Source organism: Dryobates pubescens, chromosome Z (assembly GCF_014839835.1).
Source record: "Dryobates pubescens isolate bDryPub1 chromosome Z, bDryPub1.pri, whole genome shotgun sequence".
Taxonomy (NCBI): domain Eukaryota; kingdom Metazoa; phylum Chordata; class Aves; order Piciformes; family Picidae; genus Dryobates; species Dryobates pubescens.
Window position 1 is genome coordinate 26,423,424 of NC_071657.1, and position 72,089 is coordinate 26,495,512.

General features: G+C 41.5%; 1 protein-coding gene across 1 annotated transcript; it reads right to left on the reverse strand.

The window, feature by feature from the left end:
• Nucleotides 1-18,074: 18,074 nt before the first annotated feature.
• RASEF (RAS and EF-hand domain containing) lies at nt 18,075-57,194 on the reverse strand. Its single transcript, XM_054178635.1, has 17 exons — nt 56,773-57,194; nt 43,270-43,416; nt 42,413-42,503; nt 39,253-39,348; nt 36,651-36,728; nt 36,114-36,229; nt 35,261-35,329; nt 34,277-34,361; nt 31,228-31,319; nt 28,479-28,713; nt 27,354-27,491; nt 27,120-27,267; nt 24,313-24,394; nt 22,859-22,973; nt 21,179-21,298; nt 20,184-20,260; nt 18,075-18,204 (listed from the first exon to the last, which is right to left on the reverse strand). Exons 1-17 carry the CDS (start codon nt 57,129-57,131, stop codon nt 18,096-18,098), a joined length of 2,157 nt encoding a protein of 718 aa, XP_054034610.1. The 5' UTR covers nt 57,132-57,194; the 3' UTR covers nt 18,075-18,095.
• Between the last annotated feature and the right edge of the window lie 14,895 nt (nt 57,195-72,089).

Consider the following 72,089-nt stretch of genomic DNA (forward strand, 5'->3'; position numbering starts at 1 on the left):
CAGAACTTGGAATACAGAGAAACAAACTAGACTAGACTAGACTAGACTAGACTAGACTAGACTAGGATAGGATAGGATAGGATAGGATAGGATAGGATAGAATAGAATAGAATAGAATAGAATAGAATAGAATAGAATAGAATAGAATAGACCAGTTTGGAAAAGACCTTCAAGATCATCCAATGCCACCTAATCAACTAAACCATGCAACCAAGCACCCTATCAAGTCTCATCCTGAACACCTCCAGTGATGGTGACTCCACCACCTCCTCAGGTAGCCCATTCCAATGGGCAATCACTCTCTCTGGGTAGAACTTCCTCCTAAACTCCAGCCTAAACCTCCCCTGGCAGAGCTTGAGACTGTGTCATCTTGTTCTGGTACTGGCTGCCTGGGAGAAGAGACCAACTTCTGCCTGTCTACAACCTCCCTTAATGTAGCTGTAGAGAGCAATAAGGGCACCCCTAGTCTCCTCTTCTCCAGGCTAAGCACCCCCAGCTCCCTCAGTCTCTCCTCACAGGGCTTGTGTTCCAAGCCCCTCACCAACTTTGTTGCCCTCCTCTGGACACACTCCAGCAAGTCAACTCCCTTCCTAAACTGAGGGGCTGTGGTGAAGGCACATTATGCCCAGATACTGAATCTTGTCCCGGCATGTGGGCAAGCTCCCCCTCCTTCAGGAGGAAGACAAAAGCCAAGGCATTAGCCAGGCTAGCACGCACCTAGCACATGCAGGGCTCGTGCAAACATCAAATATGGTAGAATTCTAGCTTCATGCTTGCCCATAGGCTGAAACTAGTTGTTTATGAGAGTGCCCATTGGTCAAACCCAGCCTCAAGGGATTCTATAAGTATTACCCTAGCTGGTAAACAAGTTGCCCCCTCTCGCATTTTTGTCTCTGTGCTTGCTTGAGAGTGTAACTCCGAGCCGCAGCCTCTGCAATTGAGTTTATTGTTGTTGAGCTTCTGTTACATACATGCATGCATACTAAAGCCTCTGCATTGTGAGAAGCCATTGGGAGATTATTTCCACAGCGGGAGGACACCGCGCCGAGCCACGGAGCCCAGCGTCGCCGCAGCCCCCCATGTTATCAGAGGACTGGACCAACCCCCGAGGGACCACTCCAAGTGTCCTGCTGTTTCCTTAAGCCCAGCAAACGAGGAGCCGCCGCCTGACGCAGCCGCATCCTGTCTCCGAGGCCGTGTCCCTCAGCCCCAGGAATCTGCCGTAGCCAGGCCGATCCCTGCTGGGTCCGCCCCACTTGCAGCCTTGCCCGATCGGAAGCCTCCGAGTCTACCTCCCCGTGCGAGTCGGCTCCGAGGACCGACTCCATGCCGGGACCAGCCCTACCAGCCCACGGGCCGATCTACACCAGGACCGCTGCCTATCGTCTGGAGACAACTTGCCAAGTCCTGTGAAGGGAACTTTGCATATTAGCTAAGCCCAGCTTCCATTTCCTCTCACTGCTGCAGAGAGAGATAAGCCACCTGGTTTCCACCGAGTCGTCATCTAGTGGCCAAGTGGCAGAACTGCACCCTTCTTGTATATAAATACAGAAATAATTTGTAATTAGTTCAATCAAGCTCTAATCATAATACTAAGCCATTTCTGGAATCTATTTCACAAACATGCACTAGATCATGAATATAAGTTGGCGATTCATCGGTTATTCATAATTTGATAATTAAAATAATGTTTTCATAATTCATAATTCATAAATTAATAACCTCTTCACCACAGGGGCCCAGAACTGGACACAGTATTCGAGGTGCAGCCTAACCAGTGCAGTGTACAGGGGCACAATGACCTCCCTGCTCCTGCTGGCCACACTGTTCCTGATGCAGGCCAGGATGCCATTGGCCCTCTTGGCTGCCTGTGCACACTGCAGGCTCATGTTCAGCCTACCATCAACCAGCACCCCCAAGTCCCTCTCTGCCTGGCTGATCTCCAGCCACTCTGACCCCAGCCTGTAGCACTGGATGGGGTTGCTGTGGCCAATGAGCAGAACCCGGCACTTGGATGTGTTAAATCTCATGCCGTTGGACTCTGCCCATCTGTCCAGCCTGTCGAGGTCCCTCTGCAAAGCCTCTCTACCCTACCTCTACCCTCTACCCTCTCTAACCTACCTTGTTCTATCACTAATTACATGTGAGAAGAGACCAGCACCAGCCTCTCCACAAAATCCTTTCAGGTAGCTGTAAACAGAGATGAGGTCTACCCTCAGCCCCCTTTTGCAAATTAAACAGACCCAGCTCCTTCAGTTACTCTTCATAAGACTGATTCTCCAGGCCCTTCACCAGCTTCATTGCTCTTCTCTGCACTTGCTCCAGCACCTTGACATCTCTCTTGTATTGAGGTGCCCCAAACTGCACACAATACTTGAGGTGTGTCCTCAAGAGTGGAGTACAAGGAGACAATCACCTCCCTACTCCTGCTGGACACAGAATTCCTAATACAGGCCAGGATGCCACTGGCTTTCTCGGCCACCTGGGCACACTGCTTGCTCCTGTTCATCTGCTTGTCAATTAGAACCCCTAGCCACACTTCCCCAAGCCTGTAGCATTGCTTGGGATTGTTGTGACCCAAGTGCAGGACCTGCCATTTAGCCTTGTTGAAGCTCATCCCATTAACACTGGTCCATTGATCCAATCTATCCAAGTGCCTCTGTAGAGCTCCCTTGTGCAGGTCAACACTCCCACCTAACTTGATGTCATCTGTGAACTTACTGATGACACACTCTATGTCTTCATCAAGATCATCAACAAAGATGTTAAACAGAAGTGGTCCCAACACTGAACCCTGGGGAAGATGACTTGTGGCTGGCTGCCAGCCAGATTTAATTCCATTGACCACCACTGTTTGTCCACAGTTTGCCCTTGGATGAAGCTGTTCCATTTCAGCTCTGGAGCTTGACCACAATGAAATCCAAACCTCTTTCACTCCTATAAGCAGAGCTGATTTAGATGTACAGGATGTGTTAAATCTCATGCCATTGGATTCTGCCCATCTGTCAAGCCTGTCAAGGTCCCTATGCAGAGCCTCTCTACCCTCCAGCAGATCAACTCCTGCCCCCAGCTTGTTGTCGTCCATAAACTCACTGATGATGGACTCAATGCCCTCATCCAGGTCATCGATAAAGATGTTGAAGAGCATGGGGCCCAGCACTGATCCTTGGGGCACACCACTAGTGACTGGCAGCCAGCTGGATGTGGCACCATTCACCACCACTCTCTGGGCTCGGCCCTCCAGCCACTTCCTAACCCAATGCAGAGTGCTCCTGTCCAAGCCATGGGCTGACAGCTTGGCCACGAGTTTGCTGTCAAAGGCCTTGCTGAGGTCCAGGTAGACTACATCCACAGGCCTCCCCACATCCACCAGGCGGGTCACCTGATCATAGAAGGAGATCAGGTTGGTCAGACAGGACCTGCCCTTCCTAAATCCATGCTGGCTGGGTCTGTTCCATAATCTTGGCCATCCTGGAAGTGCTGCGTGATTACAGACTCTTCAGGAGAGACAGGCAAGGAAGAAGGGGTGGAGGGGTGGCCCTGTACATCAGGGAGGCACTAGATGCCATTGAGCTGGAGATTAGGGACAATCAGGTTGAATGCTTGTGGGCAAGAATTAGAGGGAAGACCAGCAGGGCAGACATCCTGGTTGGAGTATGTTATAGACCACCCAACCAGGAGGATGATGTCGATGAAGCATTCTATAGACAGCTTAAGGCTGTCTCAAGATCTCCTGACCTTGTTCTCATGGGCGACTTCAACCTGCCTGATATCTGCTGGGATCTCAACACAGCAGAGAGGAGACAGTCTAGGAGGTTCTTAGAGTGCATGGAGGAGACCTTCTTATCCCTGGTGCTGCGTGAGCCTACCAGGGGCAAGGCTATGCTTGACTTCCTCTTCACCAACAGGGAAGGGCTGGTGGGTGATGTGGTGGACGGAGGGTGTTTAGGGGCCAGCGACCACGAGATAATTGAATTTTCGGTATTTGGTCAAACTAAGAGGGGCAGCAAGAAGACCTCCACTCTGGACTTCCGGAGGGCGGACTTCAGGTTGCGCAAGGAAATAATTCAGAGGGTTCCTTGGGAGAAAGCCCTTAAAAATAAAGGGGTCCAGGAGGGCTGGACCTGCTTCAAGAAAGAACTGATGAAGGCTCAGGAGCAGGCTGTGCCAATGCGCCGGAAGAGGAGCCGCCAGGGCAGACGGCCAGCCTGGTTGGGTAATGAACTTTTAATAGAACTAAGGGGAAAAAAGAGGGTATATCATCTTTGGAAGAAAGGTGAGACAACCCATGGAATGTTGCTAGGGCATGTAGGAAGAAAATTAGGGAGGCAAAAGCACATTTGGAACTTAAACTGGCCTCTGCTGTGAAGGACAACAAAAAGTGCTTCTATAAATATATTAATAGCAAGAGGAAGGGCAGGGACAACCTCCACTCCTTGGTTGACATGGAGGGAAATGTTGTATCACAGGATGAGGAAAAGGCAGAAGTACTTAACACCTTCTTTACCTCAATTTTTACTAGCAGGAAAGAATGTCTACCAGACAGCTGGCCTGCAGAGCTGGCAGAAGGAGCCAGGGAGCTGCATAGTTTCCCTGTGTTCCATGAGCAACTGATCGGAGCTCTCCTCAGCAGCTTGGACCCCCACAAGTCCATGGGACCAGATGGGATCCATCCTAGGGTGCTGAGAGAGCTGGCAGATGAGCTGGCCAAGCCACGCTCCATTATTTTTCAGCAGTCCTGGCTCACTGGAGAGATCCCAGATGACTGGAAGATGGCCAACGTGGTACCCATCCACAAGAAGGGCCGGTTGGATGAGCCAGGGAATTCCAGGCCTGTCAGCCTGACCTCAGTGCCAGGCAAGATTATGGAACAGGTCATCCTGAGTGCAATCACACAGCACTTAGAGGATGGCCAAGGGATCAGGCCCAGCCAGCATGGGTTTAGGAAGGGCAGGTCCTGCCTGACCAACTTGATCTCCTTCTATGATCAGGTGACCCGCCTGGTGGATGTGGGGAGGCCTGTGGATGTAGTCTATCTGGACCTCAGCAAGGCCTTTGACACCATTCCCCATAGCAAACTCCTGGCCAAGCTGTCAGCCCATGGCTTGGATGGGAGCACACTGCGATGGGTTAGGAAGTGGCTGGAGGGCTGAGCCCAGAGAGTGGTAGTGAATGGTGCCACATCCAGCTGGCTGCCAGTCACTAGTGGTGTGCCCCAGGGATCAGTACTGGGCCCCATGCTCTTTAACATCTTTATTGATGATCTGGATGAGGGCATTGAGTCCATCATCAGTAAATTTGCTGATGACACCAAACTGGGGGCAGGAGTTGATCTGCTGGAGGGTAGAAAGGCTCTGCAGAGGGACCTCGACAGGCTGGACAGATGGGCAGAGTCCAACGGCATGAGATTTAACACAACCAAGTGCTGGGTTCTGCACATTGGCCACAGCAACCCCATGCAGAGCTACAGGCTGGGGTCAGAGTGGCTGGAGAACAGCCAGGCAGAGAGGGACTTGGGGGTGCTGGTCGACGGTAGACTGAACATGAGCCTGCAGTGTGGCCAGGCAGCCAAGAGGGCCAATGGCATCCTGGCCTGCATCAGGAACAGTGTGGCCAGCAGGAGCAGGGAGGTCATTCTGCCCCTGTACACGGCACTGGTTAGGCTGCACCTCGAGTACTGTGTCCAGTTCTGGGCCCCTAAGTTTAGGAAGGATGTTGACTTGCTGGAATGTTTCCAGAGAAGGGCAACAAAGTTGGTGAGGGGTTTGGAACACAAGCCCTGTGACGAGAGGCTGAGGGAGCTGGGGTTGCTTAGCCTGGAGAAGAGGAGACTCAGGGGTGACCTTATTACTCTCTACAACTACCTGAAGGGAGGTTGTAGACAGACGGATTTTGGTCTCTTCTCCCAGGCAACCAGTACCAGAACAAGAGGACACAGTCTCAGGCTGTGCCAGGAGAGTTTTAGGTTGGATGTTAGGAAGAAGGTCTATACAGAAAGAGTGATTGCCCATTGGAATGGGCTGCCTGGGGAGGTGGTGGAGTTGCCATCATTGGAGGTATTCAGGAGAAGACTTGATGGGGTTGCTTGGTGCCGTGGGTTAGTTGTTTAGGTGGGTTGGATTGATTGATGGGTTGGACGCGATTATCTTGGAGGTCTCTTCCAACCTGGTTTATTCTATGTATGTATTCTATATATGTATGTATTGCACTCAAGATGACCGACCTGTTCCATAATCTTGCCTGGCACTGAGGTCAGGCTGACAGGCCTGGAATTCCCTAGCTCATCCAACCGGCCCTTCTAGTGGATGGGCACCACGTTGGTCAGCTTCCAGTCATCTGGGATCTCTCCAGTGAGCCAGGACTGCTGAAAAATGATGGAGCGTGGCTTGGCCAGCTCATCTGCCAGCTCTCTCAGCACCCTAGGATGGATTCTGTCTGGTCCTATGGGCTTGTGGGGATCCAAGTGGGTGAGGAGATCTCTAACTACCTCCCCCTGGAACACAGGGAAACTATGCTGTTACCTGGTTCCATCTGCCAGCTCTGCAGTCCAGCTGTCCGGAAGACATTCTGTCCTGCTAGTAAAAATTGAGGCAAAGAAGGTGTTAAGTACCTCTGCCTTTTCCTTATCTTTTGTTACAGCATTTCCCTCTGTGTCCACCAAATAGTGGAGACTGTCCTCGCCCCTCCTCTTGCTATTAATATATTTATAGAAGGACTTCTTGTCCTTCACAGCAGAGGCCAGTCTAAGCTCTAAATGCACTTTTGACTCCCTAATTTTCTTCCTACATGACCTACCAACATCCTTAAACATTCCATGGGTTGCCTCATCTTTCTTCCAAAGATGATACACCCTCTTTTTCTCCATAAGTTCTATTAGAAGTTCATTGCCCGTCCATGCTGGCCATCTGCCCCGGCAGCTCATCTTCCAGCACATTGGCACAGCCTGTTCCTGTGCCTTCAAGAGTTCTTCCTTGAAGTAGGTCCAGCTCCCCTGGACCCCTTTGATTTTAAGGGCTCTTTCCCAAGGAACCTGCTGAGTTAGTTCCTTGAGTAACCTGAAGTCTGCTCTCCAGAAGTCCAGAGTGGAGGTCTTCTTGCTGCCCCTCTTAGATTGATTAAGTACTGAAAATTCAATTATTTCATGATCACTGGACCCTAAACACCCTCTGACCACCACATCACCCACCTGCCCTTCCCTATTGGTGGAGTTCAAGCATAGCCTTACCCCTGGTAGGCTTGCTGTCGTAGTTTGGGCTGGGTGCCCTCTGCTACAGGGGTGTTTCCTGTGTCCAGAAGTCCATCCCAGTGGGTGGACTCAGGAAATTAGGTATTTCTACCATAATCCCTTGCACCACTATAAATTTTGCGGTGGGGTCTGGCACTTCCTCTTTCCTTCCCTCTCCGAGACTTGGTAACTGGGGGAGAGATCTCCCGGCCATGGGCCTGATTGGGCCCAAGGCCACAGGGGGATGGGCAGTCTCAGGCCTGGCCAGCTGAGACTAGCCCAGCAGAGGGAGGGGGAAGAAGGAGCCCTGGGGGTTTTGGATGCACCTTCAGGTGGGGATGGGATCTTTCTTTGTCACTGCGCTTTGGGTTTTCTGTAACATTCACCGCTTTCTATAACATTCACCGCTTTCTATTTAAACTTTCATCACTTTTGCAATCCGTTTGTCTGAGTGTTTTATTTCTGCCTGTGGTGGGGAGGGGGTCTGCCCCTAACCCATTACACTTGCGCAGCACCAGGGATAAGAAGCTGTCCTCCATACACTCTAAGAACCTCCTAGACTGTCTCCTCTCTGCTGTGTTGAGATCCCAGCAGATATCAGGCAGGTTGAAGTCACTCATGAGAACAAGGTCAGGAGATCTTGAGACAGCCTTAAGCTGCCTATGGAATGCTTCATCAACATCTTCATCCTGGTTGGGTGGTCTATAACAGACTCCAACCAGGATGTCTGCCCTGCTGGTCTTCCCTCTAATTTTCAACCATGAGCACTCAACCCAATCGTCCCTGATCTCCAGCTCAATGGCATCTAGTGCCTCCCTGATGTATAGGGCCACCCCTCCACCCCTTCTTCCTTGACTGTCTCTCCTGAAGAGCCTGTAGCTGTCAATTGCAGCGCTCCAGTCATGTAAGTTGTCCCACCACATCTCTGCGATGGCAACTACATCATAACTTTCCTGCTGCAGGAAGGCTTCCAGCTACTCTTGTTTGTTGCCCGTACTTCGTGCATTAGTGTACATGCACTTCAGCTGGGCTGCTGATTTCACCTCTGGCTCTAGCTTATCACCCCCCGACTGCTGCCTGGGGGGACTGGTTTCAGCCCCTTCCCCCTTCAAATCTAGTTTAAAGCCCTATCAATGAGACCTGCCAATTCCCTTCCTATAATCTTTTTCCCTCTGAGGGATAGGCCATTCTTGTACACCGTGGCCTTTCCCCTCCTCTGGGACAGATGTACTCCATCTGTTGCCAGCTGACCTGGTGCAGTACAAAGTTCCCCAAGATCAAAAACCCCAAAATTCTTTTGATTACACCAGCCTCTACGCCACTTGTTGACTATAGCTGCTGACCTGTTCCTTCTGGTATTCCCTCCTGCAACTATGGGTATTGATGAAAAGATTATTTCTGCACCTGACCCCTCAACCAGGTCTCCGAGGGCCTTGAAGTAATTTTTTATATCCCTGGGAGTTCTGGTTGCAACATCATCATTCTCTAACTGCATAACTAGAAAGGGATAGTAGTCAGAGGGGTGCACCAGACTAGGCAGCCTTCTGGTAACATCTCTAACTTGAACTCCTGGGAGGCAGCAAACTTCCCTGTGTGAAGGGTCTGGCCGACATATGGGGCCCTCTGTTCCCCTCAGGAGGGAATCACCAATAACAATTACCCTCCTCTTTTTTTTGAGGGGGCAAGTCCTGATGCTGGGGGAAGGCTGTTTAACCTTAGGCTGTTTTGCCCTAGACTGTTTAAACTTAGGCTGTTTAGCCTCAGGGAAAACCCCAGATGGTGTGTCCTCCAGTATCAGAATCACCTCACCCTCAAACTCCAGTGCCCCATACTTGTTTTCCAAGGGCAGTGGGGAAGGTGAGGGGAGACAAGGAGGTTTTACTTTGCATCTTTTGAGAGGAACCTGAGTCCATTCCCCTCTGTTTTTTGGATAACCAGCCCCTGCTGGGGGAGCCTGCAGAGCCTGCTTACTCTGGTTCATCTCCTTCCTACTCTGGTTCATCTCTTTTCTACATTCTCTTACAGCTCTAAGTCTGGCAACCTCATCCTTCAGTCTGGCCACCAGGTTAAGCAGATAGTCGATCTGCTCACACCTAATGAAGGAGTTGTCCCCACTACCCTGAATTTCAAGAGCCAGGCTCCAGCAGTCTCTGCAGCCAGATACCTGGACAGCTACCTTCTTGTGTTCCACCTCAGTCTGGGTCAACACTGATTTTTTGAAGGAGTTTTTGCTGCGGGTCACAGCCATCCTTACCCCTAGCCACAGCACCTACTGGACAAAAAAAACTAGAAAAAGTATGGCGGCGCGTGCGGCTGACTGCCGCTGAGTGAAAGCACAAGAGAATACGGGCTTCCAGCTGAAATGGAAGCCCTGCGAACTGCCGCTGCCTTTTTAAATCTGCTGCTAGTGACGTAGGGATCATGAGCAGCAGGCATGTGAAAAGGCAGCTTCTCTGATCCTCATAGCATGCCTAGGGATTGCCAGGGTCCTGGTGGAAAAGGAGAACCTGAAAAGGAGAGCAGTGGATTCCCTCTGAGGCTGCTGGTCTCGGCATGGTCCTGAGAGCTTCCCAAAGGACACTGCTGCCTGTCCACTGCAGGCTTGAACTCACAACCCTGAGATTAAGAGTCTCATGCTCCACTGACTGAGCTGACTGTGCTCCCTCATATGCTTGAGAAAACATTCCCTGAGGCAATGATAGGTCCAAGAGCATCAGAAGATGCAGCCTTTGCACCAGGGCAACAGTGAAGCAGAAAAGATGAACGTTTGCAATGGCAAAGGAAAAATAAAAAATACATGAGTAATTGGAAGTAGATGAATGAAAGTGGTAGTGAAAAACACGGAGGAAAATAAAAAAAAAGAAAGTAGAAATAGATAGAAATGGTAGTCAAAAATATTGAAATAAGAACTAAAAAACTCCTGGACTTGGGAATAGAACAATTAAGCCTTTCTGGGTGTGCTGTGCAGGCTGACTTCTGGGCTTCAATATTTGGTTTTTGCATATACAACTTTCCTTCACAGAAATATTTTTAATGTCTTGATACATGAATTACTTAGTTACCCAAAATCTAAATTTCGAAGAAATTGTAAGATAAAAATAGGGTCTGAGTTAATGAATTACTGTGACTTACCAAGACGTTTGAAGAACTTCTCTTTAATCAAGAAGACCCAGGTTAAATGTGCTTATACCTCATTCATTCAAAGTTACATGTGTTCCACTGGTTGAGTTTTAAAGCTCTCTATCTAGCTTCAAATGTACTCTTTGGACGTGTTATTTTACCGCTTTTATTCAGCAAAATCCTATCAGTGACTAATCACCACAGATATTTCACACTCCATATCACCTATTTGTTCCATTCACTGAAAGTGTCATATTCTGTTTTGAACTCAATTAAAAGCTTGATTTGTGTGGTGGTTTGAAAGGAAAGGCTCTGCTTTCCCTCCCCCACTGAGAAAGAGACCACGGCTAAACCCAGTCGGAGAAATTAGATTATATTTTACAAGGAAACAGATTCTATGCAACACAACAAATACAGGTATTTTACAATATATACAGGAATATACAGCAAATAAACTCAACCAGAAACCAGACCCCCCACAAAGGGGCTTCCCCCTGTGCCCCCTTCAACCCCCTACCTCCCTTCTCCCCCAAAAGAGGTAGAAGAAGAGACGAGGACAGTTAACAGGGCAGGAAAAGAATAAAGGCCTTGCACAGGGAGTTAGTATCTTATCTTAGTTGGCCAGAATCCCAGAAGCAGATCCAGCCGAAAGGGACAGCGAAGGAAGGAAGACTGAGAGAAAGTTCCCAGCTCCCCCGGGTCCAATCTGACCTCCCACAATCCTACCAATGAAATTCGTTTAGAAAACCAAAATATTTTACAAACATTTAGCCAGTGTGCCCCTTTCTTAAAGGCACAGCGTCAAACGGCCACAATTTGTCACCATGCTCTCTGGGAAAGCCACTACACAGGCTGCATGACTCCTGTCCTCCCCAGTACTTCATTACTTTTAAATACATTTGAAAAGAAAAAAAAGCAAAAACAAAAAAAAGCAAGTTTTTACAGACCCAAAATGATCCATCTGTGTCCCCCATATAAGGATGAATTCTATGCCTATGACAGAACTTCATTGCTTCAATAACTCACATGTTTCTCTTCAAAAAGCACAGCTGTTCTGTGAGAACAGTAGTGCTCAAATGGTCAATGAAGTCTTTAGGAAAGATGCTATTTTTTCCTTGGGACCACCTTGCAACCTAAATCGTTCATGCAGAACTTGAATAATTTTGAGGTAGTTCCATACTCAATGTTGATCCACATTCTTAAAAAATTACAGACTAGAATGCAAAAAATGCTATAGTACCTTTACCCAGGGAAATAGTTGAGTTACTATCCATGGAGGTATTTAGAACAGTACTTAGAGAAATGGTTTAGTGGTGGAGTCTTTTTCAATCTAAACAATTCTGCAATTTTATAGTAACATTTAAAGTTGTCAATTTCACCTGAAGCAGCTTTTAATTTGGGGTTCTGGGGCAGTTTTTCTTTAACATATGGATCTGTAAGTATTTTCTATTTGAAGTGTAGAGTCCTACCTAGAACATATTTACCATAGACATTTTATTTCACTATTTTAGCTATTTTTTCCTTTGCTTTCTTACATTAATAGTAACACATATTAGCAGTAAGAGACCAAGTGGCTAAAGCATCTGTTAACAGATATGGCAGCATAATTTCAAGACTTACTCAGAACTCACAATAAGGGACATTTCTCAGTTGATGAAAGTTGATGACTGCTCATTGAGGCTATGAAGTTGGTGGTAGCCAGAGATATTAGTGGTTGCATAACTCTTGTATGCTCTTTGACCACAGGTGGCTGTCAATGGGTCCATGTCCCAGTGGAGGCCAGTGACAAGTGGAGTCCATCAGAGATCAGTCCTGGGACCAGTCTTGTTCAACATCTTTGCCAGTGACATGGACAGTGGCATTGAGTGCATCCTCAGCAAGTTTGCTGATGACAGCAAGCTGTGTGGTGCAGCAGACACGCTGGAGGGAAGGGATGCCATTCAGAGGGACCTTGACAGGCTAGAGAAGTGGGCACAAGCCAACCTCATGAGGTTCAACAAGACCAAGTGCAGGGTCCTACATCTGGGTTGAGGCATCCCAGGCACAAATGCAGGCTGGGCAGTGACTGGCTGAAAAGTAGCCCTGAGGAGAGAGATTTGGGGGTGCTGGTGGAGGAGAAGCTCAACATGAGCTCTCAATGTGCACTTGCAGCCCAGAAGGCCAGTCAGATCCTGGGCTGCATCAAGAGAAGTGTGGCCAGCAGGTCAAGGGAGGTGATTCTTCCCCTCTACTCAGCTCTGGTGAGACCCCACCTGGAGTACTGCATCTAGTTCTGGAGCCCCTATTACAAGAGGGATATGGATGTGGCGGAACGTGTCCAGAGAAGGGCCACGAGGATGATCAGAGGCCTGGAGCATCTCTCCTATGAGGACAGACTGCAAGAGTTGGGGCTGTTCAGTCTGGAGAAAAGAAGGCTCTGAGGGGACCTAATTGTGGCCTTCCAGTATCTGAAGGGGGCCTACAAGAAGGCTGGGGAGGGACTTCTCAAGATCTCAGGTAGTGATAGGACTAGGGGGAATGGAGTGAAGCTGGAGGTGGGGAGATTCAGGCTGGGCACGAGGATGAAGTTCTTCACTGTGAGAATGGTGAAGCCCTGGAACAGGCTGTCCAGGGAGGTGGTTGAGGCCCCATCCCTGCAGGTGTTTAAGACCAGGCTGGATGAGGCTCTGGCCAGCCTGATCTAGCATGAGGTGTCCCTGCCCATGACAGGGGGGTTGGAAATAGATGATCCATTTGGTCCCTTCCAACCCTGACTGATTCTACAAGTCTATGATTCTATGAAAATGGTGGATCCTGATAACATTTAACAGAGAGGTCACAGATGATATACCAGACTGCTGCTCATAAGCAGTGACAAAAAGAAAACACACAGAAGAAAAAGGGTTGTTGAAGCAGATTTTATTTTACAGTAATCTGTAATACAGTTCTTTTTAAACACACAAATGTACAAAATTATATTAAATGCAGATCTGAGAAGGAACAAACTGCATGAACATCACAGTTTTACTTGTAAACAGTATGAAGTAAATTTTGAAAGTTTTCACAATTTACATAATTGTGTACATAATTGTTTACATAATATAAGGACTTCCATTGAAAGTTGGCACATGCAATTGGCATTAAACTTCTTCCTCACACTACCATGAAAACACACTTTCAAGTACTTCAGTAGGAAATCTTCGCATCTTGGGTTTGCTGCTCAGCCACCCAATGACTAATTTCCTACAAACCCAACTATATACAGCCAGAACTCAAATGGAAGGTATTGTAGAAAAACAACTCATTTTTAGAAACTGAGTAACATATTTATACCTATGTTCTGGATATCCAAGTAAAATTTTCTCTTACTATGAGTTTTCTCACAAAACTACATAGGCAAAAAAATAAAAAATTAATATTAACATTACTAGTTCTAAGGATATCAATAAAAAAGGATTAGGCCCGATCATAATGCAGTGGGAAAAATTACTAAAACAACTGGCACTGTAAAAAACTTCTCCAATCCTTAAGTAACACAGACAAGGTCAGAGGGATAGCATTATATGCTATATTGAACTTGGCAGGGGTAGTGGTAGAGGAATTCAAACTTCACATAAGATACTGGTCCATTTTTTCCATTACTTAATACAGTCAGAAACACCTCAGAAGTAGTTTTGAAATTAAAAGGGCCTTGGTTATAATAATAATTATATCCCTGAAATCTTTTTCCTTAAAAAAGTAACCTGACTCTGTTGTACAGCAGTGGATGGAGGCAAAAGAGCAACCACTTTAAAGGTTGCTACATACGAACAGATTGCCTGCTCTAGCACAGAGCTTAATTGGGAGCATGGGTGGACATCTAAATGACGCTCCTTGCACGGGTGGTCCATAGATATTTTTCTTGGAATAAATTTCAACAGTCTACGCATACTTTAAACTGCATCTTATTTTTCCTAAAATAATAGAGGACTTTCTAGTCAATACAAAAAGACTTACACAGAAAAACACTTAAAGCACGTTAGGTCACAATTGTAAGAACAATTAAAACAAGCAGCAGCTTCTCTTTTTAAGCCACTAATGTGGTTACAAAAACTTAAGTGATTGAAACATTTTGGAAGCATCTCACAAGAAATTATTGCCTCAGAAATGTGTACTACAGAACAACTTAAAAGGTCCAAATCAATGCATGATAAAATAATACTTCCTTGTCAACTGAATTAAAACAACTTATTTACAGGTCATGAGGAAAAACAATAAAGGCCTTTCCTTTTCAAATAAATACATGTATTATGGGTACACGTCTACTAAATAAAGATTAAAAAAAAAACAACACAATATCCCCCAAGCATTGTGCAATTAAATGAATAGTTCTTATGTACTAAACAAAACCATAAAAATACTCAATGTACAATAATGCAACCACGTCACATCATAAAGCTGATGTTTGCCATTTTACATTTTAGGTAGAAGGCAAAATACCCTTCAGAAAAAACAACAGAATACTACATATTATTTCAAGGTATAAATACATGCTTTAAATTCTAAATTTAAATATTTTTTCAAGTTCTGCTTTAACATTAATTTTACATATTATGTAACTATTCAGACTTGCTGAAGGTAATCATCACAAGATTTCTAAAGCTAGTTCAAATTGAGCTATAGTTATAATCCCCATTTGGGAGGTCTTTTTTTAGTAACCTAGACACTGATGAGAAAACTACTCCAAAGCAGAAACTTCAGCAATTTCCAACCCTGCCACAACACATAAATCTACGGAGCTTAAAAAAAGGCTGGTTTGTTTGTTGTTTTTTTTTAATTTGAAATATTTGGCCAAATTTCCTAAGAGATTTTGGTCATTTAAAGAGAAAATTGCTCAAAATTTCATTGGTCCAATCCTGGACAGAGAAAAAATACTGGTGTGAAGGCAGGTCCCTGAACTTACATCCTTTAATGCGGCTCTCTATAGACACAGGCACACCATACAATACTCCCTCTGTGACAAGAATCTGAGATAAGAAAGCAATTACTGCACATGCACACACACTGCTAACCCTGGCTCATGGAATTTGCATTTGCAAGAGGTGTCTCATAATGCTATTAAAATGGCAAAGAGAAGGCTGAAAGGGATCCAATAGCCTGCACGTACTAGAAGGGATTTACCAAGATTGCAGCCAAACTCTTCTTGGTAGCTGGAGATGATACAACTAGGGGAAGTGGCTACAAATTTCTAACCACTTGGGAACCCAAGGTTGAACAAAACACAAAAACCAGGTGATGAGGAATGCTAGTGGTATCTTTGTGTACTTTTCACAGCCTGGCTAGCCAAATACGTGACTAACCTGATCTAGGGCTGGCAAAAGTCTGTCTCTGCTTAGGTGCACGGGAGGTTGGACAAAAGCCCTTCCAGAAATCCTTCCTGCAAACAGCTTGATATGATTCTCTGTATCCAACCATGTTTTCAGTTTTCTCCTGCAGGTATGTCAACAAGGTTTAGGTAAATACATTTCACCTCATTTACCACAGGTCAAAACCACAGAGCAAGTCAAATGCTGTGGTTCAGGAGACACAGAACACTGAATCTAATTCCTACAATTTAACAGAGGCTAGTAACACTGGCAGAGCAATAATTTTTTATGTACAGAGCAGCTTATAATCATGACCTCATCCTCACAAAATGCAAATGCCTACAGGTTACCTTATACTTCAGAAACTATGTCTCCCTCTCTCCTCCCTACTGCTGCAGAAAGAACTATGTGGAAGTACAGCCCATATTAATTCTACTTTAATTCTACTTCCACTTTACTTTTTTGAGGATACTGAAGCTTTTACACACAACACAGGAAAAGACTGTTGTCAATACACTCAGTTAAGCATGATTTTCTCCTCAGAGACGCTAATTACAGCTGTAATTTTCTTGTTTAAATAATAAAGAGTTAATAATAAGCAATACATATGGGACCAGGCATTTCTGGCACACCTGCATCTCCTTCATTCTCTGCCACCTGCTCCAGAAAAGACTCAGGACTACAGTGAGGTGAGATGCTACAAAACTGATGTCTCCTGAGTGGAATAAGTGCATGAAGAGCCTTTTATTACTTCAAAAAAGGATACAAAACATGTTTTCCCTTCCAGGGTTGAATTACAATATAGTGAAATAAAAATAACTTACTCCTTCTGGTATCAAGATTTCTCTGTCTTGACATGAATACATTTTCAGATAGTTACCTAATGATTAGTTGCTCTGATCTAGAGATTGAAAAGGATGCTTAAATTTTACTACTTCTAAACTTTTTTTAATGGTGAACCATCCTGTTTCTGTGAACTCAACATTTTAAAACACTGATAACACAGCACAAGCAATACAGTGTTCAAATAAAGTGATGATAAAATGCAGCAACAGCTGCTAGTCATACAGTTTTCCAATTAGTCTATAGAACTTTATTCAAGATACTCAACTAGATTTTAGCCTGGAGATGTTTTATTAAGATACAAGAAAAGAATTAAATGGTTTCCAGGCTCTGAAGGAGCCTTATCCCATTCCAATCAAAATTAGTGAAAGCTAACAAGAACTGGATCGTGATTGTTAACTGTAGAAGTACCTATAATTTTTACTACATAATAGGACTGTTGGGAACTATTGTAAGCAATAATAAATCAGCTTTTAGAGATGCTGACACCAAAAGCTACCACCCACTAGTGAGTTTTTCCGAATTTTCCTAAAATCAGGCAAAGGATGTCTCATTAAGGTTAAGTGGCTCACTTCAGGAACTTCTTTTAATGAACAGTTTATACAGATGCTGGTGCATGTGCAGCAATTCTTTCACTTGCAGATTTAAAACTTTAAATATGCATAAAGAATATCCATTAAACCAGACTCCTCTACTACAAATTCTCAATTACTGTCTGAATGGAAGACATTTGAAAAACAAGCACAAAATTAAAACACATATCTCTCTGTAACACTAATAATGATCTAGTCTAAACAAACAGGCAGGTACTGGATCATTAATTCATGTCAGTAATCCTACACATCACAGTTATTAAAGTCTCTCTGGAATTTTGAATGATCCACACGAATGTTCCATTCAGTGCTGAGCTGTATAGGATCATATCAGAATTATGTTTTACTTCTCAGTTCTGAATCAAACCCCAATTCCCAAAATTAAAAACACTGCAACTTACCAACTTTTGTGAAATAGTGCCAGACCCCCCCATGAACCTGTCAATGTCTTCTCCAAACAAGAAAACATTCTAATTAATGCCCTAAACCTAGGGTTCATCTTGGCCACCTTTTAACCATTTGGGAGTTTCATAGGAAATGTATCATCAATATATAACTTAAGGCCTTCAAAAAACTAGCTAGATATGAGAAAAGATTAAATTAATAAAAGCTGTGATTTGTTCTTAACCTATGAGTAGTATATGATATTATCATGTTCTGTATCTTAAGAAATATTGAGCTCTTAAAGAAACAAGCAGGTAAAAAAAGAGAAAATGTATGGCAATCATGTGTGCAGTGAGTACTGTAGTACTGATTCTGAGCTCACTTCATTGACTCACACTACTTAAGAGAAGTAATGAAACCAGAGCCTGTGGGGCAAAGCAAGTGCATAAACATCAATGAGTAGAAAATAGAGTCTGGATTTTTAACTTGATGTGCAATTTCTAAATACACAAATTCATAAATCCCCAGGAAAAAGAACAAATTGTTTAAATCCTGCTTAAAAAAAAAATTAAAGATCTTATTTAGGTCAGGAAAAATACATGATACTTAAACATTGCAACAGTTTTTCATGAGTGCTGATTTTTTGACAGGTGTCTCTCCCAGGCTGGTTACCGACCTCCTATCATCTTGATTATCACTACATTTTCGTACTTCACTGTGAAAAAAAACAAACAAACAATCAAAACAACAACAACAACAAAAATTAAAGGGCATTCAATTAATATATTTCTATCCATGTTCACTGCTCCTTTTCTCCCAGTATATCTTACAGACCTCACTACCATCTGTTCTGTGGTTAAAGCTACAGGGGTTAGCACACAGCATCAACATGTCTTACAATTTTTATTCGGGAATCAAATTAGTATTTTTACACAAATCACAGTCAGAGATAGTTATAGGAATATAGTAATTTCTGATATGTTCCACTATGTTCTCTTTTCTCTCTCCTTTTCTTTTGATCACCTTCTTTTAATAAGTTTGCCTCAGTATATTATCATAGAAAAAGAATATCTTCATAGTTGAAAGAACAGAAATAAAAAATCATAATTTCAAGTACAGATTACCCCTCAAAGAAAAACCACACATTGTTGGATGTTTTATGATAAATGCAGTCTTAAAAGTTGGTTATTGATCTGTATTCTTCCTATGGGACCCTATAATGCCAAAAGCTAGATGAAAAATTAGCAAAGTTTTATATATATATTAATTATTTTTATTCATTAAAACCCCCTAATAGATATATAAACAAAGCAAAATAATAAATAGATATAAAATATTGTGGTTTTTTAATATATATATATATACACATATATTAAAAAACCCACAACAAAGGTCTTCCTGAAAAAAATCAGGAAGTTCCTCTCATAAAACAATGGCAAGGAAATGTTCACTTAGAAATTTTTATTTAAAAATTAAATTCTCCTTTCAAAGAATGCAAATTACTAAGACTGGAGTAAAGAGATCGCAGCCAGGATAAATTAACCTTGTGAAGAAAAACAATTTTTCATTTGGTTGGTTTTTAGAATCTGGAAAGAGAGGCTCCAACTGCCCAAACATTATTTTATCCTTGAAACAGTTAAACCAAGTTTAAACATTAGAGGTAATTTTCTGCAGTGATTAAAGTTATGTAACTGTGCTACATACGTTCTCTCATTTCATAATCCATTGCTGCATTCACAGCCAGTTCTTGAAAATATGTCATTTAACAAATTAGTAATTAACTTCACATTGACATTGACAGATAAATTTCTTCATATCTACTGCATCTCTGATAGTTGAATTTTCCTGGAAATACAGGTGCTTTTGAAAGGCTCATGTGAAGAACCAATGATGCTCTTTAGAAAGCCAGTATTTTTTATTCAAGCCATGTTAATCAGTAATACTTCAACAATAAAAAATCAAATACTGACCAAACATCAAAAAGTTAGATTATTGCATTAGACTTCTGCAAAAGTCACATGAATTTGATTTGTGGTTATAACCTTGAGCTCTGTGAGGATCAGCCTGAAAAATCAGAGTCTGAAAATTCATTACATACTGACAGCCTTTCCAAATTATATTGTAGCCAAAAATGGTTTGGAAAGGTAGTAATGTTTGGCTCACACATTATCATAGAAATACCAGGCTGCTAAATGGTATAATCAGAATTTCTATCTTTTTAATTATTTAGAGAAAGGGACATTAAGAAACTGTGTGGGTCAAGAATGGTCAGTAGTAAAACAATATATATTAATATACGTGAAATAACTAAGAATTATATGCACAATTATATACATTTTTTGGGAAAAACTATAAAATAAATCCATGTATCATTTAAAAATGTAATTCATTCACCAAAGGTTTTTTTAATTGTGAGCTCCGCAATTTAAATAATTATTGAGACAGCTTTGTAACATTCAGAAGCAAAAAAAAAAATGTTATTTGATTAATCCAAGAATAAACCCTATCTTGCATTTATCCGTAAAGATTTCACATGGCGTTCTTTCTGTATTTTTGTTGTTGTTGTTTAATTTGATGTTGGTACAATTTCAGAAGTACATGTGTATCTTTGTATGTATATACATATATAATGTCCGTGTTACATAAAATATACTCACATGTGCTTTATTTGAAAATAGAAATGTGGCTACTTACCGAGCAAGATGCAGAACTGCTTCTACAATATTCGATCCATCTTTAGCACTTGTTTCACAAAAAAGCGCATTGTAAGTCTGTGAGTAAAAATAAAATGTTAAGTCAACTAATCTGAAATTACCCCCATGCAAATATGTATATTCAAATACAAAGAGTTTCCTCAATAACACATAGATGACACACATTTAAATGAACAGGATTTCTTCTGGTAGTCTTCATTTGCCAATACATTAGTGCTGTTAAAAAAACCCAGCATTTTCTTTTTAATTGTATCTTGTTTATATTCAGTATATTTGGAATTAATAAAATGAATAAAAAGCGTATCATAAGCTTAATGTCCAGACTCAATCTTCTTCTCCACAAGACTGCAAAATAAGAAAAGAGTTGCTAGGACAGGTTAGCACAAGAAGCTCGTTAGCGTCTTGTGTACTCACACAGCATCTGGTAGTCTAGACTAACCAGAAATACTATTCCCCTAAGCAATAGCCATGATATCTGCCACACTGTAAGCAATTATTTCTGCAAGCACTCCACAGCTCAAGACTCTAAATAGTTTACATTTTTTCCTCCAAAATATGGCATACTGCCATCCTTTATCCCCCATATAAATACATGCAAACCCCACTCTATTTACAGCAGAAAGTTCCTTTTTTATTTCTGCAGAAGTGGCAGGAATACAAGATAAATCTCTTGAAGATTAAATACTCCACTCAAAAGATGGACAGATACCAGTCAGGCAAAAAACTCATGTTCACTAGTGTGTTTGCACAGGCAATTTTCCTTGGGCAGCAGAGAAACCACCCACTTTTTAACTGTGAAGACTCAGAAGAGTACCCCACCTCATAATAAAGTTCAGCTCAGTGGACAAAAAGAAACACCATGATAAGTATCCATTAATCTTAAGTATTAGATTTGAACAAGTGACCAGGCAGACTGGTTTTCTGATTCAAGTTCCTAAGACCACATCATACTGAAGATGTAAACTTGGACCTTACCATAGCCAGCTTTTCTCCATAATTGATAGGCAAACATTTGTGCCCTTGTTCTGTAAAAGCTTGACGGAGATCTGCTTTGTTTCCCACCATCATAATTGGAATATTCTCATGAGTTGCATCCTGTAAAGAAGACCTTGTTTTCTTATTGCTAGAACACCCAGAATACAAAAAAAGTAACCATCATCACCATGACATAACACTTTCCTTCCCCACCCTCACCAACAAAAAAAGGTTTGCATACTATCCAAAAACCCCACAGATTAGGAGGTTTTCATAAGGTAATCAGTACTAAAAGCAGCTAGCTTAAACATGAGCCAGGAACAAAGTCTTTTCATTCCCATAAGTCCTTTTTACCCACAAGGAATTTCATGTGTTAAATCCATCTAATGGAAACAGTTACTGTGTCCAAATACTATATGACAAAATTACTAAGGGAAATGTGACCAACTCCTGTATCATAATTAAAAGAAACAGCTTTCAGAAGATCAGTTGAAGTTTTTGCTTATTACTTTGCCTCCCATTAAACACGAAACACGTCCCGCACAGGAGAAAAACTTCTTTAATTGAACGCAAATTTATTTCCAAATAAGCAAACAAGAATTAACAGTAGAAAGAAATACTGAAAATTTCACTTGAACGATGAAAATCTGACATCTGTCTCAAATGCAAAGGCTCCAAGGAATTCTCAAGCCGCTCACAAGAAAGTATCTGGAATGGGTTCTCATTTTAATTTCAAAAGGAAGTTAATAGGATACTTCCAGACTAGACAATACTCCCAGAGAAGGGCAATCAGGCTGGTGAGAGGCCTCCAGCACAAGCCCTGTGAGGAGAGGCTGAGGGAGCTGGGATTGTTTAGCCTGGAGGAGGCTCAGAGGAGACCTTCTTGCTCTCCACAACTACCTGAAGGGAGGCTGTAGCCAGGTGGGTGTTGGTCTCTTCTCCCAGGCAACCACCACCAGAACAAGAGGACACAGTCTCAAGCTGCGTCAGGGGAAGTTTAGGCTCAAGGTGAGGAGACAGTTCTTCACAGAGTTGTTGGCCATTGGAATGGGCTGCCCAGGGAGGTGGTGGAGTCACCGTCCCTGGAGGTGTTCAAAAAGGGATTGGATGGAATGGAATGGAATGGAATGGAATGGAATGGAATGGAATGGAATGGAATGGAATAGAATAGAATAGAATAGAATAGAATAGAGCAGAACAGAACAGAATAAACCAGGTTGGAAGAGACCTTCAGGAGCATTGTGTCCAACCTATCATCCATCACCATCTAATTAACTAAACCATGGCACCAAGCACCCCATCAAGCCTCCTTCTAAACACCTCCAGTGATGGTGACTCCACCACCTCCCCAGGCCGCCCATTCCAATGGGCACTTGAAGCCATGGTTTAGCAGTCATGAGGTTTTGGGTGACAGGTTAGACTTGATGATCTTCAAAGATCTTTTCCAACCTTATTGATTTTATGAGTCTATGATTTTTAATAGAAAAAAAAAAGATGGTATCAGCTTTAACACTAACCAAATATTGTCAGGATACATTTAGGATTTTCATGTAGCTTTTACTTCTATGAAAGACTGCAGTCTGGCCAATTCCAATGTACAGATACCAACATTTTGTAACTAGTAAGGTTAACAATATAGTGAAACATAGTTTGTAAGCTGTATATACGTAAGGATCTTACCTCAATCATATCCACCCATTCTCGCACATTAAGAAAGCTTTTTTCACATGTTATGTCATAGAGCAGTAGGACACCATCTGCTCTTCTGAAGTATGATTTAGCAATACTTCGGAACCTTTCACACACAAAGAAAAAAGAAGAAAAAGAAAAAAACAAATACAACATTTGCAGAATGCCACATTGTCAAAAATTATTCAATTTAACATCATTACAAACACATCATTTCTTTGTAGCACTACGGAGTAGGACTTTCTCCATATTAGAAGATTAATTTCCTCATAGCCTCTTTTGTAAGTAGTTTGTAAGTAGTTTTTGAAAACTGCTGATGCAGGGCTACAAACACCCCATAAAGATAAACAGGAATATGTGCTAATCAGCAATCAATGTTTTTTGTATCAAAACAATCCACAGTATATCTATTACAAATATGCTTTGCACTGTACTTTTGATTCGGTAGCAAAACTTTTTCACTTATGTATAATTGTACTGTAAATTCTTTATAACACTTTGAGTGGGTTACTCAAACTGATAAACTTATTCCAATAAGTGTATATATCAAACCAATAAACTTATTCCAATAAACTTAATTTATTAGTTAGTTAGAACATAGCACAATCTACCTAACAACCAAGTACAGCGACTAGATATTTACATTATATGAACATATTCTTCATAAATGTATTATGTGGGAGGGGAATGATTTGTCCTCTAACTACCTACTTTACATAAATGACTCATTCAGGCAAAAGTAAACACATACAGCCCAGGATAAGTCTTGGTCAATGAACAGATAAAAATAACTTTCAAGGTGTGAAATTAATCTTTTAATAAACCCAAAAAGCTATCATTAAAGAAGCAATGGTTCTCAAGTAATGATGTCACAGATTCTTGAGGAAATTCTACAGAATACTTTGAAGAACATTAAATATGCTTTCAGCAATCTGTACAATTTTGCCATAAATTTTGCCTGGGAAAAGGTTTTCATATGCTGAATACAATGCAAATCAGGGTTAGGACTTTGAAAGAAAGAGAAGCAGAGGTGGGTGAAGGGAAAGGAATCTCGTAATATATAGCCTGCTCAGAAATACAGGTCTGTAAGGACAAAGAAAACTAAAAACTAAAAATGGGAGAAACAACATGTATCTACACCATCTTTTTGTACTGCAAGAGAGGGACATAAGAATGTAATTAATTAATGCTGTGGTGCACCTCAACTGCTTCTCTCCAGAGAGAGAAAACATTGCCTTCAAGCATCACCAAACTTAAAAAATATTCCATCCATTTTACAGTCTCAGCAGAGCAAAATCAGATTTGTTTATGACATTACATATAACCATACCAACTTAGTATAGGGCCATCTAATATTTAGTGGATTTTTTCCCCTAGACAAGTAAATGCTATAGTCTTCTAGAAAAGATCAAATTGAAATTATGCAAGTGCAGAGAATCACTAACCTCTCCTGCCCAGCTGTGTCCCACAGCTGTAGCACTGTAGGTTCTCCATCAACAATGAGTCTTTTCATTTGAAAATCCACACCTGAAAAGAATAAAGTGTATAGTCTAACCAAAAATATCGATAATGTTAAAAGGCCACATAAAATTAAAAGCTAAGTGCCATATACAACAGTAATTTCAAAACTAATCTCTTTTAATAATGAGATTTTGGTCAACTACAATAATACCTTGAATGCACTTGAGTTGCCTTTAGAAAAACATCTGAAGAAATATTTTGCCCATTGTGACCGTTTTAGGCTACGCCTTTAAGAAAGGGACAGTTACTGGAACACTCCCGCTGAATGTTTTGGTGTAACAATGAAAACAAAGACAATTCTAAATGAATTTCATTGGTAGATTGGTAGAATGCAACTTTAAATTTTAGTTTTAGTTCAGTTTGAGTCTCAGTCAGTCAGTCTCTCTCAGTTTCAGTCTGCCTGAGAAGCTGCTGTCTTTCCCCTGTGCTGGCTGGAGCTGACCTTGAGCTAATGAGCTAACGAGCTAAGAAACTAATTCTTTTTCTTCCTTTCCTTACCATATGCTTTTAACTAACAGAATTTCCTCCTTCTCTCTCTTTAACCCTTTTTGGGAAAAAAGGGAGGAAGGGGAAGAAGGGGGTTTTGTGGGGGACCCTCCTTGCTGGAGTAGGGCAGGTTCTCTGTGTTACGTTCTTTGCTGTGTATTTTTGTATATACTGTAAATATTATATATTGTGTATATATTCACTGCATTTCATCCTGCTTGTAAAATATAGCACTTTCCCATTTTTGCTTCTCTGACTGAGTTAGCCATGGGTTTTTTTTTGGGGGGGGGGGAGAACGAACTTTCTCTCACCACTACACCCATACATTTTAACAGAGGCACTGATACAGGTGACCAGCTTTAGTTTGCTTTTTGGAAGAAAAAAAGTGTTTTATAAAACAGAATTTATTTCAAATGCCAAGGAGGAAAAATATAAATTAGAACAAAAATCCTAACTCAGAAGCAATAAATATGTAACTACCATTTGATTGGAAGATAATAATTGGAATCAGCAAGACAAGTTTATTAGCTGATAGCTATAATAATATAGTCAGAAATCCCTCCAGCTACATTTACCCTAAGGCTGCAATAACACCTTGAGGAAATGGAGACCAAAAATGGTATGAAAGACATCAAGGTACAGAATCATAGAATGGTCCAGGCCAGAAGGGACCTCCAAAGGTTATGTAGTCCAACCTCCCCACAGTCAGCAGGGACAATGCCAACTAGATTAGGCTCCCCAGGGCCTTGTCATGCCTCACCTTGAATACCTCCAGGGAAGATAGCATGAAATACAAAGAAAAAAGAGCTGAGAAGACAAGAATTTAACAAAACTGAAAAGGATTGTACGCACCAAGTTCATCACACGGAAACTCCCTTTCACAGATTTGCAGATTGCATTGGATTGGAAGAGACCCTCAAAAGTCATCTTGTTCAAAGCCACTACAGTGAGCAGGGACACCTTACCTCCAACAGATCAGGCTGCCCAAAGCCACATCAAGTATGATCTTCAGTGACTCCAGGGACAAGGCCTCAACCAAATCCCTTGGCAGCCTGTTCCAGTATTTTACCAATCTCACTGTAAAGAACTTCTTCCTTATGTCCAACCTAAATATACCCTGCTAAGTTTAAAACCATCATCCCTCATCCTATCACTACAATCCCTTCTAAACAGTCCTTCCCCATCCTTCCTGTAGGTCGTCTTCAGACATTGAAATGCTACAATAATGTTTCCCCAGAGCCTTCTCTTCTCCAGGCTCAATAGCCCAAATACTCCAGCCTTATGATCATCTCTGTGGCCCTCCTCTGGACCTGCTCCATCAGGTCTATGTCTCTCTTGTGTTGGGGGTCCCATAGATGGACAAAGTACTCCAGGTAAGGTCTCCCTAGAGCAGAGGAGACCTTCTGGCCACTCTTATTTTGATGCAGCTTAGGATGCAGATGGCCTTTTGGGCTGCAAGTGAACATTGTTGGCTCATATCCAGCTCCTCATTCATTAGTAGCTCCAAGTCCTTTTCTGCAGGGCTGCTCTCAATTTCGTCATCCCCCCATCTGTGTTGATATCAAGGGCTGCCCCAATCTAGGTGGAGAACCTTGCACTTTGTGTTACTGAACCTCATGAGATTCTCCTCAGCATGTCTCTCCAGTCTGTCTAGGTCCCTGTGGATGGCATCCCCTCCTTCAGTGTTATGAACTGCACCACTTAGCTTGGTGTCATCTGCAAACTTGCTGAGGGTGCACTCAGTTCCACTGTTTAGATCATTGATGAAGATACTGAACAGCACTGCTACAAATACAGATCCTTGACGGACACTGCTTGTCACCCATCTGCATGTGGACATAGAGCCATTGACCACTACCCTTTCTGTGCAACCACCCAACCAGTTTCTTCTACTGGACAGTCAACCCATCAAATCTCTATCTCTCCAGCACAGAGAGTAGGATGTCTGGAGGTGCTTTATGAAAGTCCAAATAGATGACATCTGTTGGCCGCCTTTCTGGTGCTTTGTGTTGTTCAGGAACACACTTTCTGCTTTGCAAGGAGAAATTAAATTAGAGTAGTACTGTGTTATCCACTCAAAACAGCAGTTAGGCACTTCTAAGCTTTAGTATTCAATTATATTTCACAGCTTACGAAACTGTGTGTATACTCAGGAAAGCCTGCAAGCAATCACAAAGGGTAATCTCTTCACTCCTGCAGAATAGCAATGAAATTCACTTTAGTATTTTAATAAGAAGAACTATACCCAGGGTTGCACTGGTATTGCCTCGAAATTCATTCTTGCAAAGTCTCATAAGGAAACTGGATTTTCCCACTGCTGCATCTCCAGCAAGAACAATCTTGTAAGCCTTCTCTGAACTGGGATATTTTGGAGTACGTTCAGTTGCATCTGACTGGAAATAAAAAGAATTCCTCTATTTCAACTCATATAAAAAAAATTCTCTATATTAAACATATTTTTCCCTACAAAATGGATTACCTGAGGAGCAAGAGCAGATATGTATTTCCTTGTCGAAGCAATTGAGCTGCTTCGACTTACTGGTTGTGAAGACTTCCAGTCCAATATTGTTCTATTGTTATCAGGACTGTATGCTTCTTCATCCCTGATCTCTGGAACCTGAAAGTATAAGCTAGTGAGTTAACCGAGTCAGAAAAGTAGGTTTTTTTGGAAAGGCACAGGTAAGACTGGCTAAAACATTTGTTTTAACAGTTTTAACAAATTAAACTCTGTTTAATACAAATAGAGATGTGCATTTCCAGACAATATATTAAGGTTATTGCTTTATTCACATTTTATGTTTACTGTAGTCTACACTTGGTCCCTCACCATGTTTGCTGTTTGGCATAAAGGTTTTCAGTACTATTTCCAGATACAACAAATTAATTTCTTTCAGATAAAAAGTCATTACAACAAATACTTCATTTCAGAACTTATTTTACAAAATTGAGAATTTTCCTACAGGACATTAGTCTCTATGCTATTACTAGTCAACCAAAATTAAATACAGTATAGCTGAAAATCCTGTGACTAAATGTCTCCAATAATTGCACAGCAAAGGATCTGCTCTAAAAGACACCCTGTATTTTGGTGTGCTTAATACAACTCATCAGTAAATCGCTGTTTTACTCACAATAAAATGGACACAATAACACTTGCCTACATTTCTAAGTTCTCTGAGACTTACTGTGTAAGTAAATGTATGGAGAAGTTTTTTTTTTATGTGTTATTTTTTAATTCACTGCCATAGCATAGTAAGAGATAGCAAACAGAAATACATTTTACTTCTACAGTAGCTGCTTTTTAACTGCTTGAAAACAGATGCCTGCCCATCTGCTCTTTAACAGCTTTCTTAAACATGTGTACCTCAAAAATTATTACCTGAAAAATCTAACAAAAATTAAACCCAGGCATTTTATTTTAAAGAGAAGTAACTGCTTATTCATTCTCTTCAAAACTGTCACCAATCTTATTTAAATGCATATAACCCAAAAACTTGGTTTTACCTGGCCTAAGGGCAATAATCCACTTCACTTTAAAAACAGAAAACTAATTTTGTCTCCAGCTTAAGGTTTTTCTCAGAGAAGAAGCAAGTCCAGCACTTACATCTGTATCAGAAGCATCACCACCAAAGCTTTCTTGCATACATTGTGACCTCTGAAAAATCCTTTGGTGCCTGTATTCCATTTCTGAATCATACTCATTTGAATCCCTCAGGGTAGACAAGCCACTGTCAAAACAGCTCTCAGGTAAGCTGTCAACTTCATAGTTTATCCTTTGCATAGGATCACAAAGGGCTAAAGAATCATAATCTTCATCCACACAAGAAGAATGTGATGATCTAACATGAAAACATTGGAGAGAGGAAAAAAACTATTACACAAATGTCTATTTATTCATACACAGAAAAAGTAATTTTAAATGAAAGATACAGAAAATTCTATACCTTTGAGACATCCAAGGCCGAAAATGATAGCTGATGGTTTAGCTAATTTTAGTGTATTCTAGGACACCTGAAATGGCCTTGAATACTGTATCCAATTTAAATGAATGGATTTGCTCACAGAAGCATGTACACCAATAAATAACAGATGTAAATACAAAAAAAAAGGGGTCAACTGAGTTCAGGTAACGTTGAAATGTTTGTTACAGTTTGGTAGGGTATGCAAAATCTAAGGATTTACACAGAAGTCCATCCTTTGCCATCACCCTTTCTTCAAAGGCCATTTTCCTTTTCCTTTCATTTCAAATGTTGTGATATAGAAACATACTAGAATAGATGCATCAATGACAGTATGGTTTACAGCAAAAAACATTATTTACGCTCATTAAACTATAGAAAATAAGGATCAATAAAGTGAATAATAAAATATTCAATCTTTTAGAAACTTTACTATGGCTACAATCATCATCCTGTTCCCACAGCAAGACAGTGACAGGCACAAATAAATGTGAGATAGGAAAAGTCTCCAAGTCACAGTGGAGAAAAGGGAACCAGTAAGGCTCTGCCCCATTAGGAATGGATATTAAGTACTGAACTGTTAGAACAGACAAGGCCAGCATCAGTCCTTGTAAAGATAGTTTGCTGCCAGAGGAGCTGAGAGGTCCCAGCACAATAGCACAATACAGAAGAGTATTCTGGGGAGAACCACTCAATAATGAAGCTGTTATGGAGTTGAATACAATTTCTCCCTGCAAGGAGACAACAAGGTTAACAGAGGCACCACCATTGTTCCATGCAACGACACCCAGAACCATCTAACTGACATCCATTCAAGCTAATTATAATCATATGAATGACCACGCTGTTTCATGTGGAATATCACAGTATCCACACTATTCATGGACCTACTAGCCTATATCAAATTGCTGAAATACAGAGGAAGGGCACATACTAGGAAAAAACTAAGCTTGTCAGGCATTCCCTGAAATAAAAGCATGAATTCAATGCTAGGAATTCTATGTGTGCTTAAAGCAGCTTAGACCAAGATGTAAGATACAACTAAAAAAGACACAATTATCTACCAGTAAAAATTGTTTAAAACATATGAAAATGCAAATCAGTATCTCAGCATTGATCTGATGTCAGCAAAGTACTGACTGGTTTTGGGACACTTCATATCTTTTTCTGTCTTTCAATACTACTAAGTCACACCTGTTAAGAATAACTTTTATTCCCATTACATAGTGTCTTGTAAAATAGCTTGCATTTCTCACTTTCATGGAAATGCAAGGTTTGAACTATGTGGCAGATACTAATAAATATTCATCAAGAACATTAATAAGCCTACAGAGAGGCTTTAGTTATCCCTTCAGAAAATTGCTCAATGTAATATGTAACTTAATAGGAGAAGCCTCTTAAAAACTGCAGTGTCCAAATGAGGGAAATTAGTTTTATCTGCCAGAAGGAATCAGTTGGCAGCAAACAAACCTTTGCAGCCAGCAAGTATGTCTCACCTAGAGAGAGCACCACAAGAGTATCAGTGCTGAATGAATGTGCATATTATTTGTGTGAAGCAGAAGCCAACTTAATTGCTAACAAAGACACTCTTTGGCAAAATGTAAAACACAGAATACTAAAAATTCTAGCAGAAAGGCCTCTAAAGCTTGATGCATCACTGAAAGAAAAGTAACATAAATCAACCTTACAATTGAGTAAGGACATGTATTTTTGCTGTCCGTTCTAACTGTTTGGGAAAAGAAAAGAAGGTGTAAAAATATAGGATGGACTACAGCACTCAAAGTGGGATCCAGTGACTTCAGTGAGAGTCTCAGCAATGAACTAAAGAAACTCTGATCAGTTACTGCATCCAGTAATTATAAAACCACAGAAACCCTGACCATTTGATACTTTTATTCAGGTATCTTAATGCCATTTTCTCTGGCTCTTATCCCATTAATAACCAAGTGCATTTACTACTCTTTTTCATTCTTCTGAGGAACAATGCTTTCATACCTTTGTAAATATTATTACATGGGAAAACCAGACAGACAGGCTGAGGATATGATGACCAAAACTGTTTTATTTCACAAGTATACTAAGTAAGCCAGGTAACAGAGGTCCATGGTAGATTTTCGTAGTTTCTCGGACAACAAGGAGGGGAGAGTGAGAATCCAGCAGTCCCAGATCAAATGAGGCTGTCTGATTTCTCCATAATTTCTTGACTTGCAGTGAAAAGTTCCTGAACTTTTTGAAGTCATTGAAAGGGACTGACTTCGGTAAACTGTGCATATTATAGTCACATATTCCTTCTGAATCAGATAGGACTATTTTGTTATTTGACAATATTTGCTCTTCAAAGACAAGTGCAACACTCTAGTCTTTTTAAACTTAATAAAAGCAAACCTGGCTTACCTGTCATACCGTAGGTTTAAAGGAGACTGCCCACCATTAGATTTAGGACTGCTTCTAGAAACGGTACTTCCTGGTGAGGTGTTTGCTAACCGCTGCAACAGATACATTAAAAATGCGTAACAAGTTTGATGGAGACATCTGATGTCTTGAAGTGTGCATCACCAAAATGAAGACATGACAAAGGAGGCGTTTTCCTTGATTGACGGGAACTGGATTAGGGAATTGTTAAGTAATCTTGGCATCCATAGATCCATGGGTCCTGATGGCATCCACCCATAGGTACTGAGGGAGCTGGCAAAGGTCGTTGCCAGACCACTCTCCACCACCTTTGTTAAGTCATGGTGGACAGGAGAGATTCCTGGGGACTGGAGGAAGGCAAATGTCACTCCAGTCTTCAAAAAGGGTAAGAATGAGGACCCAGGCAACTATAGACTAATCAGCTTCACCTCCATCTCCAGAAAGGTAATGGAGCAACTTATTCTCAGTGTTGTCCTTACACATACCAAGGACAAAAGGGTCATTAGGAGCAGTCAGCATGGTTTTACCGAGAGGAAGTCATGTTTGACCAACCTAATAGCCTTTTATGAGGACATAACTAGGTGAACAGATGATGGTAGAGCAGTGGATGTGGTTTATCTTGATTTCAGTAAAGCATTTGACACATCAGTATATGTTGGAGACTGACCTGTTGTAGAGCAGTGAAGGGGAAAAGGATCTGGTGGTCCTGGTAGATGGAAGGTTGACATGAGGACAGCAATGTGCTCTGGTGGCCAAGAAGGCCAATGCTATTCTCAGGTGTATTAGAAGGGGTGTGGCTAGTAGGTTGAGAGAGGTTTTCCTCCCCCTGTACTCTGTCCTGGTGAGGCCACATCTGGAATATTGTGTCCAGTTCTGGGCCCCTTAGTTCAAGAAGGACAGGGACCTGCCTGAAAAAGTCCAGTGTGGAGCCACAAAAATGATTAGGGGAGTGAAAGATCTTCCTTACGAGGACAGACTGAGTGACCTGGGGCTCTTTAGTTTGGAGAAGAGGAGACTAAGGGGTGACCTCATTAATGTTTATAAATATGTAAAGGTGAGTGCCAAGAGGATGGAGTCAGGCTCTCCTCGGTGATGCCCAATGACAGAACAAGGGCAATGGGTGGAAATAGAGGCATAGGAAGTTCCATGGAAACATGGGGGAGAAAATTTCACTGTGAGGGTGACAGAACACTGGAACAGGCTGCTCAGGGGGGTTGTGGTGTCTCCTTCTCTAGAGATATTCAAAATCCACCTGGATGTGTTTCTGTGTGATCTGGTATAAGTGATCCTGCTCTGGCAGTGGGGGTTAGATATTTTGAGGTCCCTTCCAACCCCTAACATTCTGTGATTCTGTGATTCTATGTGAAAGTGGCTTTACAACTGCATCTGCTAATCATCTCAGTATCCGCAGATGGATGTCATCAGGTCCCATGGACCTGTGCACCATTAGATGGCCTCTCTTACAGAGGGTGGATCTTCATCCTTCCAGTCCCTGTCATTGCTTTCTGCAACTTGGATGATGTGTTTACAAGCCCTCACCACTGAAGATCAAAGGAAAAAGTCACTGAATACCTCAGCCCTACCCACATCCTGTGTGATGATGTCCCCCATTTCCTTCTGCAGAGGGTTCGCATCTTCCCTGTTCTTGCTTTTGTCACTGATGTAAACTTTCCCTGTTACCCTTGATGTCCCTAGCCAGATTTAACTCAGTCTGGGCCTCAGCTTTCCTAAACTGATTCCTGGCTGCTTGGGCAGTTTGGTGTTCCTTCCAGGTTATCTGTCCATGTTTTTGCCCTCTGTAGGCTTTATTTTTGCAGCTAATAGTGTCCACGAGCTCCTTATTGATCCATGCAGGCCTCATGCTTGCTCACCTTCCTCTTTGTTGGGATGCATTGTTCCTGGGATCAGGGAAGAGATCCTTGAATACTAACCAGCTTTCTTGAGCCCCTCTAGTCTCTAAGGACTGTATCCCAGGGTACTCTACTAAGCAGGTTCTTCAGGAGTTTAAAGAATGCTCTCCCGAAGTCTAGGCTAGTAAGCTTGCTATGCACCCTCCTTGTCCTAAGAATCACAAATTCAACCCTTTCACGGTAATTTCATCCAAGGTTGCCCCTGAGCTTCACTTTGCACACCAGCCCCTCCTCATAGGTGAGAACAAGCATATCACCTTTACTTGTCAGCTCCCCTACCATTTGGAGGAGGAAATTACTATCAATGCATTCCAGGAATCTTCTGGACTGTTGATGCCTTGCCATATTGTCACTCCAACCAGACACCAGGGTGGCTGAAGCGTCCCACGAAGACCAGGGTTTGTGAACACAAAGCTGCTTCTATCTGTCTATAGAGGGCCTCATCCACTTGGTCTTACTGATCTTCCCCCACTGATAACATGTAGCCCTTCCTTCTCTTTAAGCCTGACCCATAACCTCTCAGACTGTTCTGGAGTTTAACAGGTTTCCCCATATTGAAAAATGGCTATGTAGAGTAGATTTTTGTAACTCAAATCTTCCTTTCCTGAGTTTGGAGGATGCCCGGTTACACCTGTTACAAAAGATCCGTGTTCTGTGAATGAGGTCATCATTATCAGTATTCCATCCTATTCATTATCTCAGTAACTTGCCTGGATGAAAGTTCAAATTAGGTTAGTACCTTGCTGCTAAAAGAAAGCAGTTTTCTAAAGAACTGCGGGTTTAGTGGTAGAGTGCTCCTATATGCACAACTCAAACATACTTCCTTAAGTGCAAGAGAAATTGATGATTTATTCACTTCATGTAGCCATAGTATATTACACTACTTTCCAAATTCACTACTCTCCAATTCCCTACCTTCCTAAGCACCTCAGAAAGTGGTTGTGTTTTAACAAATCTCCATTACATAGAAGATAAGTAAAATCAAACAAACTTCAGCTATGCAAGTGTATTTCCAGAGTCCACTGAATAAAACTCCTGAGTACCCACTGAAGTACACATTTGTATTTGGTGTGTTAATTCTGAAACCTTCCAGTACAACACAATGAAATTATAATACCTACCAATGATCTGTTGTACTTGCTGAAACTGTTTTCAAGTGCACTTCTTAAACCATCATTGCTGTCATGTAGCTTTCTATTGGCTGATCTAACAAGCAAACATAGTTTAACTTTCAGGAGCAAGGCAAAGAAAACATAAAAAAAAATGTAACCTACAACCAAAAAAAACCCTGTAAAAATACATATCAATCCCCCCTTTTTTTTAAATTAGAAATACACTAAAGAGAAATGTGTTGTTGTATACTGAAGCAAATGATCGTACATGAAAAAAGCACTGTGAAGTTTAGCCTCTAGAAGCAGCCTAGAAAACCCTGTTTCACTTCTGTTGTATGCTCTTTGGTCAACTGAGAGGAAGAGTACACTGTAAGAATGGCTGCAAAAAAGCAGCTATGAGGTAGTAAACTCAGTACGGCCATTTCTGAAATATAAAGTGACCACTCTTTAAGTATTGCTGAGATAATTCAAAGGATATATCTGATTCAGCTGTTTGAAAAGAAAGAATATGTTTAAACTAAAGAAATAAATTAAAGGTATTAAAAAGCTATTCATTGTGACCCTCCTAGAAAATAAAAATCTCTGTGCTGCCTGTAAAACACTGCACACACTTAGTGCTTTCCAGATAATGGTAAGACAGAGAGTTACTAGAGAAATGAAGTCAATATAAAAGGAGGCAAGCAATAATTTCAGTAAAAGCATGGATGGACTCAAATGCCTTTCAGCTTATCATGAAGAAATGAAAGTCAGTGAGGCTAAGAAAATAAAAAAAAATAATTAAGAGTTATTGGCTCAATAATATTGTAGTTAGTAGCACAGCTCCCTCTATGAGGGTAGAGCAGGTACCTTCTGTCAGAAGTGAGGCAATTTCACTTTTTTTTATTTAGGGTTTTTTTCTGAAATATCATCTCAGGTTCTTGCATACAAGAATATATGCCCACAAATATGTTGAGCAAAGTTTGTTAATAAAAACCTGAAGTACTAAGAACTTACTGAAGTATTTCTATTTGTCTTTCCAGATTATCTCTCTCCTCAGTATACTCTCGTATCATTTCTAGGTCTCTGCCAAGAAAGAAACAAACGCGAAGTTGTACTTTACAGCATGTATTCTTTAACATTTATAGCAATACTTTCGACAGAGGACAAAACAGCCAACATTTATAAGAGGTGATAAAAACAAAGTCAAGAAAAGAGATCATTTCAAAATATTTTGAATACAGTTTTTCTGTATTTACATTTCTGATTAAATATGATACAAGCAGTTTTAGGCAAAGTAAAATCACCCGGTAACTTCAATGATCACTGCCATTATATCTCAGCAAAGGCTGTGAATGAAGAACAAAGCACCTACAAAATAACCACATGAACTTCTTCCTTTCCCATGAAATGTCACTTATGCTCTTGGTATATGACTACATATTGAAACAGTTATTTACACTCCTTTAAATATCTAAAAGCAGCTTTCACTCACTTTATAAAAAACATGGTTGAGACTGATGTGTGAGGCTTCCAAGAAAATTCTCCCTAATACACATAAAAATATCACCTCAGTGCAAGTCCTGGAGGAAAAACATTGACTCATGACATCTCTTTAGCTAAAGTCACAGTAATTTCAAAGGGCTCCCTTGCAAGATTATCAGTTCCTATTCTATCCAGAATTTGCCCTTTCAGAAACCTCACAAGAGAAATGAAGAGTAGTTATGGTATACTTTGTATAGTGTCAAATGTGTACCTGTCATTTATGCCAAATTTTGAAAATAACAGCTACCAATTGCCTACATAATAACTAATCAAAAAACAGAATTTTTTCCCCTGGTGAAAATATTATCATGCAGAAGTACCTTACCTCTCACTGTTCAAAGTCTGATCTGCATACTCGCTTTTCAAGGTATCTAATTCACTCTGAAGAAAAGCTATATTTGTCTGTGCTTCTAAAAGATCTTTCTTAAGCTTCTGATTTTCCTTAAAAAAGGGCAATATTATATGTTAGCAGTCAGTGTCACCTACATAAAACATTGTCGTATTATAGTAGTAAATTAAAAAACACCAAAATTAAATAAAAATTAAACACAAGAAAATATGAACATAGAAGAGGAAATAAAATTAAAAAACTCTCAATGCATGCAAGAACCACTGAATTTTTATTTTTGACCTTTAAGTTACACAAGAAAGGGATTTTATCATCCCTGAATATTAAATCAAGAATGAGGCTCGTTTATACAGAAAAGGGTTTTTTCCCAAATTTAAGAAACACTTTAAGAACACTTATAAACAACTTTAGAACTTTACTAGTACTAAACAAACAAGACAAAAAAAAAAATATGCATATTGCAGATGCTACAACTGAGGCTAAATTAATATGTTAATTATAATAATCTCTTACCAGGATCATATCATGAATCCTTTTTTTCAATTCAACCACATCTTCCCTGTGATGTATGTTTTTGGATTGCTCCTCCAGCTAGAAGGATAAAAAAATTAATGTAGGATACATAAAAAGGTTTTGCATCTCTTAGAGGTTTTAAAACTCAGGAGTTTTCCTATCCATGTTAAGAGGCATCATTCCAGTGGCTTTCTATAATATTTTTCAATCAATACTTTAATTAATGAGCATTCTGTACTCCGTAGGTGTCAAATATGCATAACTAGGAAGACACAAGAAGATATAAGCAGGTATGCCAAACAACGCAGGTCAGTGGGAAATAATAAATACATCACAGTATCACAGTATCACAGTATAACGAAGGTTGGAAGAGACCCCAAGGATCATCAAGTCCAACCTGTCCCAACAGACCCCACAACTAGACCATGGCACCAAGCGCCACGTCCAATCTCCTCTTGAACACCTCCAGGGACGGCGACTCCACCACCTCCCTGGGCAGCACATTCCAATGACGAACGACTCGCTCAGTGAAGAACTTTTTCCTCACCTCAAGTCTAAACCTCCCCTGGCACAGCTTGAGACTGTGTCCCCTTGTTCTGGTGCTGGTTGCCTGGGAGAAGAGACCAACCCCTTCCTGTCTACAACCACCTTTCAGGTAGTTGTAGAGGGCAATGAGGTCACCCCTGATCCTTCTCTTCTCCAGGCTAAACAATCCCAGCTCCCTCAGCCTCTCCTCATAGGCCTTGTGCTCAAGGCCTCTCACCAGCCTTGTTGCCCTTCTCTGGACACGTTCAAGTGTCTCGATGTCCTTAAACTGAGGGGCCCAGAACTGGACACAGCACTCAAGGTGTGGCCTAACCAATGCAGAGTGCAGGGGCACAATGACCTCCCTGCTCCTGCTGGCCACACTATTCCTAATACAGGCCAGGATGCCATTGGCCCTCTTGGCCACCTGGGCACACTGCTGGCTCATGTTCAGCCTACCGTCGACCAGCACCCCCAGGTCCCTCTCTGTTTGGCAGCTCTCCAGCCACTCTGACCCTAGCCTGTAGCTCTGCATGGGGTTGCCGTGGCCAAAGTGCAGCACCCGGCACTTGGACTTGTTAAATGCCATCCCATTGGACTCTGCCCATCTGTCCAGTCGGTCGAGGTCCCTCTGCAGAGCCTTTCTACCCTCTAACTGACTAACATCCGTTCCCAACTTGGTGTCATCTGCAAACTTGCTGATGACGGACTCAACCCCTCATCCATATCATCAATGAAGATGTTAAAGAGGATGGGGCCCAGCACTGATCCCTGGGGGACGCCACTGGTGACTGGCTGCCAGCTGGATGTGGCACCATTCACCACCACTCTCTGGGCTCGGCCCTCCAGCCAGTTCCTAACCCAGCTCAGAGTGTTGCGGTCCAAACCATGAGCTGACAGCTTAGCCAGCAGTTTGCTGTGGGGGATGGTGTCAAAGGCCTTGCTGAAGTCCAGGTAGACTACATCCACAGGCCTCCCCACGTCCACCAGACGGGTCACCTGATCATAGAAGGAGATCAGGTTGGAGAGGCAGGACCTGCCCTTCCTAAATCCATGTTGGCTGGACCTGAGCCCTTGGCCCTCCTTCAGGTGCACAGTTATTGCCTCCAGGATAATCTGTTCCATCACTTTCCCTGGCACTGATGTCAGGCTGACAGGCCTGTAGTTTCTGGGTTCCTCCATCCGTCCCTTCTTGTGGATGGGGACCACATTGGCCAGTTTCCAGTCATCTGGGACCTCTCCAGTGAGCCAGGACTGGAGGAAAATGATGGAGAGCGGCTTGGCCAGCTCATCTGCCAGCTCTCTCAGCACCCTAGGATGGATCCCATCCGGTCCCATGGACTTGTGGGGGTCCAAGTGGCTCAGCAGGTCCTGAACTAATTCCTCATGGATTTCTGGGGCATTATATATTATTATTATTATATATATATATATATATATATATATATATATATATATATATATATCACTCTTAAGGGCAATTCAATATGAAGAAACAAAAATATATCCTCATTGGTCACTGTAAATATGGTAAAATTTTTAACAAAAACTAATGTCAAAATTAAATCAAAATTACACAATAATTCAAACCAGTATTTGTACCTGAAATTTCAGTTTGCCTTACACTTAAGTGTTAAATTAAAAGATCAGGTTGTAATTAGGTCCAGGCTAGTTCCACTAATCATTTCAGCTTAAACCTGTCTCTAACATTAACGTCTGAGAAAAGTTCATTTTCTGCAAAAAGGCACTACATTACTGTAAATTACTGTATTTGGATTGTCAATTTCATCTAAATATAATTTACATATACTTAGAAGCAATAAATTAGACTATTTCCTATGTATCAAATAAAAATCTGGGTAATGTAATAACAGCAGAATTTGGCTACCAGTTGGTTCCTCTCCTCAGTATTTCATGAAATTCACTAAATTCAAAATCACACAGAATGAATACAGCAGCCATTAACTAATACACATAGAGTTAAAAAATAACAATTATGTCTTGATAAAGGCCCCTCATAAGGTCAGCATCTCTTAAAACACTTCAGAAACTCTCACCATGACTTCACCCCACTTACCTTTTTAAGCTTTTTTATTGTCACCTGAAGATCACCAACTTCAGTATCATACTGGCGCTTCAGCTCACTTAGTGCTTCCTCAGCTTTTCGTTTCTCCTGAAATATTTTCAATCTCATTAGAAGATGTGACAGATTTCAAATGTTTACTGAAAAATACATTCATCAGTTTTGAAATCACACACTTCCTCTTTAGTGTGTGCAATTTTGTCTTTCCATTAGCTCAATCTGCCCCTTACTTAAGATCTACTGATTCTAATTCTGTAATTGTAACTCACTTACAAAATAATCATATAATAAAATGGTAAGGAGAAAGCAAAACTGTGGGTTGGTTCAGTGTTTGTTATTCACGCCCGTCTCTTGTTCTTCACATTCTTGATGTCTTAAAAAAAACCAACAACCATAACAAACCACACACACACAAAAAAACACAACAAAAAAAAATACTGAAAGCAAGGTGTTCGTATTTCATTTCTATATAAATTTAGGTGTGTATTGCATACACAGATATATACAGCCACAATGGCACAAATCAGGGCATTACATTAGTTTTTAATTCAAACCAGGCTTCTGTAGCACAGCATACAACATGCTTAGTAACAGCATTACCACAGTGCTACCATCAGTTACTTACTAACTTTTGGGTGTCTAAAATTTTTTCACTTGCAAGGGTTGGAAAGTTACAGGCCCATATTCAGTAAAAGGCATGCTGAAGAGAGCACCTTTACTTTCAGATGGTACTTGGTCTGAATATCAAACCAGGTATGATGTTCTGAGTTTCATTTTAATTGAAACAGAGTTTTAAATGATGTTATATCAAGCACAATGAGAATAATGGTATGTTCTGTATGCAGTGGGTATTTGTCTAACTCACTCCAGCCACTCCCCAGGAACTTCAGTGACCAGTTTCGTAACTCAAGAAATCAGAATGCAGCAGTGATACGAGGTGCCAATGGGACAGGTTGAGTTTTCATATGAAAAAAAAACAGTCATGGACATGGAATTCAGTGCATTCCTGCAGGTGATGCTGACATCCATGTCCTAAATTATAATCCACATGTTAAAACAATAATCAAAGTAATCAGCCTAAGTTTCTTTTGCTGTTGGCATTTATATAGGACTCCTAGGCATTGTTTGGTAACTATTTGCTTTCCCTGAAGAAACAAAACACAGGCAAGCGTCATGGTGGCATGAGTCAGATCACTGAGAACAACAGCCTTGACCATAGGCATTAAGATTAACAGTTTAGTACAATCCCACATAGTAAATATTTTACATTTACTCTTGGGGCGTTTGAGGTGGAGTACATGGAACTATGAGCTCAAGGGAAAATATAGAAGTGAAAATCAAGAGTGTTGTGAGAAACAAGTTACAGCTCATTTTTCATACCTATATCTAGGTGTGAACAGTGAAATCACAATCCACGCAACTCGGTGACAATTTGAGGAGTTTTCAGAATGAGAAATACAGACTAGATGCAGTAACACATAGCAGATCTGGTTTTACATAATGCTAGGACATACATGTGGATGTTCTCAGGCACAGCAATTACACACATCCCAGTCACGTTTTTACAGTAGTGGAAAAGAGCCTTCAGAACTTTTTTCAGTGTTTTACCACTTTTTGCAGACCAGAAATTTTCCAAAAGAGATGTATTTGCTTTCTAAACATAAATGCTTAATTTGTCTGGAAATTGAAAGTTTTTCCTCTGCTGAGAGTTGCATTATGATTAAATATTTTTTGTCATTATATTTTGTTTCTAGGAAAACAATTGAGTTTTATGATTTGGTAGGAGTGTTTCGTCTTGTACTGAAAAAGATGTTGTTAGGAGCAAATCTAGCAGAATACCATTTACCATTTACCTACTGTGAACTATTTTAAATCAGCAAGTTGGAAGACTGTACTTCATTGCTTCTGATTCTGCAACAGCTTTGGTGAAATAATACATGCCAAATATAAAGGCTATCAGTATACCATCTGTCCTACAAAGCAGTAATTATATACTTGCAGCATATTTTAATTAATGCATTGCTCATGTCCAGATTAAAACACTTTCACAAAGTTACATTCTTATGCAAATTATAAAGTTAAGTTATTCTTAATGTGACTTTATTACTATTTCAACATGAAGTAGCCAACATAAGTAGTGTGGCTTTACTGTGCTGCTTTCCGCTTAGAATTACACAGACACATGTGGCTCTAATTTATTTTTCAATCAGTAAGTGTGGGGATTGAAGGAAACAAAATAATCATTTTTGAGCCTGAAACAGCTTTCTAATAAAGAAACAGACATGCTCATTAAAACAAAACCTTGGGAGGTAGTAGAGAGCAGGCAAAGTAAAGGACATCCGTCATTGACCTGTGTGGTACGAATGTTTGAAATGCTTGACCAGTGACTGTTAAGGTAAGTTTTGGGTGTCTGCATTAGAAAAGTACTCCTAGAAACAATCTTACTTTCAACTGCTGCTAAGCGTATATAAGCTTTGTGTGTTCTCACAATGAACGGATCATTTCTGAGCTATCTACAGGTGTCATCATGTCATCGTTGATAACTCCACAAGGAAGAGGAAGATGATTCTTGTACTTTTCCACCAAAACAGCAATGATTGTCTTGAAATAACGGCCAAAACTTGAGCCCATTGAAACAGAATTTGCCCTCAACTTTGGGAAGTCCAGGCCCTCACAGTCTGTCACCATAATTACCCTCTCTCATATCTATATAACCTTCTACAGTTGCAGGATAAAAATGGGAAAAAGATCATCATTCCATGCAGATGCACAAATTAGGAACAAATTATCTAAGCATCAATTTCTACATATAGTCATCTACTAAGAGTACTAGATTGCATACAGTGAACTATCATTTTCTCCAATCTGTTTCCAATACTAGTCTCAGAAACAAATTCCTCTAGACCAACATAATCTCACAAAAGAGAAATATTTGTTTTTTTCCTGGGTTGTTACATCTGAGCAGCCATTCCTCTTTAGGAAACCATTACAGATATATGTTTTTCATCTCATGGATAGCTTCTGTTCAGCCAGACCCCGCCTTCAGCAGCTTTGAGCTGGTCCCTCAGGATCAAAAACATATATGGTCATCAATCCTGCTTAAAACCACTGAGAGTTTGCCTATTATTAAATTCCATAAATATAAAATACTCACTTCCTTTTTAACTTTATGCTCTGCAGCTTGTATACGTTGTTCCATTTCTTCCTCCAGCTCACTAAGCTGAACTGCTGCTTTATCCTGAGCTCTGAAATTTAAAATTAAATACTGTCTTAGGAATTGCCCTCTGGCTTGACAGAAGCATTGTGTGAAACACAACACACATCTGCCTACCTCAGCTGAAAGAAATTAAACAGACAGACATGGAAACAGTTTAACATTGTCCAGACCTTGAAACTGGTAGAGTTGGGAACAACAATCACAAATTAATTTGACAATACAAGCAAATCATACTTTAAAGACTATCTGGCAGTTGATGACTAACACAAAATACACCACATCTGCATTTTGAAAATTAAGTTACAGAAATAAAAGTTCCCCCACCCCATTATCATATGAAGAGACTTTAAAAGGGCAACTACAGCAACTTGTATTACCACACATACAGGATCTCTGCCCTGAACTAATGTGTTTAGTTTTGGCAGTAATGTGAGAGTTCAAATGTCAAGTAGGTAAATACACCCCCTGAAGCTGAAAAAGCTAAAAAAGCATTTCTAAAATGAAAGCATAATGGGCATGTATAGTAAAACTCAAAGTTGCAGACAAAGAGTCAAAATTATTTAAGGTATTAAGCACAAAATTAGACCCAGCAAAAATTTTATCCAGGTCTTATCCAAAATATTAACAGGGAATCGTTTGCAAGCTGCTGTATGTGCTTATACACATGCGTGCATAAAAAGAAACATTCAAACTGAGTTCATCTAAATATTCTGTATGGCATTAACTCCCAGCAGTTTAATGCAACAATGTGGGGCTGAACTGCATAACTGAACTAGAAATACAACTCACTGTACCTTTTTACTGCAATGGCCAAAGTTTCCATCTCTGTGCTTTGTAGTTTGATCTCTCGGATGAAGCTCTTAATGACATGTTCATATGGTTGGATTAATCTTGGTTCCACTATGTGTATGTTCTGATACAAAACACTGACCTGCTCTTGTCTGAAAAAGAGACACCTTTTTAACACAGTTGGAGCAATGTTCTATGACAGGTTCGAAAAGCGTACTACAAATTAAGATGCTACTCTTTTGTGTATTTTTAAAATTTAGCAAATTAGGTATGAACTTTGAACATTCAGATTATTGTGACTCAGTTCTAAATTATGTTTACCCTTCCTGCTTCTCTAATATAGCCACTGCAGAAAAAACACTTGTTACCTTAAGTACATTTTTTTTCTTCTATTCATGGTGTACCGAAAAGCATGACATTGGAATAACCCATAAAGTGTATGAAGTTTGTTAGTCGTTCTAAATGTTAATCATAATCCATTAAGAAGTTTATGAGTTTAAGAGGCTGCACAAGAAATTAACATGGGTATAAATGCCAACCATCTACATGAAAATGGATGTTTGAAGTAGAGAGAGGAAGGTTATCATATCTCCTCCTAATGTTTCTCGAGCTGCTGGACTTCTGGTGTCTATATTTTTGTATCAGTATGTGGCAGCAGGGGGAGCTGTATGGGAAATAAGAGTACAGTTCTTTGGTTCAAAACAAATTATTCTGGTCCAGATGATTGCACTTGTCATAATGCCAGCCCTGATTTACACCCCAACAAATACATTGTTGTAAGAAGTTAATTCTTTACATGATTATTATATGAAAAGTAACTGTTACAGCTTGTACGTAAGAAAGAAAAACATTTTTGTCCTCCTGAAATTTATACTGCTTCATAAAAGCTGCTCCAGGGAAGGAACAGTATATTCCAATTTCCACTTCATCTGGACTCACTTACATAGTTTTAGTTGTCAAAATAAATAATCTTGATGAGATACAAAATCAAAGAGTAATACAAGGATCAAAACATTATTACATACAAAGCACTGACTTCCAGCAACACCATGTAACTGTGTTAAGTGCCGGCTACATTACATTATCTGTATTGACATAACAGCATAAACCGGAGAAAATTCCGTAACACAAGTTAGCAGCCTCAAGGTACATTGAAGCTGACTGCCACACAAACTATATTCTAGAATATGAAGGGAAGCGATATTCAAGAATTAAAAATTAATTTTACTTAATTAAATGAAAGGAAAAGAGCAGATCAAGTCTGTTGAGGAAGCAGGTTAGTAATGAGGGAATACAGCCCATTAGTGGCAGAAATGCAAGTTCCAAGTTCCAGTCCAGCACCATAAAGTCTAACATTCTGATCTAATGATCATCCTCATTATGTACAAGTTGTTTTCCTGACTTCTGTGGAGGTAGTGCTACTTAATACTGTCATCATATGCATATCAGCAATTAGTATTGCTGTATTTTTTCCCACTTGAAGCAATTCAGCATCTTAGATTATCAACACTACAGCACTCTGCTTCTGTGTGATTTCCCCAATCAAATTATTAAAACAGTACCATAATTGTTACTATAGATCAGATTTCCATTTTAAACAACCTAGATATTTTAGGACACTGTAAAATCTATTTCCAGCTAAAATCCTAACATTCATTTCAATACTCAGAAACATAACAGCAGCGCAGAGAAATACAGGTTTACTGATGCCAGAAGGGTTTCCATGTACTGATCTTTGTCTTGCAAAGCTTTTCCTTTACATAAGCTAATGCTTTAGCTGTATTCAGTATTTCCAGAAGTTAAACTTAACAGTGCTCTAATATATGTAGGTTTATCTGACTATCAGATGCTAGATAATATTTATAAATAGTGCATCATTAAAGAACTCCCCACATGTATGTTTAATTAATAACTCACATTTTAAAATCTGCTAAGAACATTTTCCTTAACAACAGCTTTCCACTAAAACAATGCTCATATTATCAACACCATCAGAAATATTAAAACTAGGGAAAAAAAGGCCCTCTCGTCCCCCCAAAAAAATTAGACTTTCATTCTGTACTATTGCAACAAAGGTGCAATTCATGCACTGAAGTCTTTACTGCACAGCAAACTTTTGGAATAATTTTGATGATAGTGTACGTCACAAAATAAGTCTGAGGTTGAGGTTCATCAGATCCCAATTAAATTTCAAGTGTACAGTAGATATATAGCATTCAAACACTGATTTCCAAGTGCATGTGGTTGGACAAAAAAAAATAAAACTCCTACCACACATCCACTAACATTGGGGGGGCTGAAATCTGAAGCCTGGCTGTACTTCAAAATACAGCTTTTCCATAGTCTCTCCTTTTGAAATTGTGATTATTTTTAATAGTTGAACTTAGAACTAGTAATGCTGCATTTTGCAAAATCCATAGCACTTCAGAAGCTGTCCTTCAGAGCTGCAAAACGCTCAAAAAGACAGTCAATAAAGTATTCCAGAATAATTCCAAATTTTAGATAGAAGTAGGCATTGTCCATATCCAGAATGAGCTGAACAGTGACACTTCTTCAAGCAGTGCAAATATACACAGTCACCCACAAAACAGAAATAGCAGTAGCCACCGTAAGCTGAACAGTTTGTCAATCTTCCAAAGCAGGTAAATTCAGCACAATCTAGGTCAACATATATGATTTTTACAAATACAAAATACAAACATAAATGTGAGTTCTGATTTTTATCTTTTGCCTTTACATTTCATTTACACTTTACCAACAAGATGCTCAATAATAACTTTCTAGAAAGCAAGGAAACAGCAGGAAAAGTACTTATTATTTGACACTAAGGTAAAATATTCCTTTTATGAGCAAACATTTTGCTGATTCTATTCCAAAACCCAGGTCACTGAATTAAGGTTGTATCTTTAAGGACCTACATACTCCTTTTCAAAAGATTATAGGGTTACATTTGTACTCTTACCTTTTGCTTATGCAGGATAAAGCAGCTGCTGCCTTTAAATGAAATGAAGCTCTATCTCTATTTCAAATGGTACTAGAAGTTCTGTGCTAAATAATATCAGAGGGATCCTACCATATGGATTATTGAGGAAGTAGCAAACCTCAAGGTATAATGTCTTATTATGATGGGAGTAAAAAAATTGTTCTGGCCTTTGCTCACTTTGTTTACTGCATTTTGTGCCTGGAGCAGAAGGCATCTGCAGTGGAATACTGTAACATACTTCTGCAACTTTCATTCTTTTTACAAGAATGGCACAGTCAGTCCCTCTTACAGCTTCTTTTTAAAGTGTATGCAAATGCACATACCAGAACTGAAAGAAGTAACCTGTATCTCCATGCTGCTGAGCCTCTCCCATACAGCTAAGTCTGATTTAAAGATGCAGTAGTCAGAAGCATAAAGTAGTTACTGAGAGAGTCTATTCTCCCTCTGTAATAACAAAATCTCTTTACACTTACTCCTCCTTAGCTCAGAGATCAGCTACCATCAAGATGTATTCAAAATAATCTCAGTCACCCAGTTTTCTGAAGCAGCACTTAGAAGCAAAACGATATCCATACAACCACAACCTTGCAGGATCCCAGAAAGGGCCTGGAAGACTCTGAAGTTAAAACTGGCCACTGAAATTCTGAGGGACACTTACATGCTTCTTTGGCAAGTTTATTGAAATTCTTGCTTAAAACACAACAACTACTGCAGCAACAAAAATGTAGGAGAAATTCAAGTCATGCAACAAAATTGATAGGACTCTGCTTAATCATTTATGCCTTCTGTAAAAAGCAATACACTTTCATGAACTGGGAAAACTGGTACTGATTTAATTGTTTGATGCACGATTTTAGTAAGATGAAACTATATATACATTCTATAGCAACACATGGTAAGTATTTAACAATTATGAGACTAATTGTTCTGAACTGTCTCAGTATTTTCAATCACTCTGTTTGCATATGCTTTGGTGATATCAGTGCCACCACTGCAGCAGGACAAGAGTACTTGCTACTAATATTACCCAATCTGTTTGTTTGTCTCTTTAATGTATGCTATTTCTTTCTGAAAATTCATTAGCTATCCAAAATCATGCACCAAAGAAAATTTCACAAATGGATTTCACCAAGCTGATGCCTGAAAAATCTAGCCTTCAGCTGGACAAAAAAGCAACTAGAATGCTCTTACTTCAGTTTCAGCAAAATTCATCTGAAATGCTGAGGTCTGCCCTCTTAAACTGGTCTTTCTTGAAATCCTTTGAAATGGATTTAGCTGCATGCCTTTAAGTAACATAGAATACATAGAATAAACCAGGTTGGAAGAGACCTCCAAGATCATCGCGTCCAACCTATCAATCAATCCAACCCACCTAAACAACTAAAACCATGGCACCAAGCACCCCATCAAGTCTTCTCCTGAACACCTTCAATGATGGCGATTCCACCACCTCCCCCGGCAGCCCATTCCAATGGGCAATCACTCTCTCTGTGTAAAACTTCCTCCTAACCTCCAGCCTAAACCTCCCCTGGCACAGCCTGAGACTGTGTCCTCTTGTTCTGGTTGTCCTCTGGTACTGGTTGCCTGGGAGAAGAGACCAACCTCCACCTGTCTACAACCTCCCTTCAGGTAGCTGTTGAGAGTAATAAGGTCACCCCTGAGTCTCCTCTTCTCCAGGTTAAGCAACCCCAGCTCCCTCAGCCTCTCCTCACAAGGCTTGTGTTCCAAACCCCTCACCAACTTTGTTGCCCTTCTCTGGAAACATTCCAGCAAGTCAACATCCTTCCTAAACTTAGGGGCCCAGAACTGGACACAGGACTCGAGGTGTGGCCTAAGCAGTGCAGTGTACAGGGCACAATGACTTTCCTGCTGGCCACACTGTTCCTGATGCAGGCCAGGATGCCATTGGCCCTCTTGGCTGCCTGGGCACACTGCAGGCTCATGTTCAGCCTACCGTCGACCAGCACCCCCAGGTCCCTCTCCACCTGGCTGCTCTCCAGCCACTCTGACCCCAGCCTGTAGCTCTGCATGGGGTTGTTGTGGCCAATGTGCAGAACCCGGCACTTGGATGTGTTAAATCTCATGCCGCTGGACTCTGCCCATCTGTCCAGCCTGTTGAAGTCCCTCTGCAGAGCCTCTCTACCCTCCAGCAGATCAACACCTGCCCCCAACTTGGTGTCGTCAGCAAATTTACTGATGATGGACTCAATGCCTTCGTCCAGATCATCAATAAAGATGTTAAAGAGCATGGGGCCCAGCACTGATCCTTGGGGCACAACCCTAGTGACTGGCTGCCAGCTGGATGTGGCGCCATTCACCACCACTCTCTGGGCTCGGCCCTCCAGCCACTTCCTAACCCATCGCAGTGTGCTCCCATCCAAGCCATGGGCTGGCAGCTTGGCCAGGAGTTTGCTGTGGGGGATGGTGTCAAAGGCCTTGCTGAGGTCCAGGTAGACTACATCCACAGGCCTCCCCACATCCACCAGGCAGGTCACCTGATCATAGAAGGAGATCAGGTTGGTCAGGCAGGACCTGCCCTTCCTAAATCCATGCTGGCTGGGCCTGATCCCTTGGCCATCCTGGAAGTGCTGTGTGATTGCACTCAAGATGACCTGTTCCATAATCTTGCCTGGCACTGAGGTCAGGCTGACAGGTCTATAATTCCCTGGCTCATCCAACCGGCCCTTCATGTGGATGGGTACCACGTTGGCCAGCTTCCAGTCTTCTGGGATCTCTCCAGTGAGCCAGGACATACTAACACAATGGTAGACATTTGTAAACATTAATATACAGAATGAGCAATTTTTTATATACATGAAATAAATGGTCCCTTTGAACCATCTGGCACTATGGTTGCACAATCTCCCATGTATGCCTTTCTCGCTTCTACAAAATACAGACACAAAACACTAACACCCAAAAAAGTATAGTATTCTGGACAAGTATTGCTCTGGCTTTACCTTGCTTTATCTCAAAGGTTTCATAAAGTACGCTGTCTGTAAATTTAATAATTAGTAAGTGTAATTAGTCAGTATTTGCACAACTTCACATGTAAGTTAGCATAAGCGAAGTCACCATATTCACATGGTTTCATAAAATTCCTGAGAGAATTAGAGAAAAAAAAAAAACCTGCCCTGATGACAACATAATTTGCAACACAACAGATTTAAAATACTATAGTAGAATACAGGGTAAGTAAAAGGGAGCGGAAAAAAGACACTGGGATTGGAGATATCATGTATTTAGATACTTAGTGTCACAATTTCAGTTAACCCAGAGACCTGTGCTAATTCATATCAATTCGTCACATTATTTTGGTTTGCTGAACAGTCATATTTGTTTAATGATCCACACTCTGAATGCAGCTCAAAAGGAGCTGACTGAATTTATTAAAGAATTTATTAATCCTGCAGTTGTTCAGTATCTCACATGCATTCCCCATGTAGCTGCAAGAGAGAAGGCACTGTGCTACACAGTTTCTTTAGTCTGACTCCAAGTGTGGTATTTTCAGAATAGTTTTCCACCAAATATGTAAGAAGTGCATCAAGCTAATTGAAAATTGGAAGAAACCAAAGAAGTGACAGTGACAATACTACCTTCCTTCATGCACATGTTAAAGATTCGGCGTTTCTTCTGTTGCTATTTTACATACGTTTACCTGAGTCTGCTTTAGAAAGGTGAAGTCTGACAAGGTAACCAGCACAATACCAGGGCTCATCTATTCAGAGCACTCTGGGGAGCATAAAGCAGCAAGCAAAACAAGGTAATAGCTCACTTAGGCTGTCAGGCTTAGCTAGGGGAAGGTTGTACTGAAAGGTAAGAAAATCATCCAAGTATCCTTATCATTCTCAACAACATCCCTTGCAAAATTACTGACTTCTACCTTCACATCTTTATTATCCAGCAGACTTAAGGTCCCCAAATACTTTCTTTTTGTTCTCTTCACACAGATGTCTTTCAAGCATTGGAAAACAAGTTTCTGGTTTTGTAGGTGCAGGTAAAAGCAAAGATAGTCATGCAGCATGGGAGAGAGCCTGGAGGACTGGAGCAAATACAATGTCACTCCGGTCTTCAAAAAGCACAAGGAAGACGCAGGAAATTACAGATCAGTCAGCCTCACCCTCCATCCCTATGATGAAATTAAAAGGAGGTAGTGCCTTTACAAAGGAAGAACTGGCTAAAAGGGAGTTGGAATAGAAAGGGAGGAACCAGACAGTTCACCTTACCTATGTGTATGTATACCACAAAAGGGCCCCTGCTAAGTACCTTACCTTGAATCTTGCTGTAAATCAGTAGGGGTCCTGTGTCCAGCTCTGGGCCCCTCAGTTTAAGAAGGTCATAGAGACACTTGAATGTGTCCAGAGAAGGGCAATGAGGCTGGTGAGAGGCCTTGAGCACACAAGCCCTACGAGGAGAGGCTGAGGGAGCTGGGATTGTTTAGCCTGGAGAAGAGGAGGCTCAGAGGAGACTTTATTGCTGTCTACAACTACCTGAAGGGAGGTTGTAGCCAGGAGGGGGTTGGTCTCTTCTCCAGGCAACCAGCACCAGAACAAGAGGACACAGTCTCAAGCTGCACCAGGGGAAGTTTAGGCTCGAGGTGATGAGAAGGTTCTTCACTGAGAGAGTCGTTAGACATTGGAATGTGCTGCTCAGGGAGGTGGTGGAGTCACCATCCCTGGAGGTGTTCAAGAGGGGATTGGATGTGGCATTTGGTGCCATGGTTTAGTCATGAGGTCTGTGGTGACAGGTCGGACTTGATGATCCTCGAGGTCTCTTCCAACCTTGGTGATTCTGTGATTCTGTGGGTCTGTCTGAAGATAGCAGACACTGAACACAGCCTGAACTTCTGAACTTTTAGGACAGAGTGCAGGCTTAATAGACTACTGAATATTAACTTCTCCACACAGAGAAGTGAAGAACCTAATCTAAATGAACATACAATGTATAATACAGGGGGGTTACATGTGAAGGGGTACATGTAGTAGGCATTTTGGGAAAGACTGTAAATCCTGAGTACCTTAGCCAATGGGGAAAGGGAGAGAGAAATTTGCATCTGGGAATTTAGGATGAAAGGGAAGTTGAATGTGTCCAGCAATTTGAGAGGCCCCACAGAGAATTGTCCGAAAAACAGGTGTGACTTGGAGACAGTGAAGCAAGAATGAAAAAGACTGTGAGACAGGGAGCAAAAGATTAAATCTGTGGAACAGGAGAACAGTCCAAAGGATACAGTTATGACAAATGATCAAGTGACATGAAAATATCAGGAAAATTAATTATAGATGTTGTTCCAACTAAAGCTGAAAACAAGCAACACACACACACACACACACACAAAAAAATTAAAATAAAACAAAACAAAACAAAAAACCACACCAACAAAAAAACACCACCATCCCAGAAGAGCAGTAAAACCTAAGGTAAAACCTGAAGGATGGCCAAGGACTCGGGTCCAGCCAACATGGGTTTAGGAAGGGCAGGTCCTGCCCCTCCAACCTGATCTCCTTCTATGATCAGGTGACCCGTCTGGTGGACGTGGGGAGGGCTGTGGATGTGGTCTACCTGGACTTCAGCAAGGCCTTTGACACCGTCCCCCAGAGCAGACTGCTGGCTAAGCTGTCAGGTCGTGGCTTGGACTGCAACACTCTGTGCTGGGTTAAGAACTGGCTGGAGGCCTGAGCCCAGAGAGTGGTGGTGAATGGTGCCACATCCAGCTGGCGGCCAGTCACCAGTGGCGTCCCCCAGGGATCAGTACTGGGCCCCATCCTCTTTAACATCTTCATTGATGATATGGATAAGGGGATTGAGTCAGTCATCAGCAAATTTGCAGATGTCACCATGTTAGGAACAGATGTTAGTCAGTTAGAGGGCGGAAGGGCTCTGCAGAGGGACCTCGACCAACTGGACAGATGGGCAGAGTCCAACGGCATGAGATTTAACACATCCAAGTGCCGGGTTCTGCACATTGGCCACAGCAACCCCATCCAGTGCTACAGGCTGGGGTCAGAGTGGCTGGAGAGCAGCCAGGAAGAGAGGGACCTGGGGGTGCTGGTCGACGGTAGGCTGAACATGAGCCTGCAGTGTGCCCAGGTGGCCAAGAGGGCCAATGGCATCCTGCCCTGCATCAGGAACAGTGTGGCCAGCAGGAGCAGGGAGGTCATTGTGCCCCTGTACACTGTACTGGTTAGGCCGCACCTCGAGTACTGTGTCCAGTTCTGGGCCCCTCAGTTTAAGAAGGACATTGAGACAATTGAACGTGTCCAGAGAAGGGCAACAAGGCTGGTGAGAGGCCTTAAGCACAAGCCCTATAAGGAGAGGCTGAGGGAGCTGGGATTGTTTAGCCTGGAGAAGAGAAGGATCAGGGGTGACCTCATTGCCCTCTACAACTACCTGAAAGGTGGTTGTAGACAGGAAGGGGTTGGTCTCTTCTCCCCGGCAACCAGCACCAGAACAAGGGAACACAGTCTCAAGCTGTGCCAGGGGAAGTTTAGACTCGAGGTGAGGAGAAAGTTCTTCACCGAGAGTCATTAGTCATTGGAATGGGCTGCCCAGGAGGTGGTGGAGTCACCATCCCTCGAGGTCTTCAAGAGGAGATTGGACGTGGCACTTGGTGCCATGGTCTAGTCATGGGGTTTGTGGTGTCAGGTTGGACTCGATGATCCTCGAAGTCTCTTCCAACCTTGGTGATACCGTGATACTGTAGCTCAGAAACTCTTCTAGCTCACAGAAAGCCATTTATCACGCTTGCAGCAGAGCACATTTGTCAGTCCCTTGTTGTGACAAACATTCTTACAGCAGGGATCCTCTCTCCAGCCCAGTAACAACAGGGGGAACCAGCATTTGTTTTCTCTCATGATTTGCCTTACCGGGGAACACACTTCAACTTCCAAGGATATCCGTCCAATGCTGGTATCATGCCTTATCATCTCATGGAAGCAAACAGAAGCTGCTGATGAGATTTGACACTATGCTCTGTATTGACTTAGGCAAAAATCCATCCTGGCTCCTGACAAGAAGAGTCTGATAGGTTTTGGACCTTTTTTTCTTTTTTTTCCCTTAGGCAGCAGAGCCCTTGCCTTTGCTGAAGCATAGCAGTAAACTCCATTAGCATTGGCTGACTTCATAATTCAAGTAGCCCATGTTAAAACAGCACTTTTCTCATTTCATCAGGCCCTCCAGATCCACATTTTCCACATAGCTCCAGATGACATGACTGGGGGAGAACTGCCATAATCATGTTAGAAGACTGAAATCCCATGAAAAGCTTAGCTCAAATTACAAGACCACAAGCAAGACAAGACCACAACCAAAGCACTGAAGTATAAGAATTCTCAAAAGAAGAATTTAACTCAAGAAAAAAACACCCTTTCTTTTCCAGATTTATCCAGCCTTTAACTAATGTATTTCATTTTACCATCAGATATCACATACCCACACAAAAAAATCCTGGTAGGGCTTAAAGGGGTTTATCCCAGAGCAATCTCACAATATAAAAGGACACACACAACACACAGAGCCCCAACTCTTTGTTCTTTCTGGTTGAAGGCCTCCTACATTAAAATTTCAAAATCTGTTTTCAGTGAAGTGTTTTGCCAGCACTACGAGATTGGATGTTTTAAAGATAACAGAACTGTGCAAACTACAGACAGGCAGGATACATCCCATAATAGAATGCTATCTTTTAAAATTAACTAAATTCAAAATGCTCTTATTGTAGTATATGCTTATTTTAGTATCTGGAATGATGCAGTACCTGTCAGTAAACAAGGACTGCACCTAATGTTTGCTACTGTCCTGAGGGCTGAGTCAGGATACTGATCTGTTACTGGGTTTCAAACCTCATTATGGAGACTTATTTGAGCTTTTAAAAGCTCAGCTGCAGAAAAAAGAGGCTGAACAGTATCAGCAAAAATCTTCCATGGGCACTCAGTCAAGCTCAGGAATGACAGGGACTACTGGTCTTAACTGCAAAAATTTCTGGTTTTATCTTACTAATTCCATCTGCCTATGCCTAGTTTATCTCTGTAAACATCACAATAGCATCAAGGCACAGGAGTCCTCTTTTTCTAGCCTGGCTCCAGAAGGTATAGCAATTTGAGGAACTGAACCCCAAAATGACCAATACAGAAAACACACAAGACCAAGACAAAAAGTATGGACAACTCCACTCATCTGAGTCTGAGAATCTTATTCTTCATAATGTCTTTTCTCATAGTTTTCAACACAAATGTTACAGCAAACATATGAAGAGTAATAAACCACAATGTGGACACCATTTTTTTATAGTTATGAGGATGCAAGTATGTTCCAAATTAGGTCTGTCTTTCAAAGTACTACCTTTCACTAAAAAAAATTTAAAACAAACAAACAAACAAAAAACCCACCACCAACAACCAAAAAAACCAACCCAGAACAGACAACACAACTGGAATTAAAAAACAGAATTTAAATTAAAGAGTAAGTAACTGTTTTAAGCACCAGCTTGCTCTTAAAAACATGAGTATGTTCTTAAAACATGATTATGATTTACTCTGTTGCTCAATAGCTCTCCTATGTCCAGACAACTCAAGGTATTTTAATACATTCATTACTAACACAAGCAGTCCTAATGATCATAGTGGGATTACTCACAAGACAAAAACCCATACAGATACATTTTTTAAAAAGGTAAAAAAAATATGTGGGCCACAAAAGGAAAAAAGTTGATCTGTAACACAAATCTGCTTTTTGCACTTCAGGACAGGAAAGAGAAAAAAAAAAGACAAAACAAAGTGCACACTGCTCTTCAGTTGATGCTGCCACATATAAAGCTGAACATGAATTTACCTACCTCATACACATATATTTAACTATCAAAATTTAGTTCTGTTTGCAATTTTTGCATACAAGGATCATAACAAAAATTATGTTAATTGTGTCATGATTCATTTAACAAAACTAAAGAACACATCTACAAAACCAAGCCAAAAAAAACCTATTCCCTTTCCATCCTACTATACTCTTGAACAAACAACTGGGCTATGTTCAAACTGCTGCTGCAAACATAGTAACCAAGATACTGAGATAGGCTTATTACCAAAAGGAGACAGATGTTCCACAAGCCACCACGGATTGCATGTGAGAGGTTTTGTCCATTTTCTACTGACTTTCTGCCTAGCTTTTCAGGGTAAATTACTCATTGCTTCTGCAAATTTTTTTAAAAGTCTCTCTTTTGTTGCTGTTGCTCTCTTTCTGTAGACAGCAAGTGTGTAGCAAGGAAGGCATGACATTCTAGGTAAGAAACACCTGTATTATGTTAGTAACCTGCCTGAACTGGACCATTCCAGTAAAAACAACCAAAAATTTCTTACCCTTCTAGTCCAATATGAAAAGAATAATCAATTCCAGTTGTGCACATGAGTAGCAGATTAGGTAACTAAAAATCTCTGTGAAGAAACTTTTCATCTCACAATCCAAACACTTATTCAAAAATGTCTAGAACCAAGTAACTGGGGGAGGTAAGAATTTAACATGCACTATTCGGAGATGGGTATAAAAACTTGTTAATGACTTGATCCATGCTCCTCCAAAACAACAAGCTGCACATTCTAATGTATTGTTACCAAAGTTACAGGAAAACTAACACGGATTTTAGTACCTTCTGTGTATCGCAAAGCCAGGACTCGCTGCAACTTGACAGTGTCTCTGGGTGCTTTCAAGTATCGGGTTATTTTTTAACTGTCTCTTAACAAGCTGACAAGCCCTTAAACTCAGACCTCGTTCATTTCATCTTAAATTACAGCATTTAAATGATGGAGAAGCAGTCTGTAGTTTTTATGGACAATATTTATATATTAGTTTTTAGCACCGCCGGCGCAGCTAACTGTGAATCACCACGATGTGCCTGGAACCATCTCGGTACTGAGAGATCTGTGGTAATCGGATTTAACCCCAAACCAAGACACCACCAGTTCTCATCATCTCTGACACCGAAGGCAAACGTTCTCACGGACGTCAGCCCGAGAGTCGTACTGGCGAACCCCGCTAACCTGGAGGCAAAGGTGGTAGTGGCCTGGCTGCACCAGGGAAGGGAAGACAGGAGAGCAAGATGCTGGTCGGGGTATAGCGGGAGGAGAAAGTTTCACTTGCGGAGCTGGCAGCAATTTGCATCCCGTGCGTTTGTTTCACCGGCCTGCTTTTCCCACGTGGGTCAGTGGCAGAGCGGCGGAAGAGAGCAGGCAAACTCGAAAAACACCTGGAAACGCTCAAAACCGGGAAGCAGATCCGGGGAGGGCTCTACATACCTGCAAACACACTCCGGTGCCGCCGTTCCCCGCTAGGGTATTGCATCAGCACCGGGGCAAGCTGCTGGCGGGAGGGGCAGTTCCCGTTCCGGAAGCCTGCTGGGGCGATCGGCTGCCACGAGGCTCCCCGCCGGCAAGTTCAATGCCGGCACCCCCGCTGCCGCAGTCCCGCTCCACGGGCCGGCCTCCCCTGCCCCTGCCGCCCCTCGGGCCAGGGACGGGTGCCGGCGGTACCTGTTCCTTACCTGGGAATGTACCTCGCCTCGTCCCCGAGCCGCACCTCGAAGTCTCTCCAGGACTGCTCCAGTCCCGCGGCGGCCAATGTCGCTGTCGCCGACGACTCCTCGCCCTCCGGCTCGCCGCCGCCGGGCTGCCGCCGGGTAGCGCCATGGAAGCCGCGGGCAAACTCCGGGAAGGAGATGGCCCCATCGCGGTCGCTGTCGAGGCGCTGGAATATGGCCTCGGCCTCAGCCGGCCGCACCCGCAGCTCGGCGCAGAGCGCAGCGAAATCCTCCCGTTCAATGCGGCCCGAGCCGCTGGGGTCGCAGGCCAGGAACAGAGCGCGCAGACGGGACAGGTCGTCCCCCACTGCCTCGGGATCCATCGGCCGTGCTGGCACCGGGGGTGCGGATACGCTGTCCGTGGACGGGACGGCACTGTCGGGGTAAACGGCAGTAAAGCAACCTGGCGGCACAACTTGGCCGACCTCTCGGCAAGGCGGGACGGACCCTGCTCCGCCCTAGAGCCCTGCGGGGCCGGACAAGTTAGGGGGCGGGACGCAGGGGGCGACTCACGGCTGTGGCAGGTGCCTCCCCTGCCGAGTGGTCCGCGATACCCGGGTGGCAGTACCAGCGCCCTGGAAAGAAGGGAGGACGGCTCCGACTCGGGGTGGGGGCGACAGATGCTGGCCCCTTCTTACCCGGGACTTCCGGCCGCAGCCGCAGGTGCAAGGGCAAAATATGCCCTTGGCGCACCCTTCTGCCTAGTATGTTGCTAACAGAACAAGTAAATTTACAGGTCAAAAGCACTTCACACCCGCTGCAGCAATCAAATATAAGTTCCAATCTATTCACTGGGTATTCACAAGAATTCTTACTGGCCCCAAGTAGTCTTGGGATTACACACTGACAAGTACGTGGGCACTGCTATCCAATCACCAGTGATTTAGAAGTGTACATTGTTAAAGTACCAGTTTAAAGAGAAAATGCAAAAGCTGTGTTCAGATTAATAAACCAAAAGAGACAGGTTTTTAGTGCTCTGATTAGAACTAGCATCTGTCTTGACAGAAGTCAAGACTTCTCACTTTTTTGAAGTTAGACTCAAAACTCAGACTTCATTGGAAGAAGTTACATTTTACTTGTGGTAGTGCTTTTTTCTAATTTTGCTCCAATTCTTGTTTATGTCTATCTGCAAATTTACATAGTTCATACTAAAGTTGTGACAGAGTTACACAGAATACAAATCCAGCTTTTAAAAAAGTATTTCCTTATTGACAGAAACATAGCCCAAGGCAAAGCACATGAACATGAAGAAATACAGCTATTAGGTAAATTGGAAAATGAAGTTTAGCTTAAAAATATTAACTGAAGGACATCAATTCATATTTTACACATTTTTCTCACTACATTTCCATTTACACAATTGTAGAACTGCAAAGAGTATCAAAGCAATATTAACATCATAATCTAACAAAATGTAATATTTTGCTAATGGTTTAGTAATTTATTTAGTAATTAGTAGTAGTTTAGTAATTAATTTAACAAAAGTGGTTTTTCTATTCCTTAGATGCTAATCTACCTATCTATTTTTTTTTACCAGGAGTACCATGACACCCTTATGTGGATGATGAGAGATATTTTTAGCGACCGAAAGTGAGAAACTTAGCTTTCTTACACATATCAGCTCTGCTTATAGGAGTGAAAGAGGTTTGGATTTCATTGTGGTCAAGCTCCAGAGCTGAAATGGAACAGCTTCATCCAAGGGCAAACTGTGGACAAACAGTGGTGGTCAATGGAATTAAATCTGGCTGGCAGCCAGCCACAAGTCATCTTCCCCAGGGTTCAGTGTTGGGACCACTTCTGTTTAACATCTTTGTTGATGATCTTGATGAAGACATAGAGTGTGTCATCAGTAAGTTCACAGATGACATCAAGTTAGGTGGGAGTGTTGACCTGCACAAGGGAGCTCTACAGAGGCACTTGGATAGATTGGATCAATGGACCAATGTTAATGGGATGAGCTTCAACAAGGCTAAATGGCAGGTCCTGCACTTGGGTCACAACAACCCCAAGCAATGCTACAGGCTTGGGGAAGTGTGGCTAGGGGTTCTAATTGACAAGCAGATGAACAGGAGCAAGCAGTGTGCCCAAGTGGCCGAGAAAGCCAGTGGCATCCTGGCCTGTATTAGGAATTCTGTGTCCAGCAGGAGTAGGGAGGTGATTGTCTCCTTGTACTCCACTCTTGAGGACACACCTCAAGTATTGTGTGCAGTTTGGGGCACCTCAATACAAGAGAGATGTCAAGGTGCTGGAGCAAGTGCAGAGAAGGGCAATGAAGCTGGTGAAGGGCCTGGAGAATCAGTCTTATGAAGAGTAACTGAAGGAGCTGGGTCTGTTTAATTTGCAAAAGGGGGCTGAGGGTAGACCTCATCTCTGTTTACAGCTACCTGAAAGGATTTTGTGGAGAGGCTGGTGCTGGTCTCTTCTCACATGTAATTAGTGATAGAACAAGGTAGGTTAGAGAGGGTAGAGGGTAGAGGTAGGGTAGAGAGGCTTTGCAGAGGGACCTCGACAGGCTGGACAGATGGGCAGAGTCCAACGGCATGAGATTTAACACATCCAAGTGCCGGGTTCTGCTCATTGGCCACAGCAACCCCATCCAGTGCTACAGGCTGGGGTCAGAGTGGCTGGAGAGCGGCCAGGCAGAGAGGGACTTGGGGGTGCTGGTTGATGGTAGGCTGAACATGAGCCTGCAGTGTGCCCAGGCAGCCAAGAGGGCCAATGGCATCCTGGCCTGCATCAGGAACAGTGTGGCCAGCAGGAGCAGGGAGGTCATTCTGCCCCTGTACACTGCACTGATTAGGCCACGCCTTGAGTCCTGTGTCCAGTTCTGGGCCCCTAAGTTTAGGAAGGATGTTGACTTGCTGGAACGTGTCCAGAGAAGGCCAACGAAGTTGGTGAGGGGTTTGGAATACAAGCCCTGTGAGGAGAGGCTGAGGGAGCTGGGGTTGCTTAGCCTGGAGGAGTCTCAGGGGTGACCTTATTGCTCTCTACAACTACCTGAAGGGAGGTTGTAGACAGGCAGAAGTTGGTCTCTTCTCCCAGGCAGCCAGCACCAGAACAAGAGGACACAGCCTCAGGGTGCATCAGGGGAGGTTTAGAATGGATGTTAGGAAGAAATTCTACACAGAGAGAGTGATTGCCCATTGGAATGGGCTGCCCGAGGAGGTGGTGGAGTCACCATCATTGGAGGTGTTCAGGAGGAGACTTGATGGGTTGCTTGATGCCATGGTTTAGTTTAGGTGGTGTTGGATTGGTTGATAGGTTGGACACTATGATCTTGAAGGTCTCTTCCAACAAGGTTTATTCTATTCTATTCTATTCTAAACAAGAGGGATGGCCTGAAGCTGCAACTGGGTAGGTTTAGACTTGACATCAGGAAAAAATTTTCATGGAAAGAGTGGTCAGGCATTGGAATGTGCTGCCCAGGGAGGTGGTTGAGACACAATCTCTGGATGTGTTTAAAGGTTGTTTGGATATGTTGCTTGGGGTATGGTTTAGGGGTGAACCTTGTAGAGTACAGTTATCAGTTGAACTTGGTGGTCTTGAGGGTCTTTTCCAACCTAAATGATTCTGTGATTCTCTGAGGGTGACTGTTCAGACTCACTAAACAGACAGGGAATTACCACTGAAATCAATGTGCTCACCTTCTTGTTTGCTTTTGTGTCTGCAGGTTTATGAGTTTACGTTTATCAGTAAGCCTTATTCTCCCCACACATCACTTTCTTGTATGTATTTCTTGTGGTAGTAACCCTCTTGGACTGTCAAATTGAAGGCAGAGATTTCAGGTATATAGCCCCCATCTTTTTGTTCTCTGAGATTTAACATCAACTTTTCCCAACATTTTCTGTGCTACTCTGTTTTTATGACTTGGGATTTGATCCTCAGACTTCAAAGGTTTTGTTTGTTTATTTGTTTCCTTTAATAGGCTTATGTGATACTGTGTTTTCCATAGTCTACCACTACATGAAGGGAGGCTGGAGCAAGGAGGGGGCCAGCCTCTTCTCCTTGGTGGCAAGTGACAGTACTAGAGGAAATGGTTACAAGCTGCACCAGGGATGGTTTACGATGGATATTGGGAAATATTTCTTCACTATAAGAGATGTCAAACATTTGAATAGTCTGCCCAGTGCAGTGATGTAGTCACCATCCCTGGAAGTGTTTAAGCCATGTGTGGATGCAGTGCTTTAGGGGCATGGTTTAATGTTGACTTTTCAGTGATCTTGAAACTCTCTTCCAACCAGATACATTCTGTGATTCTCCAGTTCTGTGAAACATGCAGAATATAAGTAACACTGAAATAAAGTGAGATCTTCACATCAACTTTTGGTTTTGAATCAAGCTGTGTAAAAGTCTTGACATATTTGCCAATGTAATGTCTAGATAGGCCAGCTTTATGCCGTCACGTGTAGGCTATCCTTTGTGTGTAATGAATGTCACTGAATTTGGCATCTCCCATATTTCCGCTGTTACAGAAGTTGTGTCAAACAAATCTCAGGCACAGGCATGAAGTACAGCGTGTCATTTAGAGAGTTCTCATTTAGAACTGCTATGGCATAGGTATAGCCTGGAGGAGAATTGATGGGGTGCTTGGTTGCATGGTTTAGTTGATTAGGTGAGTTGGATGATAGGTTGGAAGCAATGATCTCGAAGGTCTCTTCCAACCTGGTCTATTCTGTTCTGTTCTGTTCTATTCTATTCTATTGTATTCTATTCTATTCTATTCTATTCTATTCTATTCTATTCTATTCTCCTGGATCACAGGGGAACTATACTGCTCTCTGACTCCATCTGCCAGTTCAGGAGGCCAGTTGTCTGGAAGACCACCTATCCTGCTATTAAAAAGTGAGGCAAAGAAGGTGTTAAGTACATCTGCCTTTCCCTCATCTTTTGTTACTATGTTCCCCTTCATGTCCACCAAGAAGTGGAGGTTGTCCTTGCCTCTCCTCTTGCCATTAATATATTTGTAGAAGCATTTTTTGTTGTCCTTCACAGCAGTGGCTAGTCTAAGCTCTAAATGGGCTTTTGCCTCTCTAATGTTTTTCCTGTATGACCTGGCAACAACCTTAAACATTCCATGGGTTACCTCATCTTCCTTCCAAAGATGATACACCTTCTTTTTTTCCCTTAATTCCCCCAGAAGGTCATTGTCCATCCAGGCTGGCCATCTACCCTGGCAGCTCATCTTCTGGCACATTAGCACAGCCTGTTCCTGTGCCTTAATGGTTCCACCTCAGCAGCGCAGAGATAACAAGTAAAAACTGATCTAGTTGATTACAGTACTATCAGTACTGACTGACAGTACTATCAGTTGTGAGGGCAAGATTCCCAGAAGGCAACGGCAAAACAGTGCTTTGTTCTAAAATTATGTGTCTATTCTTAGAAGGAACTTCAGAGAGGCCTAAGATAATGCATGAAGAAAAAGAGGTTCATGGTTTCATTTCTAAAGTATCCTACTGTACTGAGTAGGAAAAGGTGGTTTTTGTCCCTGTCATAGATACACTGAAGAAATTATAGAAGAAATTAATATAAAGCAAAACTCTCTGAGTCCATTCATAAAAAGAACATAAGTAAAGCATACTGTTGACAGAGAAATATAATATATCAATGGAAAAGTCATTTGTTACATTAGATTATTACATCCTGATCAATGTAAAGAGTTTGAATTTCACAATGGTCTAGATATTCATTTGTGCACAGTCACAGATGGTGAAATCCATACTGATCAGTTGCCTAGGTTTCCTATGGAAACCAAGAAGAGTTACTGCAATGGATATTCAGGCTGGATGTGAGGAGGAAGTTCTTCACCATGGGAGTGGTGAAGCCCTGGAATGGGTTGTCCAGGGAGGTGGTTGGGGCACCGTCCCTGGAGGTGTTTAAGACCAGGCTGGACGAGGCTCCGGCCAGCCTGATCTGGTGTGGGGTGTCCCTGCCCATGGCAGGGGGGTTGGAACTAGATGATCAGAGGGACCTCGACCAACTGGACAGATGGGCAGAGTCCAATGGGATGGCATTTAACAAGTCCAAGTGCCGGGTGCTGCACTTTGGCCACGGCAACCCCATGCAGAGCTACAGGCTGGGGTCAGAGTGGCTGGAGAGCTGCCAAATAGAGAGGGACCTGGGGGTGATGATTGACACCCGCCTAAACATGAGCCAGCAGTGTGCCCAGGTGGCCAAGAGGGCCAATGGCATCCTGGCCTGCATTAGGAATAGTGTGGCCAGCAGGAGCAGGGAGGTCATTGTGCCCCTGTACTCTGCATTGGTTAGGCCACACCTTGAGTACTGTGTCCAGTTCTGGGCCCCTCAGTTTAAGAAGGGCATTGAGACACTTGAACGTGTCCAGAGAAGGGCAACAAGGCTGGTGAGAGGCCTTGAGCACAAGCCCTATGAGGAGAGGCTGAGGGAGCTGGGATTGTTTAGCCTGGAGAAGAGAAGGATCAGGGGTGACCTCATTGCCCTCTACAACTACCTGAAAGGAGGTTGTAGACAGGAAGGGGTTGGTCTCTTCTCCCAGGCAACCAGCACCAGAACAAGGGGACACAGTCTCAAGCTGTGCCAGGGGAGGTTTAGACTCGAGGTGAGGAAAAAGTTCTTCACTGAGCGAGTCATTCATCATTGGAATGTGCTGCCCAGGAGGTGGTGGAGTCGCTGTCCCTGGAGGTGTTCAAGGGGAGATTGGACATGGCGCTTGGTGCCATGGTCTAGTTGTGGGGTCTGTTGGGACAGGTTGGACTTGATGATCCTTGGGGTCTCTTCCAACCTTGGTTATACTGTGATACTGTGATACTGTGATCCTTGTGGTCCCTTCCAACCCTGACTGATACTGTGATACTATGATTAGGCTGACCAATATATAAGCTATCAGGGACATAAGCCTTGTTTGTGTTTGAAAGTTTACATACTTTTCCAGTTCTAGTAGTACTACATTTACTGATTAACCCTCTCTGGTTTTATAGAAATGAGCATCTCAAAATACAACTCCCTATGTGCAAATCTTCTTAACAATGAGCTGTGCTGAAGACAGAGGATAGATACACCATCTTCAGGACAGAAATGAGCAATGTTAGGTCAAACAGACCTATCTCCTTCCAGTTAGGATTAGCTTTGAACTTCCCCTGCAAAGTGGTGCCAAAGCTCTTTCAAAAACAGAGCAAGGTCCAGATTTTCCTTGCAAAGAGAAAGGTTACTGCTTCACCCTTTCGCTGTCTCCCTTGCCTGGTCAATTTGTTGGAACATTTTTCCAGAAGCAGGAGAATCAAGTTTAATTCACTTCTCTGCCTGAAACAACTTAAAGTTACGGGGCTTTTTCGTTATTCAGATGTCTTAACTTTAAAGCTGCTGAGGACAGCAGCACCCAATTGCTCAGAGCCACTGCTCAAATATCTGATTTTTACACTGCATTATGACTAGATAAAAGAGTCTTCAAAAAAGATGCTCAGTGCTGCTTTTCCCTATGCCAGTGCATTACTAATACATCATTCCCTCCGTCCAGTCTGAAAAATCTTACACACTTTTCACACCCTGGCTAAATGGAAGATTCAATGGTTTGAGCAACTGTTAGGCAGCCTAAAGAACAGGAATTCTTGCATGGAGCAAGAAATATCTGAATCTCCTCAGACAGAGAGAAAAACTGAATCCACGCCCCAAACTTATGTATAATGCTCATACCTTCATGTTGCTCTATAAAGACACACGCAGTCAGTACTTCCTTCTGCTTTATCTTGGGCAAAAGTGGCTGCTGTTGATTTTCATTGTGTAAAACCTTCTCCTGTTAGGCATGCTCTGTGTATTGATACCAGAGCAGGTCCTTACAGAAAGAGGAAAGAAAGAAGATTTTGGTTGCTGAGCTATTCAGTGCCAACGGGGTAGTGGACATGCCCACAACTTCAGGCTTCTGGACAATTTTCCTGAGGAAAACAGAACTGGTCAATGCCCCTTTGGCATTTTGGATGTTGTCTTGATCCCCTTAACCACAAATAATAATTTCAAAAGTGCCAGATCACTGTCAAATGCACTGAAACTCAGCCACCTATACTGTTTGATTATTTAGAACAATCGTCTGACACTGAATATAGGACAACTGCCATTTCCCAAAAGACCTTTCTGTCCTAACAGACGCTTTTTGGGAGATAGCATAAGACAGATTTACCGCAGCCATCCTGTTTTGGGAGGTAAGTCCAGTTTAACAATAAGGATACTGCCTTGCCCACTGGTCTCAGTGCCAAAGAGCAGTTCTGGTGTTTTTAATTTACTAGGACAGAAAAATAGCCTGTGTAGGTCTTTTAATTTATAAAAGGTCAGAATAATATTTGACATGATAATCCTATTAGAATTTACTTCCTCAATATATAGTACCCTGAAAATAGTTCAGATTCAACTACTAAGTAAATGTGAACACAATGGTTTGGCATTTCACCACCCACACAAGGTTAATTCTGTGTCACATGAGAAATAAAATAAGTACATTCAAAACTATTAAATCATTATTTATTACAATGTACAACCAAACAGATAAAAGAATGGAAAGCTGGACAAGAAGAAAGGTGCAGTAAAGCATCCCTCAAGGACCTCCTAAATAGGAAAGTGTTAAAAGAAAATCATGGGACTTTTATACCAAAGGAGGTTAAATGTGACATGACGCAGACCTGTGAAGTAAAACAAACAATAGAGGAGTCACAATGTTATAAAGCCATACTAACTCTTCTGGAATGTAAGATAAAATACTGTGCTTGTTAGTATTCAAGAGGAGTGAGATTTTTATCCTAGCCTTAGGGGATGGTGGCGGGTGGGGGTGTGGAATCTGACAGAGTTTCTCCAGTTTTGGAGATCCTCTTTTCTAGTCATACAAATTACAGAAAAAAGACAAATTGAAAAGAAAAATAATTAGTGCTATTGAATGTTTCCTTCTCTAGAAGGTTACTAAAACTTGGTTCTCTCTCATCTGCCTCCACAGCATTTAAAAACAAATTTATTTATTTTTTAAAGTGTTCTTATGAGTGCAAATTCATTAACAACCATAATATAGCCTTCAGATGTGTATTACCTTGCAGATCGTCAAACTGCAAAAACCCACATATTTCCAATACAATTTCTTCCACAAATTGTATTGTGCCTACCTCTGCTACAAATCTCTTACAAAGTATACTGACATTCATATATTAGTAAACTTCAAGCAAATGCTCAAGAAAATCAGTGGCAAGTTAGTTCTATGTATGTGAAATAAGTGCTTTTCATGGAAGGCTTCTTCTCCTCCTAAAGCACCTCACTTCTGAAACCCAGTGTCTGTTCACTTGGCAGTCTTAGGGTAGACAGCAGTGATAAGCTCTCTGTGCTCTAGTCGACTTTACCGGGCTAAAAGCAGTTGGATACATTCATGTTATATTTTGTGCCACTTTGTAGCTATGTGAGTATTAACAAAAATGTGCTCCAGGGAGAGGTTTAACATAAATGGGCTACTTAACCTGTATGATCAGGGAGGATCACATCTCATGTGATTGTCTTCAGCAGAAATGAGGACAGCTCTAGTTTCAAACAGTCATCACCAAGTCATAGCTTCCAAGCTAAAGCTGAAGATGATCCAGTGGATAATTCTGAATAAAAGGATTTGAGAAAAGAAAAAGAGAGAGAAAAAGAAACTGTTCACAAGCAACCCAGAGCAACAGAAAAAATATTGGTCTTATTTAACAAATTATTTGAAAAATGATTCATTGCAACTGTGTCAAAGATGCATGTAATCAATCTTCCTTTTATGACACTTTTTTAAAACACAGCATCAAAATAAAATTCAATCTTTTGTAAACAAATTTATTCCTCATGAATTTCTGTACTATATAGTATTAAAGATACTACTTAAAATGCCTACATCATAATGCTGCAAAATATTCTGTCCTTGAGAGCTGTAATTTTGACAAAGCAATGAACAACCTATGGAAGTACATATATTAACAACAGACACTATAAATTAATAAAACACAATTATAACACACTCTAATGCAGAAAACTTCTTATAAAGGTAACACAAATGGAATGCATTCTAAGTTAGCTCTAAGTGGCTTGAAAAATATAGTTTGTATTTAACAAAAATAATAATGCTTTCATATTTGCATTAAATGATCAGGATCTGATAAGAAATACTGCAGGTATAAAGACTAAAAGATATTTATTTCTGTAAAGGCAGACACTTGTTTACAGTTACAACATTTTATTTGTCTCCAAAGTGATACCTGTGCAGAAATTGAGGTTCACACTTTCCAGACTGACCTAGCAAAAAACTGGCCAACAGGTTCAACCTGAGATTCACAAATACCAAGCCAGTTAACCCTATATTCTCCCAGATATCTTTAAGAATACCTTCATGGGTTCTATAGGCATGGAGACTTATACAACCACATCATTATTAAAGCTGAGTCAGCTTCACTTCTGGAAAACCATAAATAAATATTAAATTCCAAACTCTAGCAGTGTTGATTAAGTTTGAATTAAATTTTTCACAGTTCAGAAAAAATGAGGGAAAGAAAGGGAAATTAAGATGGGCCTCATCTAGCCTGGCTTTGAGCACCCACAGGGAGAAGGCATTCACAGCCTCCCTGGGCAACCTATTCCAGAGTACCACCACCCTCATACTGAAGAAATTCTTCCTGAATTCCAGTCTAAGCCTACTCTCCCTCAGCTTAAAAACATTCCTCTTTTGCCTGTTCCTAGATGCCCTTATGCAAAGTCCTTCTCCCACCTTCCTGTAGAATCCCTTCATATATTGCAAGGCAGCTATAAGGTTCCCCCAGAGTCTTCCTTTCTCCAGGCTGAACAACCCCAGGTTCCTCAGCCTATCCTCACAGCAGAGGTGTTCCAGCCCTCAGATCATCTTTGTGTCCTTCCTCTGGACTCACTCCAACAGCTCTGAGTCCTACTTATGATGAGGATAGCAAAACAGGATGAAGTAATTGGGTGAATTCAGGTGTAAATATTCTTGTGATTAAATTATCTCTGAAAGATGCTCACTGATAGTAGTAGCATTTGTTAAAAGAAAAAGTAGTATACAGATCAATAAGAAAACTTGTATGTTAAATTTTAAAATCTTCAAGTCTTAGTCTGCTGACAAAATTTGAACAACGTGGTCCTATTAGTTGCTGTGCTGAAGGACACTAATAGGAGGCAACATTTGACTCTGGCTACTCTTTAGTTGCTGATAGGTAGCTCAGGGCTACATATTCTTATTTTCTCTTTCATTTTTGGAAAAGAGAAAGATTCAAGTGTACAGATTTCAAAGAGACCATGTGTATTACTCTGTTGAGGCACATTAAGCTTTGTATTGATTAGGCTGGGAGATTTTATCCAGAGGACTGGGATTTTTTTTTCTGCCCTATCACTTAATAAAAAAGAGAGTAATCACTGCTCTTTAGAACTGTGATTCTTTACACTTAGAGAGGAAGCATGTAAAAGTATAAGGCAGTTCAAAAAGTTAAGCATTTTCAAGTCTGCATGACTACCACTTCTATGATAACATCACCATAATTCAATAGAATCATGCATGAGAAGTAATAGTAGCGGAAAAAAGCGGATCTCTGACTTGTGGTTCCACTGTATCTAAAAAAAAGATGCATATATTCCAATGCTAATATCAGAACAAACTAAGTGTACAACTGTCAAGATGTGACACTTAACCATTAGGGATTTGTTTACATTCAGAGGTAACAAAGGGAATTTTCTAAATACTGACAGAATCTTACCATGAAGTGTGATGTATTCAAGCATCTGATTAACAGGAATAAATTCTAGGTGCTTGTGTGCAGCAACACTATATGACTGAGAATAACAAATGACAGCAGACAATGAGATACAGATATGATCAGCAAATCTGGAAGATAAAGTGGGGTCCTGAAAAGAAACCTCTGTAATGATGTGCCGAATAAGCAAAGCCACATAAAGCAATTTTTAAAAATAAAACTGAAAAGGCTAACCTTCAGAAGACATTTTTATTGAGCTCCATGAGTCCAAACATAAACAATCATAAGCCCACCTGCAATGAAAAAAAGAAAAAAAAAAAAAGGGAGGGGAGGGGGGGAGGAAATTGAAATATCTGAGTACTTTGATCAGCGCAGCAGTTTAAACATGAGATGAGAAGTTCTGCCTTAGTGGCTTCCATAGGAGAGTAAGAGGGCTGGAGAGAAGGAAAGTGTGGAAGGGAAGGCCCATATAGGTAAGCAAAGGAGTCAGCTTTCTCTACTGCCTGATGAAAGGATGAAACAGAGAGCTGGAACAGAGAGGAAAACAAGGAGACAGCTACAGATTCTCAGTATTTGTGCTCTTGTCAAATGTAATGCAGGTACATTGCATTCTAGATGTGTGGTCACATCAAAATACACCTCCAGAATTATATGCTATTTGCATGAGAAAATCACATAAATAAATCACATAAATAAATCAGGATATTTATTGCTTGTTAAAAGTGGGGTTTTTTTCCACACTATATACAAATAGTATGATTTTCTTTCCTTCTCTTTTAAAGTCAAACTAGAGCAGACTATCTTTGCAAAAGTATTTGGTGTAATTATTTTAGATTAGAGCATTCATGCAATCTAATTACTTTATAAAGGATACAACATAAATGGAAACACATTTGATCTGATTCCTTCATGTGCAGAAAGCCTTCCTTGGAGTCAGAAAAGCAGAAGGAAGTCTGTGGCCGTTTGACGCTGTGCCTTTAAGAAAGGGGCACACTGGCTAAATGTTTATAAAATATTTTGGTATTCTAAACTAATTTCATTGGTAGAATTGTGGGATGTGAGGTTAGTCCCAGCGCAGCTGGAACTTTCTTTCAGTCTTCCTTTCCTCGCTGTCCCTTTCGGCTGGATCTGCTTCTGGGATTCTGGCCAACTGAGATAAGATACTAACTCCTATGCCAGGCCTTTCTTCCTTTCCTGCCCTGTTAACCGTCCACATCTCTTTTCTACCTCTTTTGGGGGAGAAGGGAGGTAGGGGGGTGAAGGGGGCACAGGGGGAAACCCCCTCTGTGGAGGGTCTGGTTTCTGGTTGAGTTCATTTGCTGTATATTCCTGTATATATTGTAAAATACCTGTATTTGTTGTGTTACATATGATCTGTTTCCTTGTAAAATAGACTCTTATTTCTCTGACTGGGTTTAGCCATGGTCTCTTTCTCAGTGGGGGAGGGAAAGCAGAGCCTTTCCTTTCAAACCACCACGAAGTCACAAGCAGGAAGGTGCCTCCAAGTGATCCCCATAACTTATTATGCACAGCAAGCTATGTGTAATCACACACACACAAAAAAATATTAAACAAGCAAGTATAAAAAAATCCCTACAATATGTAGTCAACAGAAATGCATTCTAATCCATTTTCGTTACAGAAAAAATATTAAGTTCAGAATCAGCTGAAAAGTTCACATTAAGTTACATATAACTGAACAATAACAAAATCAAAATGGTTGCTCTTCTAGCACTAAACTCTAATAAAGAAACATAAAAAGTAACAAAAATATATTGCTATAGCTACCTATTAAACACATTCTGGAATCTCAGTACATTGTGATTCAGAGCAGGAAATAGAAAATGTACCGAAAATCCTTCCTACTCTTCTACCTATTTCATTCTTAGTGTTTTTTAAGCAGGCACTTAGCCTCTTAAGAGGTGGACGCATGATGAAATGAGTATATTTATTACACCTACTAGAAACAGTTCTCTCAGCATTAAACTCTGAAACATGTGACGCACATCAGCTCCTTCACTAAATGTGATCTTTCAAGATGTAAATAATTGTAATCAAAACCTAATTCAATTTGGTACAATCAGAATACTAAGATCCATGATTGCAAACAAATGAACCAATAATAAGTATAGTGTTCCCTCTTCTGACCTGTAAGAAAATAGAGCAGCTTTTTACTACTTAAAAAGACAAATATGAGATAGATGCTTCTGACTGTTAAAAATATAAAATCATTTTTAAAAAGGAACTACCTCAATCTTTTAAACAGTTGCACACAAACAAGTATTTTCCTAGACTTTCTACATTAGAATTACAGTTACCAGAAATTTAATCAAAAGTTTTGCAGGGAAAGGCATTCACCTTATAATAACTGAGGGAACTAGCTATGAACCATCCTGCAGTGAAGTAATAAATAACACAAAACTGTTGTAATGTAGGTGAAAAGCCACACCTAAGGAGTATTTTCCTAGGGCTCAAAGCCAAACATAAGATCTGTCATAGGCACATAATTATTTGGATGTTGGTTGTTAACCCTGCTGTAGTTAGTAATATTCTCATTAAAGTTATAGCTGAAACCTAGCTGAAAGTAGACACAAGCAAGCGAAATTGCATGCCTAGAGTTAAAAACTGCGTTGCAAACTTGGAGAAAAAAACAGGATACAAATTCATGAGAACATATTCTCATTAATTAGATACCACACTTAAGCAGGTATGATTAGCTAGTTGAGAAATAACTGGGTAGATAGTAATTTTCCAAGAAGAGTTCTGGAAGTGTGTGAATCATCATCTAGGCATCAACCAGCAACAAAGCAGAGATCACACTGGGATCTATGCAGGAGTACAGGCTCAGAAATATCTAATGCAAATTTACACTGCATTCAGTAGTAAAAAGGTCTCAACAGGAGAACACCACCAAATTTTTGCTACATGGGTTAGCTGGAAAGACATCAGAGAAGAGTAACAGTGATCACAACCTGTGAAGCATGACCCTTTTCCAAAGGTCTTGAAAAACTAAGGTTGCTGAGGAGGAGGCAACACTGTACATGGGTGTAACAATGTATAATATAAGAGGCTATTGTATAGATATAGGGAATAGCTTGGTGATCACAAGCAAAACCTTTCTATCAGTATGGAATTCTATTGCTGCTGAGCATTAGAACATAACATGATATAGTTGGATAGGTGACATCACCACCAACTGTATCAGTATCCTACCTTGAACTGGCCAAGAGTGCATGAGCAGAGAAGAGTGTAAGCATGGGTGGTACACAGGTGTCTTGGTTTGAGCTGAAACAGCTCTGGACTGAGGACAGAAAGTATTTTACCCCAGTGGAGTAGATTAAAACACCCATACAGAATTGCAGGTTAAATAGAAATAATATTTACAAAAGCCTCCCTCTGGGACTTTCTAGTCCCCTGGAGGACTTTATGTTTTTACAATTAAGCCTTAACCTACAACAATAGGCGATGTTTCCCATTCAATATTCTCCCAGTCTGCATGCATTCTGAGCCCTAAGCATGCTTTAGGAGATTTAAGAAGAAATTAAAAGCAGTAACAAAAAA

What these genes read in the sequence shown, in the direction of transcription:
- RASEF (XM_054178635.1), bottom strand. Translation starts at nt 57,131, where the DNA reads ATGGATCCCGAGGCAGTGGGGGACGACCTGTCCCGTCTGCGCGCTCTG. An exon ending in TTAAACCTACGGTATGACAG is followed by an intron (nt 28,714 to 31,227) that starts GTAAGCCAGGTT and finishes TTTTCATGTTAG; the next exon opens with ATCATCACATTCTTCTTGTG. An exon ending in GTGATGCTTCTGATACAGAT is followed by an intron (nt 27,492 to 28,478) that starts GTAAGTGCTGGA and finishes TTATACTTTCAG; the next exon opens with GTTCCAGAGATCAGGGATGA.